At 37.7% G+C, this 50,754-nt stretch overlaps 5 protein-coding genes and 1 long non-coding RNA gene across 8 annotated transcripts; 3 read left to right on the top strand and 3 right to left on the bottom strand.

Annotated features, from left to right (window-relative positions):
• Positions 1–371: 371 nt before the first annotated feature.
• On the top strand, positions 372–11,992 carry LOC116188091 (CHD3-type chromatin-remodeling factor PICKLE). Its single transcript, XM_031517229.1, has 31 exons — positions 372–527; positions 1,577–1,726; positions 1,884–2,024; positions 2,122–2,276; positions 2,476–2,637; positions 2,731–2,978; positions 3,433–3,528; positions 3,932–4,068; positions 4,153–4,362; positions 4,450–4,557; positions 4,698–4,748; positions 4,826–4,925; positions 5,096–5,238; positions 5,505–5,608; positions 5,701–5,839; positions 6,067–6,236; positions 7,371–7,437; positions 7,537–7,659; positions 8,063–8,172; positions 8,277–8,358; positions 8,511–8,708; positions 8,805–8,955; positions 9,042–9,147; positions 9,230–9,304; positions 9,421–9,482; positions 9,566–9,642; positions 10,152–10,282; positions 10,421–10,808; positions 10,967–11,096; positions 11,208–11,281; positions 11,464–11,992. The coding sequence occupies exons 2-31, from the start codon at positions 1,580–1,582 to the stop codon at positions 11,782–11,784; spliced, it is 4,206 nt and encodes a 1,401-aa protein (XP_031373089.1). The 5' UTR covers positions 372–527; positions 1,577–1,579; the 3' UTR covers positions 11,785–11,992.
• Positions 11,993–17,852: 5,860 nt separating this feature from the next.
• On the top strand, positions 17,853–19,897 carry LOC116187094 (brassinosteroid-related acyltransferase 1). 2 transcript variants are annotated; one of them, XM_031515690.1, is made up of 3 exons: positions 17,853–18,371; positions 18,502–18,960; positions 19,097–19,897. In XM_031515690.1, exons 1-3 carry the CDS (start codon positions 17,916–17,918, stop codon positions 19,598–19,600), a joined length of 1,419 nt encoding a protein of 472 aa, XP_031371550.1. In that variant the 5' UTR covers positions 17,853–17,915; the 3' UTR covers positions 19,601–19,897. The 2 variants fall into 2 exon arrangements, with proteins under 2 accessions (XP_031371550.1, XP_031371549.1); XM_031515689.1 differs by having other exon boundaries at positions 18,493–18,960.
• Positions 19,898–20,023: 126 nt separating this feature from the next.
• On the bottom strand, positions 20,024–23,418 carry LOC116188688 (two-component response regulator ARR10-like). The gene is made up of 6 exons (XM_031518172.1): positions 23,238–23,418; positions 22,573–22,728; positions 22,126–22,476; positions 21,811–21,887; positions 20,637–21,443; positions 20,024–20,565 (listed from the first exon to the last, which is right to left on the bottom strand). The coding sequence occupies exons 1-6, from the start codon at positions 23,416–23,418 to the stop codon at positions 20,563–20,565; spliced, it is 1,575 nt and encodes a 524-aa protein (XP_031374032.1). The 3' UTR covers positions 20,024–20,562.
• A 7,385-nt stretch (positions 23,419–30,803) lies between these two features.
• LOC116189545 lies at positions 30,804–31,303 on the bottom strand. Its single transcript, XR_004152413.1, has 2 exons — positions 31,178–31,303; positions 30,804–31,055 (listed from the first exon to the last, which is right to left on the bottom strand). It is a non-coding gene; the product is annotated as an uncharacterized LOC116189545 (long non-coding RNA).
• An 11,507-nt stretch (positions 31,304–42,810) lies between these two features.
• On the top strand, positions 42,811–45,160 carry LOC116188989 (deSI-like protein At4g17486). 2 transcript variants are annotated; one of them, XM_031518469.1, is made up of 3 exons: positions 42,811–43,316; positions 43,947–44,274; positions 44,688–45,160. In XM_031518469.1, exons 2-3 carry the CDS (start codon positions 43,980–43,982, stop codon positions 44,957–44,959), a joined length of 567 nt encoding a protein of 188 aa, XP_031374329.1. In that variant the 5' UTR covers positions 42,811–43,316; positions 43,947–43,979; the 3' UTR covers positions 44,960–45,160. The 2 variants fall into 2 exon arrangements, with proteins under 2 accessions (XP_031374329.1, XP_031374328.1); XM_031518468.1 differs by having other exon boundaries at positions 42,814–43,316; positions 43,987–44,274.
• A 3,477-nt stretch (positions 45,161–48,637) lies between these two features.
• On the bottom strand, positions 48,638–50,288 carry LOC116189318. Its single transcript, XM_031518941.1, has one exon. It carries the CDS (start codon positions 50,216–50,218, stop codon positions 49,124–49,126), a length of 1,095 nt encoding a protein of 364 aa, XP_031374801.1. The 5' UTR covers positions 50,219–50,288; the 3' UTR covers positions 48,638–49,123.
• Positions 50,289–50,754: the final 466 nt, after the last annotated feature.

The following is a 50,754-nucleotide window of genomic DNA, read 5'->3' as shown; positions in this document are numbered from 1 at the left end:
AAAGTATTTCTCTAATTTAAATAGTGCATACTTATCATCTCTCAACCTGTATAATAATTTTTTAGTATTTCACCAGTTGCCATATCTAAAATAACGGTTTAACAACCTTCCGTCTCAAAGTGTAATCTAATTTTAGAAATGTTCGGCAAATCGACATAACAGTCCTCCATGGATGGCTTGTGGATTCATCACGGTCCATGCTTTCTAGAGATCCTTTTCATGTATTATTGTGTATATATATCGAGCCTCTTAAAGCATCTCACTGAAAAATAAATTTTTTCGCAATTACCAAAAAAGTTAGATTTTTTTTTCCCGGTAGATAGATAAAAATAAATAAAAAAAAAGAAAAAGAAAATATCGTCATTTGTCAAACATATTTCACTTCCTTTGTTACCTCTCTCTCTCTCTCTCCTGTCTCTCTTGTGCTCTTTACTTTCTCTGCTGCCCTCTCCGGACTCTCTGAGTCTGCGAGCGTTCGTTCCGACAAACTTCAGAGACTCTTGGGTTTCTCAGATCCGCTCTTCCATGTAATTTCCTCTCTCTCACTCCCTTTCTCGTGTCTGTGATTGCTCATACATGAGAAATTTTCATGGTACACGGTCGAAAATTCTCCGCCTGCCCATTAAATTTTCACCTTTATTTGCCTGTGCATCTTCACGTGTTTCACCTCTGAATTGTGAGAATGCTCGTTGGATTAGATAGTTTCTTGGTCGTTTCATTTCACGGGCACACGGGCATTGTTTTTCTTGCATGAATTTCAGCTCCTCATCAAGAATTGCCAAATGGCTGTAGTTTTTCTTGGCAGTTCTTTATGAAGAATTTCGCAGTGTTTCTGTTCTTCCTGCTTGAATGAGCATCGTTAACTGGTTCTGGGGAAAACATAGGTTCTGTGTTGTTTTTAAATTTGAGCTCTTTCTTTAATTTGGGTTTTGTGCGTTTAGGGATTAGGGATACTGATATTGTTCCATTTTTTGGATCGACTTTTGCACGACTGGTCAAATTATTGATTCAAATTTTAAATCTTTTCGGTTGCTTGAGCTGGGTTTTGATGATTGATTTGGAAGTAAGAACCTGCAGTTGAGTATTTGATTTGAGGAAGCGGTCTTCTGATTGCAAGTTCTCCCTAATAATTGCCAACCCCAAGATGTTGAGAGTCTAACGGCATGAACACGTCGAAGCCATGCCTGGAAATGGTGAAATATATAGGCATCCAAATCCGTTTCGTGAAACTGTATTTGAGATCTGAAATAATTGTCAAGAAGGAAACGATTGAATTGAAATCTTATTTTTCATGATATATTTTTCTGGTATATTTGTGATGATGCATCGAACATTGTTTTGTGTTGTTGATTGGTTTTCTCCACTTATATAGATTGCTTAAAACAAGAGAAGGTTAATAGGTTAAAGTCTGATTGATTGCCTAGGGTTAGTGACTGCTGGTTTTCGGGCATTAATCTGGTCTCCTGGCTTTGTTCTTATTCATCTGGTTGTTTGCTGCAATCCCATACTCTTGCAGAATGCATATGCTGTTCATTTTGTCCAGTCAACTGAAAGCACATTATTTCTCTTCTTGCAGAAGATGAGTAGCTTGGTTGAGAGGCTTCGTGCCCGATCAGATCGAAGACCAGTTTATAATCTTGATGACTCGGATGATGATGGAGATTTTGTGTCTGGAAAGCCCAGATCGGGGCTAGATAAGATAGAGAAGATTGTGAGGGATGATGCGGTATGTTTTTGAAATATACAATATTTTGGTCGTTCTATGTACTTTTTGATAGTCTTCTTTAATGTAGTAGAGTGTCGACCTTGTCTTATTTACGAATTTTACTCATTTCATCTTTTGGTTATGATGTCTCCTTATAATTGATGATTGATAATAACAGAAGGAAAATGCATGTCAAGCCTGTGGAGAAGAAAATGGAACCCTTTTGAGCTGTGAGACGTGTAACTACTCTTTCCATCCAAAATGTTTACTTCCGCCACTAAAAGCTCCTTTCCCTAGCAACTGGAGATGCCCAGAATGTGTATGACTCAATTCTCCTCTCTTGATCTTCCATGTTTTCCCCATACTTAGAACTATATAATTGCTGAAATTGAAAACTTTTATATTTCATTCTGCAGGTTAGCCCCTTGAACGATATTGAGAAGATATTAGATTGTGAGATGCGCCCTACTGCTGCAGATGACAGTGATGCATCTAAGTTGGGCTCAAAGCAAATCTTTGTTAAACAATACCTTGTCAAGTGGAAAGGATTATCGTATCTCCACTGCACCTGGTAGCCTATTAACTCCAATTTTTACATGCATATGGAGATAAGCCTTCATTCGTGTTTTCATTGATTATTCAATCATTTCTTTCAAGTATTGATGCATCTATTGTTATTTTCACTTTTTGTGCTTTTTAGATGGTTTGCCAGTGCTGAATTTAGCTTCTATTCATATAATCTGAAGTTACATATGAATGATTATGTGCAGGGTGCCTGAAAAGGAGTTTGTGAAAGCCTTCAAGTCAAATCCGCGCTTGAAGACAAAAGTAAACAACTTCCATAAACAAATGGGATCAAACAACAACTCTGAAGAGGATTATGTTGCCATACGACCCGAATGGACTACAGTTGATCGGATAATTGCCAGCAGGTCCAATAATCTGAAAACATATTATACTATTGTGTAACCACTTTTCATTATTAGATTTGAGTTATCTGATGACTTTTTGGCCTAATTGTGCAGGAGATACGATGATGAGAAGGAATACTTTGTAAAGTGGAAGGAACTTTCATATGATGAATGTTACTGGGAATATGAGTCAGATATTTCTGCATTTCAGCCAGAAATCGAGAGATTCCATGCTATTCAGTCTAGGTCTCACAGACAACCTGTTGCGAAACAGAAGAGCAGTCTTAAAGATTCTACTGATTATAAGAAGAAACAGAAGGAATTCTACCACTATGAGCAGAGCCCTGAATTCCTACCAGGAGGTACGTTGCTTTTTGTCAATTTTCAGATTTAATTGGAGTTGTTTTTAGAACCACAAAGAGGACATTGCTGAGGGATCTGTTTGAAAAAGTTTTATAAACAGCTGAATCGAATTGTCAACATGATACCATGGCTTCACTGAGCTGTATTGGAATATTTGGAGTATTGATGACGAGTTATTTATCTCATAGATATTCTACTTTGAAATGAGTTACAAAACATTATAGTTTTTATAATCCAGTTATTGCAAAATTCGAAGTTACACTCTGCTGAAGAGAAATTTGTATCTTTAGAATAAGACTGAGAATCACTGTCCCAAACTCCTGAGTAAAGCTGGACTCCGGTCATCTTTTGATGAACACTTTCAGACAGTGCATGATGTTTGTTCTCTGGTGCTTCTGCGTACATTTTCTTACAATTTTTTTTTCTGTGTATTGCTTTTTGGTGTTGATGTAGGCTCATTGCATCCTTATCAGCTGGAAGGGCTGAATTTTTTACGGTTCTCCTGGTCTAAGCAGACGCATGTGATACTTGCTGATGAGATGGGACTTGGTAAGATTTGTGACATGAATGTTTTTCTCTCATGTGCTGGACAAGTTGAAAATTCGAGCCCTAGTGGAAGTTCGGACTAGAAAAACTGTGAATAGCTTTCTTTTCTGGTTCATTATGAAACACTGGCCTAAACTTGCTTCTTGGTGGAAAAATTCAGACTTTCGCTCTAAATTCTCGGGACTAATAACTTGCCTAGAATTTTACACTGCTGTTATTTATTGATCAACAATTACAGTCGTTATTTGAGTTTAGTTAAAAATTGTAGAGACTCATGTGCTTTGACATGGTTGAATCAGAGAATCGTCCAACTTCTGTCCATGATGGTTCAGTGAACTCTCCAATTTTTGGAACACTACACCAGACTTGCATTTTTGTTAACTTGGGGGGTTGTGCTTGGTTGCAGGCAAAACTATACAGAGTATAGCTTTTCTAGCATCACTTTTTGAAGAGAGTCTCTATCCACATTTAGTTGTAGCTCCCCTTTCAACGCTGCGGAACTGGGAGCGCGAATTCGCAACGTGGGCCCCTCATATGAATGTGGTATGTAGACTGATAAGTATTGAACATACTGATATTTGGGAAGTATAAGCTAGAATTACTTGTTGATAAATCTATATGCTTCAGGTTATGTATGTTGGATCTGCCAATGCTCGTACTATCATAAGAGAGCACGAATTTTACTACCCTAAATCCAAGAACATCAAGAAGAAAAAATCAGGCCAGAGTTATAGTGAAAGCAAGCAAGAGAGGATCAAATTTGATGTCCTTCTAACATCGTATGAGATGATTAATTTGGACACAGCTTCACTAAAACCAATAGAGTGGGAATGCATGGTAAGATTCTATTGGTTTGGTTGAATAAAATATCTTTTTTTGAATATTCGTGATGATAATGGCGCTCAGGAGGACTTCTGCATTTAGATTGTGGATGAAGGTCATAGATTGAAAAACAAGGATTCCAAATTATTTTCATCGCTGAAGCAGTACTCAAGCAGACATAGAGTGCTGTTGACTGGAACTCCTCTGCAGGTACACTGCAAGATGTTGATCGTTATAATAAATATCTTTTTATTCCCCGAAGAGCAATGTCTTTTGAATGTGTGGCTATATATGGTTCCAATTTGTCTGTTGCAAGCTTACTGACAGCTGCTAACTTGGCTTATTTTCAGAACAATCTAGATGAGCTCTTCATGCTTATGCATTTTCTTGATGCTGGCAAGGTTTGTATTGGCGATTACTTTACAATCATGAGAAATTCTGGAACAGTTTAGTTAGATTGAATTTTTTCTTCTGGCAGTTTGGAAGTTTAGAAGAGTTTCAGGAGGAATTTAGGGATATTAATCAAGAGGAGCAGATCTCAAGACTTCATAAGATGCTCGCCCCACATCTTCTAAGGAGTATGCTTCTAAAACTATTGATGCCCTATACTTACTTTTCCTGTCTTGAAGTACTTGGATTTATCTCCTTTATGATTGGAAAGTTCTTGTGATGTTTGTTAATAAACATTATAAAACTTTATGATACTTGCTTATAACTTGTGATGAACATTTATAATGTTGGATTGCAGGGGTAAAGAAAGATGTTATGAAGGAGCTCCCTCCTAAGAAAGAACTCATTTTACGTGTGGACTTAAGCAGCAAACAGAAAGAATACTACAAAGCTATTCTTACTCGTAACTATCAACTGCTAACACGCCGCGGTGGTGCTCAGGTAATATTTGGGTGAACCTATTAATTGCCTTGACCGTGTAAGGAACATCTGATAGTCCCAGGGTGGCTAATTTTCTCTTTGTAAGTGCAAGCTTTTCTAATTATTAGCTGCCCCTATCAGAGTTTTCACAAAAGGTTTAAGGTGATCGTACTAGCAGTGATTGTTCCTAAAAGGTGAAACCATTTAGGGCCCTTGTAATGGTGCCTGTAGCTAAATTATTTGCATATGTTAAACAAGTGGTACTTACTCAAATTTTTGGGGAGCAGATATCTCTTATCAATGTGGTCATGGAATTGCGGAAGCTCTGCTGCCACCCTTACATGCTTGAAGGGGTTGAGCCTGAGATAGAAGATCCAAGTGAATCCTTAAAGTATTAATCACTCCTTGAGTCTTTTCTTTTCTTCTCTCATGTCTATGAGAATAATTGGCTGAGTTACCTATTTCCGGCTTCTATTTTGGCAGACAACTCTTGGAGACATCGGGGAAAATGCAATTGTTGGACAAAATGATGGTGAAGCTCAAAGCCCAAGGGCACAGGGTTCTCTTATACTCGCAATTTCAGCACATGCTTGACCTACTGGAGGACTACTGCTCTCACAAGGTATCAAATCACATTTGATATGATGGAACATGATGAAATGAAGGGAAATCAACAACATATAGTGCTCTAGTTTATATGGTTGTTCCACTTCCAAACATTTTTTGTTTCTTTGTACCGAACATGTGATCACACTATTCTCTAGATTTCACACATTTTGAGCTTTTGAATGGGATAGAATGATCTTGTACCTTGATTTTATAATCGCTTACGTCATATCTCCTCTTCAGAGATGGTCATATGAAAGGATAGATGGTAAGGTGGGTGGAGCAGAGAGACAAATACGGATTGACCGGTTTAATGCGAAGAACTCCTCAAGGTTCTGTTTTCTTCTTTCTACGAGGGCTGGAGGTTTGGGGATAAACCTTGCCACTGCCGATACTGTGATTATATATGACAGGTGACTATAAACTCGTTTATTTATTCAGCAGCACCATTTATTTCCTGAATACTTGGAAATTTAGGTGTCGGCTGAATGCTTTAGAATCTTAGTGGTATCAGGATGCATAGTGTAATTCAATAGTTGGTTTGACTAATGTGCTGTAACTTTATTGAGTCAATGAAAAAATTCCAAAGAGAAAATGGAAGAAGCTACCAACTAGGCTTTTGAACTGGAATATGGTTTTATGAATAGTTCTACCTTCCTCAGGATAAAAAGGTATAAATTCTTTACATCATTTTTGCTGATGGTTATCGCTGAGATATCTTTATGATAGGGTATGATTTGCCCTTCCGATCGCATTGTCAGCAATTCTATGAATAACTGGGACTTTAATTTTTGCATTTAATTGAGGAAAATCTAGGATTTACTTGAAATTTAATACAAACTTGCGAATAGCTGGTAAATCTGGAGGAGGATTGTGTTAAAAGGTTTTAATGAAACTTATAATGTCAACGAATAATGTAAAAGGAATAGTATTTAATTCTCTTGTTTTTTCTCCTCTCGGAATTCTTTGGGAATATCTAGATATAGCTCTCTGTTCCGCACCTTTTGCGCTTCCAAATATTAAATTGCATCGAAGAACCTGCCAATTCCTTTCGTTTCTTTGAGATTTTTGCATTTTCCCCTGTTTGGCTATGTAATAATACCTGGCAGTATATAAATATGGTAGAGGTTGTTCCAGAACCATATACCAGAGAAATAAAATATACCGTCATTCAATTCTCCCAGCAAACTATTTTCCAAGATAAGAATTTTCATTAAAATTTGCTTCTTGAAGTAGACTTTTGATTTCGTCCTAATACTCCTTCAGCATCAGTCGGTGCATGTGTACGTTCAAGAGTAAGTGCTTATTTGTTAGATTTGGGCTTAATAGTTGGTCGAATTTCTTTTCCCTTCCGGTACCCTGTGAAATTTCATATGCTAGGGATTTTAGGTTTAGTTGCATCACAGGCGTATTAGGATTTACATGTTAGGTACTTTAAATAGGAGTCCTTTATATTTTTGCTAAAAGGCAGCTCTCCCCGTATTGATGGATAGTTATTTTCAATAGTTTTATCTTATATTTGGATCTTTTTCTTATCCATTTTACAGTGATTGGAATCCTCATGCCGATCTCCAAGCAATGGCCCGGGCCCATCGTCTTGGCCAAACTAACAAGGTAACTCTCACGAGTTTTGTGCTCTTTCCTTTCTCCTTCTCTTTCACGTTTCCTTATAATATGCATCTTGATGCACCTTTTCTCCTTTCCGTGTTACAGGTGATGATCTATAGATTGATAACAAGAGGAACAATTGAAGAGCGGATGATGCAAATGACGAAGAAAAAGATGGTATTGGAGCATCTCGTCGTTGGCAGGCTAAAGGCGCAGAACATTAATCAGGTACTTTAACTTTGATGTCTAGGTTAAAGTCTTTAAAATATTTGACCTTTCCCCAAAATAAAGCTAAAAGATTTCTGAAATTAGAGTGGTGTTTGGACACTGCATTTATCTATCTATCATAATCTCAATAAAGATTAGGTGGTTAAACATGTATATCTATTCCATTGAGAAGGTTAGACTTTCTGGGGTATCTCATCTTCAGAAAGGTATTGAAGATTGAGGGAGATTTGAGTAGAAATATCTTAAAAGGACCCCTGCATTTATGGATCTTGCGATCATAAATTGAGCACAACGAGGAAAAAAAAATGCTAACTAATCGATCCTCTGTGATTGAATTAGTGAAGGAGCCATTCTTCTGATGGGAAATTCTAAAAACTCTGATTCTTTCATTGTTTCACCACAGGAAGAATTAGATGATATTATAAGATACGGGTCGAAGGAGCTATTTGCTGATGAAAATGATGAAGCTGGAAAGTCCCGTCAAATACACTACGATGAGGCTGCGATAGATCGGTACTGCCCAGAAACTCTCAATTGACATTTTCCCAGGGTGATCATGATTTTTATTTTCCAGATCTGAAAGGTAGTATTGCCCTCATTTCTGCTCTTTCATTCAGACTACTTGACCGGGACCAAATAGACCCTGAAGAAACAACAGTTGATGATGAGGAGGATGAGAGTTTTTTGAAGGCTTTCAAGGTTCACCTCCATTTGACTATTCTACGAGGAGCATTTTCCATTATCTTTATACACTTTCCCCTATTTATAGTCATCGTCGTCATTTTTATTGCCCTTTTGCTATTTACACTATTATCCTGACCATTGCTTCATTTACGATTTTCGAATCTTAGGTGGCTAATTTTGAATATATTGACGAAGCTGAGGCCGCAGCTGAAGAAGAAGCACAGAAGGCAGCTGAGGAGAGCAAATCTACCCCGGTCAATACAGATAAATCAAGTTATTGGGAAGAGTTGTTGAAAGATAGATACGAAGAGCATAAAACTGAAGAGTTTAATGCCCTGGGTAAAGGAAAGAGGAGCCGAAAACAGGTCTGTAATTACTTCCTTGGTAATGAGAAAAAGCATATCTATTTTCTTTTTATTATTTCCAAGTGCTGAACAATTTCTCTTTCAACTTCTTTCTAGATGGTCTCTGTCGAAGATGATGACCTCGCTGGCCTCGAAGATGTGAGTTCAGACAATGAGGACGATAACTATGAGGCCGAGTTATCTGATGGTGAAGCTGCTGCGCCTGGTCCTCAACCTGGAAAGAGGCCTTACAGGAAGAGAGCTCGAGGTTTTTTTCTCTTCTTCCTCGCTTAATTTTTTCTCCCCTTCTCTATTATAATTCACTCGTTCACCTGATAATGATTGTTTATGCAGTTGAAAGTGGAGAGCCGCACCCTCTAATGGAAGGCGAAGGACGATCCTTCCGAGTACTGGGCTTCAATCAGAATCAGAGGGCAGCCTTCGTACAAATTCTGATGAGGTCATTATTGTTATTAGACATATGATACTTTATTTCTTAATTTAGTGATATTGCTGGACTGATCTTTCGAGATTTACTTCAGATTTGGGGTTGGGGATTATGACTGGAAGGAGTTTGTTCCTCGCCTAAAGCAGAAGACCTATGAAGAAATAAGAAAGTACTTAATCAATCCCTTTTCTTTTTCAATTTCTGTTCTTGTTAGGATAGCATTTTCTGATGCTTATATTGTTCTTACCTTAACATATATCACCTAATACGTGTTATGTCTTGCAGTTATGGGGTACTCTTCTTGACCCACATCTCTGAGGATTTGACCGACTCCCCAAACTTCTCAGGTAGTAAGAGTTTCATAGCCAGAGGATTACTTTTCTCGCTTAATGTGTTTGATCTATTCTAATTTTGCCATCTTGAATTGCAGATGGTGTGCCAAAAGAAGGCCTCAGAATCCAGGATGTTCTCGTCCGAATTGCAACCCTAATGCTGATTAGGGATAAAGTAATTTTCTCAACTCTAAAATGCTATATCGGATATTCATCATGAAATTTTCTATGAGAGATTTTTCTTGTGGCAGAAATCCCTATCTTGTTTGCATTGAGGGTTATGGAGGGTTATGAAGGGATGGGTTATGGAGGGATTGTAATAACCCATGTTTGGCTTCTAAAATTTTTACAAGGGGGATGGTTAAGGAGGGATAACTAATTCCACCATAACCCTTCATAACCTTTATATCTTAATCCCACCAATTTGGGGTGTTATGGAGGGATAAAAAGATCAACCATTGAAATAACATTATAAAAATAATCAATGGTCAAGATCTTTTCCAAATTTTCTCACCATCCCACCCCACCCTCTAATGAAGTTTATCCAAACATAGGTTGGAGAATTAAAGAATCCCTTCATAACCCACCCCACCCACCCCTCTATAACCTTTCATACGATGCTATCCAAACAAATAGAAGAGTGCATCCATCCTCATATATGATATGCCTTTTTCATTGTCGTAGGTGAAGTGGGCAGCAGAGAATACCCGGGTCCCACTTTTCACTGAGGACATAGTGTTCCGCTACCCGGGACTGAAGGGTGGCAGATTCTGGAAGGAGGAACACGACAGAATGTTGCTCCGTGCTGTGCTAAAGTATGCTTTCTTGTTAGAATTAATTCAAAATTTTAACGTATTTGTAATAGATTAATACCAAGATTTGAAATTCCCCTCTATATTACTAGATGGCTATTTTCGTCATATTGCTTATTGAATTTATATTTCAAATTTCAGACATGGGTATGGGAGATGGCAAGCGATAGTGGATGACAAGGAGCTGAGGTTCCAAGAGCTCATCTGCCAAGAGCTGAACCTCCCCGTCATAAATCTGCCTATCCAGGGGCAGTCGAGCTCTCAGGGGCAAAATGGTCCCAGCACGAGCAACGCCGAACCATCTGGAACCCCGTCAACGGGAAATGGGAGTGGGAGCAATTCGGTCGCCCCTGTCGATGGGGCACCTGGTTCATCTGAAGCTGCTGCCAACCCCGGGCAGCAAGTGTATCATGACTCTGCAGTTCTATATCATTACAGGGATATGCAGAGAAGGCAGGTGGAGTTCATCAAGAAGAGGGTGCTTCTGCTTGAGAAAGGGCTCAATGCAGAGTACCAGAAAGTGTACTTTGTAAGTTGATAAGAACTCTAGCTTTTAATATCAGCCGCAGCATTTATATCGACAAAACAAAATGGTTACAAGTAATGAAATAACAAACATGTAGATTCCATTGTTTCACTAGCAACTTTTAGCGAAATTGACTGCCTTGGCTTCTGAATTGATCCCAGGGGGAAGCAAGACCCAATGAGGTGGGAGCGGAGGAACCTGAGAATGAACAGAAGTTCACGGAAGAGCCAGCTCCAGGTCCTGCTGAAATGGAAACGCTGGTGGCAGAACTGCCGCAAATAGAACCAATTGGTGAGTGAAAGGGGGAAAAGAAAAAAGTTCAAAATGATAAAACAAAATATACAGTCACCATTCCCGTCTCTTAGAGAAGTGTGATCTTAATCAAATGTTCTGCTGGTGCAGCTCCTGAAGAAATCAGAGCTGCATCTTGTGACGACGACCCTGATCGGGGAGAGCTGGCACGGCTCTACAATTCGGTGAGTCATCAGAATTACTTTCTGCTGAATAATCTTGCTTCGGATCACATTTATTAGAGCTTTCTTGAAAGAAACTTTCGGTGGAAGTAGGACCAACAGCATGTAATATTTTCAGTTGCGTGTGAGAGAGCATTAGCTTTGACAACTGCTTATATGCTGAGCCATTTTTTTGGTCATATCAGATGTGCAGGGTCGTAGAGGAAAACGCACAGGAGTCAGTGCAGGCAGCAGTCATCAATGCTCCTCCAAGCCACAAGCTGCGGAAGAACCTCCTTCCCCTAGAGCACGTATTCGAGGATGTGAATCGCATCCTCACCCCTACCAAGAGGGACCCACCCACTGGTCCCTCAGCAGCTGGAGGACCTGCTGATGCAGCCACCACTGAGCCTCCAACTGCAGCAGGAGTTGGCGAGAGTGATGGGCATGGAGTGAAGGAGGAAGAAGGAGCCGCCCCCAATGGCACCTCCGAGAAGTCGGAGAGAGTCATTGTCTTGGACGATTGATGACTGAAGAGACGCCATAGGCTCGAGGATGCAACATTCTCGGAGTAGTTACAGTACTAGTCAATCGTCCTCAATTGTAATACTCATTATAGGAACATCAGGTTAGATCATAGGAAATGAGTATACAGCAATGAGCAAAACTAGAGATAGTGCTAACTTGAAAGCTGCAGAAATTCAATGAAAGATAAGATGGTTTCTTTTGGTCTCATATCTTTGACTGACTGCACAGGTGAAATGTGCTTCTCCAATATGAGAAACTAACCATGACTTAAACCCTCGGCTCTCGAGCAGGTTTATAGCTAGAATCCTGTTCTGCGGGACCTAGAAAAGCCAGTGATCGCATTCGACTTTAAGCTTGAACGATGAATTTGAGCTCGACTGCATACATGATTCCAAGCTTGTGTGAGGTGAAATATAACTTTTATGAAGTAAAATCTTCTTCGAGAAACAAAACCCGAACTCAAGTCTTTCTTTGTGTGTTATTAACACTTATTAATGGGTACATCATCACTGATGTACTGCATTATCATATGGATCGATATGATCCGGTATGACAGGCTAGGACATGTTTCATTTCTCGGGCCCGTTCTTTTACTTAGGTACATCCTCCTATACAAACCAACAATCAATCACCACCTTCGCTCCATCCTCATATTGGCATTGCATGGAGCTGTTTACTGTCCATCATGATGTCAGGGGGACATGACAGATGAATAAAAGAGGGCTAAATTTCTGCTGAGCTTCAATCTCATTTTTCTGGAATTTGGAAAAGCAGCTCATGACTTTTCCACAAATGCCAAAGCCTATAAATATGCCTACCCCTCTAGTTTGTTCCCTCCACCTTCTGCATGTCACATGCAAATGATACACATCAACTCAATATGAAATGACATGAAGATGAAGATGATAAGAAGAAGCCCATCTGTTCTCTCTTATCTTGTTCTTTGAACCATTTACTGTCAATTCCCCTTCTAGCTGTCAACGTTTTCGATTAGACTGAGAATCATTCTGATGAAAATCGACTTCTTTGTCTTCAGAAACGTCCATCTTCCCCACTGTCCACATTGAACTTTTCTATGGCATGCTAGGTGGTGACGAGTGATGGATGGATGGATGGAGGGATCGTTATTCTCTTATGATTATCGAGAAACCCCATAATAAAACAAATCAAGACGGAAGCATATTCAGAGAGCCTTGTCCTTGGATTGATGATGAATGATTCTACATGGCAAAAGAATCATCAGGACAACAATTAAGTAACAGAGGGAGAGAGCCACACAATTTTTCCTGTCAGTAAAATTGTTGAGGTGTCCCCCTACAACTGTAGAATAGTCTAAAAACTCAATGATAGTCTCCGGCCTTCAAAGTGTTATCTCTGAGTAACCACATGATACGATACAATTGACAAACTGCACTATCACTAGAGATATATTAGTTGTAGTTCGAGGCTTCCAAACGAACTAGAAGCGTGTCATAGTCAGGATGAAGCCAACCAACGCTGGAGCAGGGATACCCCGTTTCATCGAAAATGTGTAATAGAAAAATTTATATATTCCAGAAATATCAGTCGTCAGCCAATAACGAAATCCATAGGGGGGAGGGTAGGCATTCCTTTAATCTTGCTTTAATTTCTGTGAATGGAACGGCCGTGGTTAGTCACTTTTCGAGTTGAATGGAAGTGAAAGACAAGGCATGCATGAAACTAAAGAAACTCCACTGTTTTAACAAAAAGGAGATTCGTTGCTCTGTCTGTTGCTCTGATCCTATCCTATTCCTATTCCTATTCCTATTCCTATCCCTTTAATTTAAGAGACCATCATGCATGCATTTCTCCGAGTATATTATAACATTAGTTCATGTCCTCTCGATTCAATGGTCTAACACTATGCAAAGGATTATCTATGTCCTTTCGTATCCTCGAAACAACGGTGTACGAATTTTTATTTTTCAAATTAAAAGGTTATGATTTGATGTCAATCATTGTTGAGTCTTTGTGTACATATATGGTATCACTATGCAGTTTGAAATGACGTTGAAATCAATAAGGTCTTAGTGATTCATTTTTAGGATAGCTAGCTCACTAGACAAAATTTTCCTTCACTTTTCCTTTCGTGGTTTCCGATACGTGATATATTAGTGCTTAATCGCGATTCCACCGGATAGTCATCATACATACAAGAACACAACTTGATAATTAATAAAACATTAGAAGCATCAGAAGGAGTTGTTTTGGGAAAATTGAGAAAATATTAGAACATGGTTATTGTTGTTACACATCAAACTGGTACAAGCAATTTCTAACAAAAAAAAAATCAAGTACAATATATATATATATATATATATAAATAATTTAGTGTTGTGGACTATATACTCAGCTCGATCATATATTTTGCCGAAAATTTTGTGAGGCCCGAAAATGAGGCAAATGCTGGGAAAGTGGGGACAGCAAAGGGACACCTTTCTGAGCTTCAAACTCACGCATGCTCTTTCCCCTCTACTCTTCCCTTCCCCAGCCCCTACTTAATTATATTCATTCACTCACTGGTTTTTCTTGTTTTCTTTTCTGATTGGGGAAAAGGAAAGGAAAAATCAGAAGGAAAAAGGAACATGACAACCTGTTTTTTTCTTAAAAAGTAAGAAGCCCAGTCATACATGTGGGCCTACGTCAGAAAGTGGGCCTTTGCATATTTGAGAGCTTGTCTTCTTCATGGGATGTGACAAATTTGCTTTTTCATCACTTCAATCATTCATCCTTACGTACTGGGAAGTGGAGATAGCTCACATTTAAGTACAAGGTAATGGTTGTGCAGATTGGCCGGCTAGACGAGCTATATTACTGGCTCTTCGGGAGCTCAGATTCCCAAAGCCAACCATTTAAGTACAAGCTAACCATTGTCACATATTAGTGTTATTCCCAACAAATCATATCACTTGTTATTAGGAGAATTTGCGTTTAAAGGCACATTTAGCTTTGCTCTTGGATTAAAAAATGTGAGTTCAATGGTGTAATACGGTTGTAACATAAGTTCCAAAGGATAATATATTTTTTTTAATTCCGGATTGAAAATTAATTCAGTTTGCACCTGCGAAATTTGCTGTCAAAACATAGTTCAATCCAGATTTATTCATGTTAAGTTTTATCTGAGACACATTAAAGCATGTAAAACCTTAACAAAAAATATGATCCATCATAATTCAATCGATCATGTTTTTACTTTTGATGCCCATGGAATCATGTTAGATATAGAGATGTCATTCAATGCAAAAATGCTAATCATGTAATCAATTTATATACTGGCGCTGCTCTTTAACTTGATATTACTAACCGCGCGAGTTCGAGAATTAATCCTTTTGGATTCTTATCCAAAAAAATCCTTCTGGCTTGGTCCAAACAACTGTTCCAAAATAATGGAAAGACAAGACACGTCCTTACTGGTTGGTTTGTTCTGCATGATAGGTCAGTTTGATATGGTCATTAATTAATTACTTAAAATCCGTCTATTCACATTCTCATTAATATCTATTGGTTTAATTTTCTGTTTCTTTCCTAAAAGACATCAAAATGCGCAAATTCCTGCCATGTCCCAACTCCCTCGTACTATGTACGAATATTAGTTCTTATTCATCGTTTTCTAATTATATAATTAACTCAATTAATATCATTCTTGTTGTCCAGGAACCAATAGAAAGCTCCCTTTGCCTTCGTACTTCATATGAATTAACTTCAGATCGGCACCTATTTATCATTTATCTTCTAATAAATTTTATTTTTTATGTCATGCGCAAGTTACGTAATTTTCTTCTAAAACCTTCATTTCTTATCATCGTCTTTCCGGAAAAGGAAAAGGTGAAAAAGAAAAAGATCTAGGAATGGAAAATTTTCAACCACATTTCAGCACCAAAAGACAAGGAGGAGAGGATACTGAAATATGAACTAATCAATCATTATAGAACTTAGAGAGAGAGAGAGAGAGAGAGAGAGTTTGGAAATGAATTACAATATAATATTAATAATATATAATCTTTGGGTGGCAAAAAAGTGGTAAATAAAATTTAAAATATTTCTCAAAAAAATAAAATAAGACAAATTAGATAATCAATCAATCATAAGCAATTATCAAGAACATTATATAAAAGCTAAAGAGGGAAACATGCTATTTCCATTTTAATAATCTTCAATTTTTTAAATTTAATTTTTTTTACTATTTAGCTAAACCATGACACTTAATTATTATACTAAAACTTGTAAATAAACATTAAACTTTTTTGTAGACTGAAAATTTTCCTTGATTTACAAAAGAATATATATTAAATATTTTCTTGAAATGTTCCTTTCTCACACTCGCTATTGAATCCAATAGAGTTGGCCAGTTGGTTGTTAAAGGTATGACTCCCATTGGGAAGTCCTAAGTTCAAGTCATGTGGCAGTCGTTAACTCATCAATCGTTATAAACGGTATTAACAAAAAGAGAGAAGGGGGATAGAAAAGGAAAATAATTAATCATTTCTAACATCTACTCATCCCGTGATCCGGAATTGCGGGATTCATTAGACAACTCTTGAGTAACTAATATTAAATACAAAATAATAATAATAATAAGTAAAAAATACTTTATGTAACTTCATTTAAAAAATGAAACTTTCTTTGAATTCATATGGAATAAAATTAGAAAATTATCGTAGTGAATCCATTTTATTGCAGTTTGTGGCCAGACTTACTTGTCCCGTGGACTTGCAGCGCGGACCGAGAGATTAGTCGAACGAAAGTTGAACACCCTCGTTATAAAAATATATATACATTTTCTTGAAATAATTAACATGGCTAGTGCATAGAACGCCACGGGAGACCCAGATTAGAGGTTCAAAGCTAAGACTGTTTGGAGGGAGTTGTTTTTTTTTTTTTTTCCCCTTTTTATGTTCCAATTTCATTCGTATAGAATAGAATATTTTTGCTAGCATCTTTCGATAATTTAAACAAGTTGTTCATGAATATCAAACAAATTACACTTCATTATTTTCTTCTACGCCCGCACACTACGTACGTTTTTCTTGTATCTAGTTACTATTGAATTTCATCATTCTTGGAAGTGTCTACGTACAGAAGAGAACAAAGATGTATGTAAAAAGTGAGTAGTTTTTCTTGATTCGGTGAAACGAGAATGTGCGTGATAATTTTGGAATTATATGGCAGAAAACGGTTGACCTATCCCCTGAGTTCAGGACGAAATGTCAGTAAAATGGGCCCACGAGGCCGACATGTGGGCCCAAGGGGCTATGTTCTTTTAGGCCCAATCATTGTTTTTTTATTTTAATTAATCTGCATTTTATTTTGATATACGACATGACAAGGAGCTTGAGTAGGCGATCTCAATGTCTATGGAACCAGTGCGATCCAGATCACTCATTCGGCGGCTAAAATAATTCTATAATATAAATGCAACTTCCTTTCTCTTGATAGACAGTGCCATGCAAAAGCAATCGCCGATTAAATTAATGGATAATGCGACTGCAAATGTTATATCTTTCATAAATTTTCAACTTAATTTACCTACCTAGCTAACCATTGTCACATGTCACGGGGCACTAGTTATGCTATGAGCATAAAACCAATGAATATCAGTTGCATGTTATGGTATATTGTTTTGACCTGGTACAAATGTCTGATCTCGCGTTGTTATTAAGATTTTTTGTATATATCTTTATGTTATTTAATTTCACAACATAACGAGGGTAAAGAACTATATATATATATATATGTCATGGCCTTCTACTATCTAGGTGAAGTTAAAGGAGAAGAAATTCATATATTTTGAGAAATAAATAGTAAATTATACCTTCAATTGAAGAGATTATTAAACTTTCACGTTAGCGTGTTAAAAGTATTTTCATGTATCAAACCTCAAGTTCGTGTCTCCTCACATACGCATTTGCCTCCGACAAGTTGAACCTTAATCATTATTATTTCAGCCCTATGTTTTGTACATAAAAGAAAGACTAATTAGTGGATTCTAGGATTAATCTAATTAACCACCTCTTCCCTTTATATATATTCACAAGCACTTCCCTCCTTTCCCTCACAATTAGAGAGACCAAAACACACAAGAGGGCAACAATTGGCAAGCTCCATTCTCATGGCTACCCAACACGGGAACCCTATGCCGAACACTGTTTCGATTGCGAGGACAGTCTCTGTACACCCGAAACCTACCATACAACCTCCTAGTAAGCTCCTCGAGCTCTCCAACCTAGACCGGCAGTGCCCAGCACTCATGTACCTGGTCTTCTTCTATACAAGTCCCCGAAGGTCGTCACTCGGTCACGTGTTTGATGGCCTGAAGAGTGGGTTGGAGGAGACGCTAAACGCCTGGTACCCGTCCGCTGGTAGGCTCAGGAGGGACCCGAAAGACGGAAACAAGCTCAACATACGGTGCAACAATGAAGGTGCAGTAATGGTTGAGGCTTCTACAAGAGTGAAGATCAAAGAGCTTGGAGAGCTCTCAGAGTATACTGAGTTCTTCGAGAACTTGGTGTACAAGCCTCCGTTAGCTGATGAGGACTTCTCGGGAATGCCTCTTGTCGTTGTTCAGGTGAGTACATTATCTGGGTTTTGCACATCGGTCGACTTCAAGATAAATAATACACTTCATTAAAGTGGAATCACCTTAAACATTAAAAGTAATGGAGGTTTGATATCAAAATGAATTTAAGTGTATGCAGGTGACTCGATTTGGATGTGGAGGCTTCTCCATAGGAATTGGAATAAGCCACTCATTATTCGATGGACCAGCAGCTTACAATTTTCTTAGCGCATGGTCTTCCAATTCGGCTGTTTCAAAAGAAAAGAAAGGTATAGAAGTCCCTTTGCCAGTCCATGACCGAGGAAAGTTGTTATTCTTTACCTCGCAAGCCCAAAGGGACAATCCTGCCTCAGGTAAGAAGAGTCCTAACCAAGCAACAACCAGGGCTACAGCCATAGATCATCTATATCAGTTGATCATGAGCACGGCCACAGACCCGAATGGTAGTCTGTCGAGCACGGGGTGTATGAGATTCGTTCACAAGACATTTCATTTGAGTGGAGAGGCCTTAGAAAGCTTGAAGAAGAGATGCATTAGTGAGAAGAAAGAAAGCTTCTCATGTTCATCATTTGAGGTGGTTGCAGCTCACATATGGAAGGTGGGATTCTTTTATGCAATTACATAGTAAATTTGTCGGATATTTCATCAATTTATTGTCGCTGATCATCTGAAATTTCCTATATGCATATACCCTTTTGTTTATGTTGATCATTTGCTAATGTCAAAATTTTCAGGCAAGGACCAAGGCTTTAGGAATAAAGAAGGAGACAATGGCGTGCCTCCAATTCCCCGTTGATGTGAGGAACAAAATGTCTCTGCCGCTTTCCAGGGGCTTCACTGGCAATGCTTACGTGCTAGCATCCGTCATGTTAACATGCAAAGAATTGGAACAGTCGAGCTATGAAGGCATAGCCAGGAAGATAAGGGCAGCCAAAAACTCAGTGAATGAGGAATACGTGAAGGCATACATTCAAGCACTCCAAGGTTCACAAGAAAATAATAGTCTGCCCCCTTTGAAAGAACTAACAATTGTGTCTGACTGGACGAGAATGCCCTTCCACAGAGTCGATTTTCTCGGTGAGGAGGCAGTTTATGTCTCTCCCCTTGTCCCTCCGGTACAACAAGTTGCTTGTTTGATGCAAAATCCTAGAGACAATAAGGGGATCGACATTAGAATTGGGTTGTTTCCGCATATCGTAGATGCTTTCTCGAGCTACTTAACGACTCTGGAGTCATAGAAATGTTTAGAAGCAGAAAGAGTGTTGGTGTTAGATGCTGATATGTCTCAGAAGCTGCTGTGTTAATTTTATCTTTATCGTTCTGCTTTATTAAGCAGTTGTGTTTATCTGCATTTAAGTCATTAGGTTGCACTATCTTTTACTGTTACTTTTAGTAGCTATTTTTAAGGTTTGTAGGACAGGTGTGCAGAATTATACTTTAGCGCAGTTTCTGTCCTGTCTCTCCTTTTATGTTTGTTCCTTGTACTCAAAACTCTGTTTTGCAGAGGGTGACTATACGTTTCCTCTCTTCCTTCACCTCTCTCTCTATCTCTCTATCCTTTTGTGGGCGTGTAAGTGAGTTTGCTGCAGAAACAGTAAAATTAAAGAACAAAGAGCAATTGTAGATTGATACATTCCGAGGAATAAACCATCGAGGGATGAATACAAGCATGAACTTACGTACATGTGACCGAGTTGCTTGGAGCTGGGACCTATCTCTGATTGCTAACTGATGTGTGTTCCGAAAGTAATTAGTATATGGGATGTTTGGTACTTTTTCTGTACTGTAACTTATGGCATTGATTTAACTGACAAAATGTGAAACCCGTAAAGATTCGCTCTTGAATTTAGAATGCATTTCTCCTAAACAAGTTGTTTCATCAAAAGCAAGCTAGTTAACAAAAGTTATTATTGACAGCATTGCAGAGAATTTCCAAAAGAACTTCCCAGCATCTTATCAGTTGACCGGAAGCACCGGCTGTACTGAATTATGAGAACTGAAGCCTTAAATTTCGAAACATAACCCAAAAATGATCCAGCCAACGAAAGACAGAATCATAATTTTATTAGAGCAGAAGTATTGACGATTAGATCAAATCATTCTTCTCTACGCAATATTCATGTGTCAACTGCAGGAGTCAGGATACTTTTCAAACCCGAATTCCGTGTCAAGCCGCTTTGCGTTGTCTCCTGTTCCTGTATCACTGAAAAGAAGGAAAGGTTATATCTTCAATAGTATTTAGACATTGACTTGGTAAAGGTTATATTTTCTTACTGATTTCAGAATCGAGTTAACGAGATCTTCGAGAGAACCATGGCTCGGTGACTTGGATGCAAGGAAATTGGTTTCCTGGAGCTTCTCTAGGTAATTGACATGTTCTTTTGGCTCCGTATCTGACTCGCTTACTGATCTTTGAACTTCATCTGTCTCCGGCGGGGGCAGTAAAAGGAATTCGGCGCGCGGTTGTTCGATAAAATCCAGGGTCCCTTGTGAAATCTTGTTGGTCTGGGTTGCTTGGCAATGTGTTTTTCGTAAATCACCGCCTGCTGGCAATGGAAAGGTCAATGAGTCCTCCTGCAAATTGTAGAGGACGGATGAAGAAGCCTGGTTTGAGAAGTCGATCAGAGGGAACGGATTTGGAAGGTTCTGAGTCAGCTGAGCAGCAGAAGACCAAACTTCATTACAAACACCACGGATGGGTGATTGACAGGACCAAGCTTGATTTCTTGTAATGCAGGGCTGGAAATACAACCCTCCAAAGCTAGTCCCTAGATCATGCGGCCTGTAAGGGATCGAGAAATTAGCTGAGTTGTGGACTCCCTGACCGAACATTGGGTTGTTCAGGCCTTGCGCATAACTTATTTGGTTGTTATTAGATTGGGCAAGAACAGAACTGGATGTGAAGGGCCTAAGAGCTACGCCTCGGAGATTCCGAGGTCCTCCCAAACTTTGAAGATGTGCCGTCCCAGTCCCGCTGAGCAACCCTGTTTGGGCGTAAGAAGAATTGGCAGAAGCTTGGAGAGCCGCCTTCACTTTTTCATTTGCCAAATTTCTAGCCTTTTTCAGAGAGAGCCTATATTTCTGCAGAATAGAGTGGGACATGTCAGAACCATTATCTCTCTTGTTTTGGAAAACTATGACCGATTTCATTTTCCGTTTCTTCAGGAAACGCAGATAAATGAAAGGTAAAAGATGCCTGATTGCATTTTAAAATGGGTATTTTTCAATAAAAGCTCGAAAGTTGTGTTCGATTTTTGGAAAAGTTGAAGGAAAATGGATTTGGCTTCATTTTTAAAAGTTAAGACGTATCTAATGTTCGTTTGCTTGATTTCTAGGGAAGTTATGACAGAGAAAAGCAATGGATTAGGTCACACTTCATATGATGTTTTCTTCCCTGAAAAGAAACAAATTTACTTGTGCGTTTACTTGTAAAAGAGAGATTTCTTGCCTGCAAATGGCTCGCAACGTGCTCTCGAGTTATGTTCTCATCATTCATCAGCTCCAGAATGTTCTTCGGCACGGCCTCTGCATTGATAGCATGGCAAGGACAGAAGATAAATTTGGGAAAATAATTTAACAAACTACTACTAGAAAAGATTCCTGCGAAATACTGAACGTGATGGATCAGTGTGACTAATACTGAACGTGAATGCATAAGTGATTTTTACATTTGAACCGTTAAAGTATACTCCAAAACTGGCAATTTCACAGTAAGGAATAACTAATAGGATTAACCCGAATTAGTTTTAGGTTGAAGACCTACTCTCAATCCCCAAATGATCAATAGCTTTAATGAACTTAAAGTGAAGCTCCTGAGACCAATTAAGCCGAGTCCTCTTTCTGGTTCTTGAAGGATCCACATCCTGTTTCTGCACGTTATCATCACGCATCTCATTCTCGTCTTTCCTCTTTCTCCTGACTTTCCCACATGAAGGCTCAGTAATATGATCAGTTTGTGACTTCTTCAGGTTCTCTTGGTTGAGTTTCTTTCTCCGGAGCACATGTTGATAGATATTCTTAACCTCCTCCAACCGAACCGGTTTCACCAAATAATCACAAGCCCCGTGGGTGATGCCCTTCATTACCACATCGTGGTCATCATCCGCTGAAAGCACTGCAAAGATTTCAACAAAGACACAAGATTTCAGCATTTTAACATATCCCATAATTCTATAAGGAAAAGTGAAGAAACCGGTGCCATGGCACTTACTGATGACGGGTAAGTCCAATTCGAGTCCCACAAATTCGAGCAGCTTCAAGCCATCCATATCGGGCATATTGTGGACATCGCTTATGACGAGGTTGAACTCGCTATCCTTTTCTCGTAAGAGCTTTAGTGCCGTGACTGCTTTGCTAGTAGTGGTCACTGCAAAACCCAAGGATTCTTGAGGAAAAATAGAAGATAGCAGCAAAAACATCGACATATGGACTTGAACTTCCATGAACTAGTGGATTTCAGGTTGAGGAAGCTAACAAAAAGGTCAAAGGCACGAGGAAATTTCACTGGCTAGTTGTGAAAATAATATATCAGATGAAAATCTGTAAAGAAAATCCCCTTGCAGTAAATCAATTAGACAACAGCAATCTGAGTACTTGAGACTAGTCGCTTGGAAAGAATCGATCATATAAAGGATCAAAAGAATCTGCTCGAGTCACAGTACATAAATTACTTAATCCACAAGACAATCCAAATCAAACAGCATAATATTACTTTCGATATCAAATATGAATTCCCTTCCATTCTAAGCTATATATAACAACAAAAAGGATGACCAGTTTGGATCATCCAAGCACAGATATTCTCTTCCATTTTCATTATAAGTGCAATTCGACAGGCTCGTAATTTTCTTATGACACCCATCAACCAGAGCAGACCCAAAGAAGCTTTCCAACCACAGATGGACAGCGCCCATAAAGGCAACAGAGTTACGAGGCAAAGCAAACCATCATATCCACACTTCTGAAGCAGAGTCTCCAAGAGCTTGAGGCAAGTGGCATTGTCATCAACTGCAAGAACCCGCATCCCCACTGGAAACTGGGCACTTGTGTCATCCATTTTCGCCTCCGCCTTAATTCCTGAAGTGGAAATCAACCAACTTGTCAGCGCACTGAAACAGGAACCTAGTCAAGATTTGATTGGCTTTCAATAACTTACGTGCAATTACTTTCTGCAGGGGAAGTCAAGAAACAGAGCAGCCTCTATGTTTCATAGCGCAAGAAAAGGAGGGAGAAGAAGCAATCTAAGCTGTAGAATGCACTTGAGTTAGACACTAATGGAGGGATTGCTTGCTTGGTCTCGCTAAATTTTTGGTTATGGAGGAAAGATTTAAAAAGATCAGCATCATGGGACATTCCTATTTTGGGTAAGAATACTTATAATGGCAGAGAATCCCTATAATATTTCAGTCGAAGATCCTCATGTGATTCTTTCCCCAGATAAAAGGCTTAACATAAATAATTGTTCAAGTGCAATTCAATTTTCCAAGAAGGGTGTCTGTCATTACACATTTCGTTAGTTATTTGGACTATCATGTTAAGCCTCCAAGCAATTTGTCACGTTTATGGGACCGTCTCGATTTACTCCAAAGCGTATGGCATCAAATCACGGGGTTGGCTTCAAGTTATTTGTTGCTCACATAACAAAACTGTGCATCCCAGGGCCGATTTGGGAATTCAATCCCACTTCCCGCTTTGTTAAACGCATGCACAACTTGTTTGCAGAAAGAAGGTTAAGGTTGCTATTGGAGATCGTACACTAGACCGTGCATTGGGTGATATTATCAGTTTGGAGTTAGACGAGACAATCGCACTCACTATGGGGATCATGATGAAGCAACTCGGTCTTTCAAACATGGAGTTGTTCAACTCTTCGGACAATCCCCTTGCAAGTCACATAAAAATTGATTCTGCTTTTTATCTGTCAAGTTTTGCACAAATTTCGCGAAAAATGTCACACTATTTCATTCTAGTACTACATCCATGGTATAGGTCGACGATAGTACTTACCTCTTCTACAAGCATTCTATCTACTTAAAGGCATCTCAAAATGAAAGTACAAATTAATCATATTGCCATAGGATGAGTGAAGTTTCACAGCAATCACTTAGATCATATCACACATGAAGGTTAGGAGAAAAAAAGAGTTAATTACCTAAAAAAGCACTACCTTTATATTTTTTTTCTAAATATAACACAATCTTTAAAAAATAGCACAAAAAGGCACAACCTTTGTATTTTTTCTTAAATAGAACACGACCTTTGAAGAGTAGCACATTCAGATATGACCTTTGTACTTTTTTCAAAATATAGCACAACATTAAAAAATAGCACAGAAAGACACGACATATAGGCTTAGCTGCGCTTCTAGCCCGTTAAAAAAGAAGATCATACTTGAAGGTTGTGTCTTTCTGTACTATTTTTTAAAAGTCATGCTATATTTAGAAAAAAAAATGTGAAATTCGTGTCTTTCTATGCTACTCGATAAAGGTCGTGTTATATTTAGGAAAAAATACAAAAGTCGTGTCTTTCTATGCTATTTTTTAAATGTCATGCTATATACTTAAGAAAAAATGCAAATGTCGTGTTTTTTTAGGTAATTAACGAAAAAAAAATATTGTGGTGTATAAATTCTTGGATCTGCGATGGTCAAAAGGGATCTCGAAAGAAAGCTAACCTCATAGATTATTGTTCTTTTCTTCGATTACAAAGGAAGGTCAAGACCTAGTACAATGAAAGATAAATCATAAATAACTAATAAATGGGCACGGATAGTCCCACTAGGTATCAAACATGCGACCTCTAAGTCGACAGGCGAGAGCGTGCGTCACTACGCAACACCCTCTTTTGATTATAGATTATCGTTCTAAAATCCTGAGATTTCATGAATTTGGGAGTTACGGCAGGAACTCTAGGAAAAGAGAGGAACAAGTTGCCTAAGAAAAGAAAAGCTTTTATGGATATTAATGTTCAGTTTTAACGTTGTCTCCCACTAAGGATGATGAACACCCGTCGCAAAATTAAATTAACGTGCCACTTCACTACACGATCGAGATGCAGATCGTATATATACTAAAGTTATATCCGTACTACTCGCGAAATCATCAAAATAAATATGTGAATTTTATTCTTTCATTTAGATAATACGTGAAAATGATATTATTCAATTATGAATTTTAAAAAGTTAATAGGCATTTTTTTATACTACCTCTAATTAATTTAATATTTTTACTGCAACATAATGAAAATAAATTGATCAAATCCAAACCTGTAAAATAGGAACGTGCAATGCAAAGAAAAGAGGAAAGAGGAGAGAAAAATTAGAAGAATTGACAGGGAGATAGTTAAACTTTAAGGAGTTTGGTCTAGTAATAAGGAGGAACTTAAGTATCTATCCGATCTTGGATTCGAAATCCCTTGGAGTCACCGGAGCGCCTTTGGCGTGATTACCCATTCCGTACGTTGCTGGGAGTTCACGAAACCTCAAGAATTAGTCGAGTAAAGCCCGGACACTCCGGGTTAGCAAAAAAACAAAAAAAAACAAAAAAAGATAGGGAGATAGTTAGAAAGAGAGGTTAATGGGTAGTTTTTGTTAGTAATTTTACAATTTTAACCTTAAAATGGTGGCTCTTATAAATTAGAATATAACTAATATGGGTAATTTGGGGATGAGAAAGTTAAATGAAGAGATTACTTCTCCTTTTATGTTAGAATAGATATATAAAGTTGTACCAACCCTAATAAATTGGGGTAGAATGGTAACTTTCAATAAATTAATTTGAATATAAATTTTAGATCACGATAATAATAATAATTATTATTATTATAAAAAAACAAATATATTCAATAGTAACTGTCTTAATAAATATATATATATATATATAAAGTTTTATCAACCAATAAATAGAGATAGAATGATAAATGTCTTAATAAATTAATATGCAATATAGATTTTAAATCACAATAATAATAATTATTATTATAAAGAAATAATTACATCCAATAGTAAATGTCTAAATAAATTTAATATGCAATGTAGAAATTAAATAATAATTATTACTGCAAATAAATATATATATATAATAGTAAATGTCTTAATAAATTAATATACAATATAGAACTTATGTAATAATTATTATCGTCGATAAAGAAATAAATATATCCAAAGAAATATATTAATCACTTATCGTTATTAATATTTCATAAGTAAATAAATATTCATAATTTTAAGGATTTCATTAAGAATAATTATTAATAAGGAAGTTAGGAGTTATTTAAAATGTAAAAATAAATTTTAAAAATCATTGTTAATTTTAGAAAAGTTCAATCAAGAAATCTCACATCAAACCATTTTATTGAAAAGGCTTAATTACCTAAAAGAGTACGACCTTTGTACTTTTTCCTAAATATAGTACGACCTTTAAAAAATAGCATAGAAAGACACGACATTTTTACATTTTTTTTTTCTAAATGTAGCACGACCTTTAAAGAGTAGTATATAAATGCACGATCTTTGCATTTTTTTTTCTAAATATAGCATGACCCTTAACTTTAGTTGCACATTTAATATAATGTAAATCATTTAGTCAATTTGTAACGACAACATTCTAACGTGGAGCTGATGGAGCCATGTGACAGAACATGATTGGACGATAAGAGCTAACATGGAGCTAACGATGCCAGGTGCCACTCATTCAATCATGTTATGTCATATTATATCGTTAATTCCCGCTAGCCGTTATCTTTATATTTGACGAAATAATTGGCGTCGTGCTAAAATCACAACTCAAAAGTCGTGCATTGCTGTGTTATTTTTTAAAGGTCGTGATATATTTAGGAAAAAGTATAAAGGTCGAGCGTTTATATGCTACTCTGTAAAGAGCATGCTATATTTAGAAAAAATATAAATGTTGTGTCTTTATGTTATTTAAAGGTCATACTATATTTATGAAAAAAAATGCAAAGGTTGTACTTTTTTATATAATTAACCATATTGAAAATTATTTAAACTCACGAAACAAAATACATGAAATATGATTGAGAATAAAAATCAATTTAATACTAATTTAAAAATTTATAGATTTTATGATTATTATGCTTTCATTAATTAAAGCTAAGATTTTAAAATTATTTTTCTATGAATTAGATTGATGATTGTACTTATGTATACGAAGCATGCATTATTTATTAGCTTGAACTCTTCAATCAATATTATTTAGTATGGGTTTGAAATTTACCATATTGAAGTTTATATAGTATAAAAAATAAATTTTCTGTACACATTGTATCGCACCCTATTGAATAGGGTTAGAATATTAAATTCCAAAATAATGTCTAGATTATATCCTACAAATAAATAGATAAATATATATATATATATATAAACTTGACAACACCTTAGTAAATAGGAGTAAAACTTAATATATGAAATATCAGTTATAATAAAGCACAAGCAAATAATGAAATTTAAATGTTTTGATAGGCTCTAAGAGAATTATTCTTTCATAAATTGAAACTCACGATTTTATCTAAAAGTATTCAAATTCTGAATTAACTTTCTTACAAATTAAATTGATAATTGCAATGATTTATATATTAGAATTCCTTACTTAAGAACTTTTGATATATATTATATATTTTTTTCTATTACAAGTTTGAATTTACCGTGTTAAAATTTATACAATATAAAAATATTTTTTACATATTAATATAAACTATAAATTAAAGTATTCAAATTTTGAATTAATTTTCTTAGAAATTAAATTGATAAGTGCAATAATTTAAATATTACAAGAATTCCTTACTTAGGAACTTTTGATATCTTATATATATATATATATTTTCTATTAAAAGTTTGAATTTACCACATTAAAGTTTATACAAAATATAAAAAATAAACTTATTTCATGTTAATATAAACTATAAATTCATAACAATTATTGTTTTCATATTTAAACTTCTATAATGAAATTTTCTTCATAAAATTTGTGCAAACGCTCGGGTTTAATAAACTAGTACCCTTATATTGCAAGCACAAAACTAAGTGAACTATGCTGAAATGAAAGACAGAAAGAAACAATATGATGTTTCTCCGAGTGTAGTCAAAGCAAAATGAGAAACATAGTACTTATTTATTTAAATCAAATAAGTTGTAGCGAAGTGGCGCACGTATTCATCTAATAACTAAGATATTTCATTATATTAGGCCTACAGACCTTGTAATTGGAAAAAAAATATTATTTATTTTTTTTCTTGAAAATTGACCCTCCAATTGTGACGCAGCGTATAACGCGGGTAACCGTCACAGACCCGTTGATTCACGCACGAATACCGAAATTACAACTTTCTATACCTGTTGATTCTACGAATACCAGGAAATAAGCATCAAACTCGAATCCGAGATTAGACAAAGCACGAAAGCTCTGAATTTTATTGATAATCTGAAAAGACGACTCCCTTTACCCTAGGGCCTACAGAAAGCTTAAATAGGGTTTAAGAAAATCTAAATTGCATAAAAGAACTAAACTTTTCAAAAAGTGTAAAAACACCCTAATTAACATAAATTGCCTGTTTAAGGCCCTAAACGATGAAATTTGCCTTAAATATCGAAAAATCACGGCGAAGCGTGAGTTTTGCTTCGGAGGCCATTTCCTTCGAAATAGGGTCGTCAGAACCTATTTTTTTCCAGGTATCGACTTGCCAGGTCTTCTACCGCATCAAATTGTCTATCCATTCATCATAATCGGGAAGGCCAGTCCGTGAACAAACTGCAAAAGTCAGGCAACCTGATCGTGAGGAGTGGATTGAGTGTAGTTAAGTAAGGCGAGCTGAAGCAAAACAATACGATCATCTTTTCTCTTCCGCCTGACTTTTTCCTCTGATGGCTCAGCGATATGACCAGTTCGTCGCTTCCTCAGGTCCTCTCGGCCGTGTTTTCTTTATCCTGACCACGAGTTACCAGATAAGCTTAGCCTCCTCCAACCGGAACGGTTTCAAAAAGTAAATGCAAGCCCCGTGCATGTTTCCCTTCTTTAACAGTTAGAATCCGCTTAAAGTACCGCAAAGATTTCGACCAGGATACAATATTTCAAAAGTGGATAAAGAAGACCTGTCATTTTAAGAGAAAGGTGAGTAAGAACCGACGCTCTGGCACTTACTAACGACAGGAAAGTCCATTTCGAGTTCCACGAAATTTTAACAGCTCAAAGTCATCCATGTCAGGCACATTGTGGACATCGATTTTGACGAGGTCAAATTTGCTTTTCTTTTTTCGTAATAGCCTTTGTGCCGTGTTTGCTTCAATCGTAGTTGTCACTGCAAAACCCATCGACTGAGGTTCTTTCATTGACAAGTTGAGAAATCTAAGCTTGAAAAGCGTAAATCTAAGAGTCAATGAGGGAACGACATCTCGGATGAAAATCTAAAATGATATCTTCTGCAGTAAATCAGTTATAAACAGCAATTTGTGGACTACCGACGAGACCACTCACAGAACATTGTCCAAATCAGACAAACAATATTAACTTTCCAAAATGACTGTCAAGTCCCACACTCATTTAACAACAAAACAGAAAAGTTTTCTAATCATAGACACACTTCGTGATTTTCTGATCAACGGAAGCAGATCCGGAGAATTTTTCAATCACAGACAGAACCCAAAGGGCAACAGAGTTAAGCGGCAAAGCAAACCATCGTATCGGCTTGTAGAAGGAATAGTAAGGTTGCTATACGAGGAGATTGTACATAGAATTTGGTTGCGTTCACGAGCCATAAACTTCAGTAAATAGTACAAACTGGCATTTTGTTGCTGGGGACATTTTGAATTCATGAATCTACCCTTTCCTTGAAGTCACATGGACGGCCGAAGCAATTGTTAGCTAAGAGTTAAATGCGAAATTGTTGCACAAATAATTTGAAGAAATTGATTCGATTTTTATCCAAAAAATCCTTTTCTTATATCTGCCAATACCATGGTAAAAAAGATCATGAAAGAATCCTAACCCTAGAATTGTTTGTCCTAGAAATCACCATGAATCAAATATATCAGGTTATGTGGAAATTCACATGTTGACGTTCATTTTTTTTTTTTGTTACGAAGGAGGCATAAGGCCTAGTATAATGAAAGAGAATCATAAATAATTAATAAATGAGTACGGGTAATCCTACTAGGTTCTAGATCAAAAGGCGAAAAAGTACGTTACTGCGCTACACCCACTTTTGATGTAACATGGACTTTCTGGATGTTGACGTTCATTTTTATGTTGTCTCCTACAAGGCATTATAGATGCTCGTCCCAAAATTATATTGTACTCGATCGTAACAATTGATCATAGAGAGTATATATTGAAGTTAAAGCCCGTTCGTTCAATTTGACTAAGATAACTCATTAAACCCACATATAACATGGACTTAATTAAGTGAACGATGCCAAAGTTAAGACAAAAGTAAATAACATGATGTTCCTCCGAGCATAGTCATAGGTAATTTAGTTAAGCATTAAGGAAAAGAAAACACAGTCAAAGGCAAATGAGAAACAGAGTAAGCTTTTTCTCTTAAGCAAGACCCTAAGAAATTGAAATTTAACTCGATGCTCTTCCACCCAAGAAAAAATAAATCGCTCAAGGCCTGGAATTCAAATTTCATTGTCTATCCAATCGAACATGAAGGACAACCGGGAAACCCGGCCCTCTGAATAACCTGCAAAAGATTAAAGCAACCTGATCGTGAGGAATGCGTGTTAAATGTGGTAGATCGGCCAGCTGAAAGAAAAGAAGAAGATTGTATTAAAAGACTCTCGAACTATATTTAGAAGAACTTACCCAGGGGGAAGCGACCTTCCCAGAGAGATGGCTCTCGAAGAAGAAGTCTTCTCCATCCCCATATAATGGACTCTTCCTTCCTGGTCGTACAGATGCGCATGCAGTCACCCCGCCAACATGTTTCTGAAAGACATTCTCAAAGATGAAGAGGCAAGAAAATAATCCCCAATAGTTATTTAGGACTAAAATGAAAAGAGATTGTGGGTTGTTTGTGTTTGCTTGCCTGCATAGCACAAATAATCCCCAAAGAGAAGCCGGAAGTATTGATTGGGAGAGACTGAAGGAGGAGATTTTGGCAGCCGTAACGGACCAAGAAACTGATATGGCAATGGAGCCCCGTGTTGTAAACTACCTCCAGTTCCTTGTTTGCGATGTTATAAAAATCACATCAGGATTATTGGGATGCAACACCAACAGCCTTCCGGACGAAAGAGGGAATAGGACATTCTCAATGACTATGCTGTGTATGAGGGTCCATTCTCGGCACGTGTAGCTGTCAAGAGACCAGAAGGAGATGTGAGAGTTGCCGGTGAATTTTGCTAATATCAGGGGCATAAGTGATTCCCCTAAGTACTTGCGAACACAAGCCACGCGAGCATATATCTTTTTTATCATCATGCAGCAATAACAGTACTCTCCAAATTTCCCATCCGGTGTCACCAGTGTCGATAAGTCCTCAGTCTTCACATTGTAACTAAGTATTCCAGACGGGTGCACCAACCAATTGAGATGACTGTAAAGAAATGTTGATTGGCCGTATACTGTATAGCACTTATTTCCACTGAGTCCTGTCATGTCATGCTGTCATGAGCTCCATCTTCGGGTCTTGGAAGAAAATCTGTCTACTTGCAAGATGAGTATTTCACCGGCCATCTCTACAACTACTGAGTATTTCCCCTCGTCCGAGGACACATCCACTGCTAAGCCATAGGCAAAAAAAGGTGCCACGTGACCTTTCTGTACTCGTGGAGGCGGAATTACTCGAGTCACTCGAGAAGAAGAAGAGGAGGAGTTGCATTGGAGATAAGGGTATAAACGAGACGTACCAACTCGTGAGTTATTTGACATCGACTCGGTGACAACTCCAACTCGACTCGGTCTTGCGAGTTCGAGCCGAGCTTTTCTTCCAAGCAAGCTGAGTCGATCTCAGTGGTACTCGACTCATTCAACTCGTGAGCCTAACTGAATTTCTACATAAAATTACTTATATCTCCTTTTAGTAGTGGACTTATACCCCAAGCCCATAATTCATGAATTAAGCAGGCCTTTTTCATTATTTTATTAAGTCCAAACTCTTAAAATAATATAGAAATTGAGATTTGAAAACAAAATAATAAATAATAGAGAAATTGTCTTTCTCATCTGCTCCGCTTGTCTGTGACCTCAAGTTGCCATCGAGCCGAGCTTAACTGAACTCATTTTGGTTTTAATCCCGTAGCATTAAACAAGCTCTAACGAGCCAAGCTCGAGCCTTCACATTGAAGCTCGACCGAGCTCGAGCATTTTTTTTAACGAGCCGAGTTGAGTTTGCCTATACTCGAACTTGACTCGGCTCATTGACACCCTTAGTTGGAAAATGCTCCCTACCATATGGTGATGGACCAGTTCCTATATATTAAAATAAATAATAATATTATAAGCAAAAATAAATAAATAAATAATATAATATAATATATTATAATGGAAGGTGGAAGTTGCTTGGATAATGGATAAGGCCAAAGTAATTTTTAAGATAAGTTGTTGAAAATGCCGCAAACCGCAGTATGGAGCGGACGATTAAGGAATTGATTGTTATGAAGTACATGTGTCATGTATCTATGTATTTTGGTGTCCTTTGGCCATCAATCAAGCTTAAATTTGAAATCTGATTTGATTTGATAATGGTTTATTGAAAATTTCACTTATAAAAAATTAGTTGGGTCTTTTAATTTTTTTTAATAGAACGAAGTAAGAAAAAGAAGAAGTGAAAAAAAAGAAGTGAAAAACAAAGAAAAGCATCTGAAATATCCATTTGTTAATTTTCTAATATCAATCTTCAAGACCAATAAAAATGAGTCTTCATGGACTAAATTGAAGTCAAGAACAAATTGCAAAGAGCTGTCAGGTTAAAATCCAGACTTACATCCAAAGACTTGACCATAAAATTGTACTTTTCCTCCAGAGACAAGCAAGGAGAAAGGACTAAAGCTCTTGCCTGAAATTGAGAACTTGTGGCAATGTCAAGTGGATTTGCATGGATCCAGAATGCTATCTTTGCTGTTAGAGGGCACCAAAACAAGAAGGATTACAAGTTATATTTAGCAAATTTGAAAGTATTTATGCATTTATTTTCGATAATTTCAAAAAATTCAAAGAATTTTCTAGCATTCAAAATTTCTGACACACTAATTTATACATGTGGATTTAACTATGTATTTACATTTTCTGGTGACTTCCAATGACTCGGAGGATTATCATGTAAGCTGTTTTTGTGATCCGATCGCTTATTAATTAGACGTGACTTAGCATTTACTATGAGTTTGCTTCTTTGATTCCTTACCAAGGGGGGACTCGTCATAGTTTCTTCCGATAATACTCTCGTGCATGACTTTTACATGTACCCCATCCCATGAAACATATATATCTCCGATGTTCAAGAAGATGTTCTTTGGAGATTCTCTTGGAAAAACTTGAGATTTCTAATAATGTAAATTACTTCTTTGGGTGATTATTGCTGATCAACCGAACTGGTCCCTTTTAATCTAGTACTCGACGTAACACTACACAACATGGCGCTAGCTCATCAGTCATGTGCGTTCGAATATACGTGTTCTTACCATCAGATAACAACATATTGCTCCAGTGAGAAGGGTGGTTTACACTTCTGCGTACGTTATTGTTTCAAGTAGATGGAAGTGAGGGATATGGGCCAATGTGGGCTGCAGTTTTTGGGCTCGGCCCAATGATGGGATTAGCCTTAATATAGCTCTCTCTTTCGGCTATCGGTTGGGCTTAGTTTCGGTTTAATGAAATATTTGACCCTAAAGTTTTAAGTAAAGTGTCCTTTTTTTTTCTGATGAGATCACAGATATTCTCACACCAATGTTAAGTTTAATTCCGATCTAAGATCGGAATTAATATATGGATAACTTTGTGGTACTGCTCGAACAGTTTTTGTGGCTTGTTCAAGTGAATGGAATTAATTAAAGCGTGAGTTCAAATAGGTGCCTTTCGCATCTAAATTGAAAATAAGCCTCCCCTTCTCTGGATTTTTTTAATCGATTTTGAAATCGGAAAAGTGAAAAAAAGAAAAAGAAACATCTTCACAAGATTCATGGGCTCTCCCAATGTTCCGCCAAATTGACTTTCGGAAAATCTCATCTTTTTTAGGTTAGGTCAACCATCAAGTCAAGGATTAAGTAGGCATTACTAAACTCTTCTTCGGGTTTTGCTCTTGACCCGGGGACTATACCAACTCTACCATTTCGGATGCATTCATTTGTCGTTTAATTTCTCAAATATCTCTTAAGAATGAGGCATCGAAATATATGATTTCATAAAATAACGAGTCATTTCGATTTTCAGAAACTCACAATTATAAGCCCTTGCATGACCTAAAAGTCTTGCTCTGGGTCTTTCTCAATGAAATTATATTCAGGGGAACATATCATTGTACAACACGATTTTTTGAACTTTTTTTACGCTACAACGCAAATTCTAATTATATCCTTATACAACACGAAAATTAAGATGAAACAAACACGACATTAGCAATAGGGAAGGAGAGAGAGTGGTTGTGCATGGGGGCCGGGAAATAATAGCTTTGCTTACTTATCTCCGAAGGAAAGGAAGTTGATATCCATAGCTGATCCCATCGCAGATTCTATTAAATTTCCATTGGGCTTAGACGGGCTCGGGCCCATTTCCACTTAAAAGCTCAAGCTGATAAATGGTGGTACCCAAATCTCATATAAACCCATGGATATTCTTTTTCTTTTTCGATGTGGGATTTATCCCATTTTACTTCTCAACACCCGCCCTCACGTGCAACGTGTAGTCTATAGATTCCCCCAAATTGAGGGGGTCAGGGGCTCCCCGACTGGTCATCAACCTCCAATTGGGGTCGCCAACCTGCTCTGCGTCGGCCTGTGACCCCAATCGGGGGGTCAGTGGTCGGCCGGAGAAGTCTGACCCCTTTCGATCCAATCCTTCCTTTTTTTATAATTTTATACTTTATTTAATTAAATTTAGGTCCCTAAAATTATATTTTGTGCGAAAGTACTCCAGAAAAAGTCGTCATGTCAGCATTCCGTCCATTTTTGACAGAAAACCAACGGGTGTTGTGCGGTACAAAAAAAAATTTCGTTTTGTACAAAAAAATGATTTGAATTTGTGTTGCAGCATGAAAAAGTTAAAAAACCATGCTGCACAGTGCTAGTTTCCTTATATTCAATGATCGTTATTGAGGTAGTAATAACAATTGGATCTTCCATGAATTCTGATAATGAGAAAATGGATTTTTTTTGAAGGTCAAAAGAAAAAAGCAGATTAATTAAGGAGATAAGCTTCCCTATGAAGCCTTCTTGAAAGGAAATGTTTATAGAGGCCAATCCCAGTGCATTTAGATTTTGAAAATTTTTTAACTCAACTCAATTCAACTCCACTTATTTTCAATTTAACAACTCAATTATTACTTAATCATTACTTTATCTCAACTATTTATTACTTTTTCATATTTTTTCTTATAATTCAACAACACAGTCATTACTTAATTATTGCTTTATCTCAACTATTCTTTACTTTTTCACACTTTTTCTCATAATTCAACAATACAATCATTACAAACCAATTAAAATCAAAATTCAACTCAACTCAATTCTAAATCCAAACACATTCTAAGAAACTCATTGTTCAATAAGAAATTTATGTTGTGTTTGATTTCAGAGTTGAATTGAGTTGAGTTTTGATTTTAATTAGATTGTAATGATTGTATTGTTGAATTATAAGAAAAAGTGTAAAAAAAATAATGAATAGTTGAGATAAAGTAATGATCGTGTTGTTAAATTGTGAAAAAAGTAATTAATAGTTAAGAGAATTTAATATTAAAAATTGAATTGAATAGTTAAAAATTCAAGAAAAAGTAATAAGTAATAATTATATTTTTGAATTGAAGATAATTAGAGTTAAAAAATAATTGTAAAATCAAACGGGCTATTATTGTTTTTTATATAATAAGATACCTGCTAAATGGTAAGAAATTTATTATTTTGAATACAGTAAAACTCTTATTAAATAGTAAGTCTTCTAGGAAAAAACTTATTTTTTTCGGAACGTAGGCTCCTTATACTAGCAATATTCTTAATTAATTAGGATAGACTAGCCTTAAAGTTTACGGTCAGCCCATAGGTAGGGACAATAGAAGCGGCCGGCTCTATTGTTTACGTACCAAAGGCTTCCCTTTAAGTTTAAGGTCTTAATTTTGGTGAGAAATCGCCAAGCAAAGTGACTCGAATATATGTACATACAATACATGCATATATGACGTCTCACATAGGACCAATCAATAAACAACATCTACGGGTCGACCTTAACCAAGAAGAAAAATGGGTCAGTTCGTTCTAGTATGCGGTGGGGGTATTGTTCCTTTACATCAAAAACGGACCTATTAAAAGTATTTCATAAAGTCCATCTAGCATTTCCTCGAGCTGCGAATTTTCTTTCTTCCTTTTTCTCTTTTTCATTTTTAGATATTAGCATATGCTCATATTTACAATGTAGAAGTTCGAAATTCACTTAAAACATCACATGGAGAGGGTTAAATCGATGCCCAAATCCAATTAGAAATTTTTATGAGGCAATAGAGTAATGATATTCTGTGATCTCATCAAAAAAATTCACATATTTATCTTCATTTATTAATTTTTTTTTCTAGAAGAATATAAATCTATCGACCTTCCGACAGTGAATAACAAAAGATGAAACAAAAGAACATGGAAAACCTACTAATATAAAAATAATCAAATCCAAAATCTTTTGGTTTGGAAAATAAAAGATAAATGATATTAATTCTACTAAACTCCATTTCTTATTTGTATTTACCTTTTTATTTATTTGTAGGAGTATAAAGGAAGAGAAAATGGATGTGGTTCCTAAGGCTCTTTCTGATGGTCCATCCTTTGCTTGGCTAGAAAGGGAGAGTATCCCTCTTCGTATCTACCATTTGATAAAAATAATTTTGGCCCTTGTCTACCAACTTTGGCCAATTTGGTTGGCCCTCCTTTGATCCGTATTTCCTTTTCTTAACCTTCCAAGAAGGAAAGTGATTGCATTTCTATTATGCATAAACGAAAATTGATAGAACGAATTGATAGAACGAAATCAACCATAGAATATATTAACCAATTTTCTATGGTTGATAATTCTTATTCCAACGCTACTTGGACAACTTGAGTGTTGATGTAAGTATCCAATAGCTGTGGCAACCTCGGTACCATATACAAATGGGGTTTTGAAAGAAGAGGTCAATAAAATCTACCATGCATGTGACATCCTCGTTCAACCAACGCATGAAAGTTCAATGCCACGGAGAGGTGCGCAAGGAGCAGGGTCGATTTAAGACACACTCCCCCTTCGTGACAGGGATATACGAGAGACTATTGATCTCCAAACTTATATTTATACGGTTCATTTTTCTTTTTCAGTAACATCGACAAGATATCTTTAGTAATTGAATTTACTTCTCATTTTATTGTCAGCTTACATTTCACCATAAAATATTTCTAGTGAATTTTGAATTTCTGTATTACAGATAAATTTTATTTACTAAAAATTTAGTTTATCCTTATATTACCTTCTCATTATTTATTCTTTCTTGCCTCTTTATCCTAACCAAATATGTTGGAAGCACAACAAAAAGTAGTCCAATTTTCTCAATACTTCGAGGGCGTCGGGGTTGAGAGTCAAACGAGCATTTAATACCGATTGCATTCTTGATGGACCATTTCCATTTCTCAGGACCAACATCACCCCATCCCACGCCACAACCCATCCCCCCCCCCCCCCCCCCCCCCCCCCCCCCCCCGCGCACGCACACACGCGCGCGCGCACACACACAAATGGCTACGCTCGATGGACCATTCCCATTTCTTTTGGAAAAATGTCTTATAGAGACGGAATTTTGATACGGAAAATTTTGTCTATCACCCAATAAACGAAAAAAAAAGACGAAAATCTCCATCTCAGAATTTGAGACGGTTTAGGAGACGGAAAATACCGTCTCTTAATATGAAGACGACACTTCCCGTCTCAGAATGCGTCTCTCCCATAGAGACGGAATTTTGAGACGAAATGGGTCTGTCTCAATTTTGAGACGAAAATTTTAAATTGAGACGAAAAATGCTGTTTACCATCAAAGAGATGGAAAATAAGACGTAAAACTCCGTCTCTTTTTTTTTAGACATATCAGGAGATGGAAAACTTCGTCTCTTAATAATGAGATGGAAATATGTCTCAAATTCCCGTCTCTATCCGCATAAAAAGAAAGTTTCTGTCTTAAATTTCCATTTCTATGGATCCAAATACTACTTATAAGTTTGAATTTTTATTTATCCCTTTTTTCAATTTTTTCACCCTTAATCTTCTTCCTATTTTTCCATAAAACTCAAAAGTTTTCTAGGGTTTCACACATAAAAAAACTAAAAATATTTAATCACTCGCATATTAAAGGCGTTAAATAAGTTATTAATTGCTCATATTAGTTTTAATGTTGAGTGTAAATGAGATCACAAATAGACTATAAAAAATTTTCAAAAATTATATGTTGAGGTATATGAAAATAAATTATAAGAAAAGACTATAAAAAAATTTCAAAAATTACTAAAATAAAATTCATATATTGATTGTACATTAAAGTGTTGTAGATAAAATAATAAATAAAATACAAAAAATAATTAAATAATATTAGGAAAAAATGTATAAACTATAATAAGTGAAAGGATAAATAAGCAATAGAAATTTAAATATTAGTTCTAAAATGAAAATTTATAGTTGTATAACAAATAATTGAAATGGTAAATGTGTCAATAAACGAAAGTAGTCTAGGTGGTAACACACATGTGCTCCAGGACGAAAACCTTGGTTCAATGCTTCGCAAGTGCAAAGTCAATAATAATTAGTGAGACAAGGTACATTGCACCCATTGTATAGGTGGTGGGCGCACAGAAGCCCGTGCTCCTTCCAGGCTTCGCTAACCCAATTTTTTTTTTCTTTTTACATTTTTCGACGGACTTCGGCTTGAAGGATTGAGACGGAGAGAAAGACGGAATTTTTTCGATCTCTCTTTCTGTATTAATCGTAAGACGAAAATTGAGACGGTGTATTCTGTTTATCAGATTGAGATCGAAAATTCCGTTTCAAATTTCTGTCTCAGTCGAGGATGAGACGAAAATTTTCGTCTCATCATTTTGCAACGAGACTTTTTGGGATGAACTCTTTAAGACGGAAAAGTCCGTCTCTATATCATGTAGAGACGAAATTTTTCGTCTCAATTACCGTCTTTACAGGAGTGAATTCTTATAGTGTCTCTCCATCATTATCTCTTTTGGGAATAAAGAGAGATCCTTAGGCATTGGCATTGGATCCCAGTGGCCCTTTGCCCCCTTATATCATGTGTACATATCATTTCTAACTTCTCGTTCGTTGGAATGGTTCACGCGAACGATATATGAACTATCCAATACAAAGAATATACAAGTCGTTATCTAACAAAGCTCTACATTAATTCAGTACATATTTCTTTTTCTTAATTAATGAGATCATTATGTATCTTCAATTTATTGTATGAAACCGATACTTATTCATATGTGAATTTCTTCTGATTACAAAGTTTTCTTAATGAGTTTTAAACTCCTAAATTATTGGTAAAGTCGTAATGTCGACCATGCATTATATACCTTGTGGTTACATTCTAGTACATTTTAACGGGGCACGACTTTCATTTCCCCCCAGTTTAGACTTTACTAGAGGCTCGCACTTCAACTTAAAATATCAGTCTAGATAAGGCACGTGGCTGCCTAAACGCTCCCATCATAAAATCCACTGTCGGCCAATCAGAATCTCCTCTAAAAGAATTAACGGCGTACAAATTAATGTTGAGACTATCAGATCATTTTCTGATAATTGGTAGATGTTATATAAGTACATATAGAGAAACTGTACCTAAACGGGCACCGCAACGGACGATAACTAAGATTCGATCTCGTTCGAGCCATCGATGTCGACCATCATCGATTCCATGAGATTCGCACAGGAGCGGAGCCGGGATTTTCATATGGAGAGATAAAAATGTTACTGGATAGAAATAGTACATAAATATTTTAATTCAGGAGACTAAATAATAATTTTACATTAAAAAATTATAAATAAACATACTTTTGAGGTAAAATCTTAAAAATTCAGGGGCCATTGCCCCCATGCCAATACATTTCACATGGCCCCGGTCGTGATCGTGTCCTCTGGTAGCATTGGCTAGCTAGCTCTAATATATTTGTATTGTACCCGGAAGGGACTGAACTTTTTTTTTTTTTTTTTGGCTCTGAACTGAACTATGGGGAAGACATTGGGAGATGTACATGTGAGGTCCCCATTACGTCCGACATCCAACCGATGATCATAATGCTTCATTTGTCACCATTGATAATAACACATCATTGATTCCCCCAAGCATTGCATCCCACGCCAACCCACTTGGAATGAAATGATTCTTTGCCCATATTCTTATCCCCCGACTCCATCATTGCACTTGCTCAGTTAATTGCTACAATTATTAAAGACATCATGGCACGTTACTCGCTTTATTAACATATATTTATTCGATTACTGTAGTTCAATTGGTGCGTCCTACTGTAAGATTACCCGAAGATTTTTCAGTGCCATAGAGGGTAGACTGTGTTTGATTTTTGAGTTGAGTTGAGTTTTAATTTTAATTGGTTTGTAATGATTGTGTTGTTGAATTATGAGAAAAAAAAATATAAAAAAGTAATGAATAATTGAAAAAAATTAATAATTGTGTTGTTGAATTGTGAAAAAAGTAATAAAAAGTGGAGAGAATTTAGTATTAAAAATTGAATCAAATGGTTAAAAATTGAAGAAAAAAATAATAATTGTATTATTTAATTGAAGATAAATGAAGTTAAGTGGAGTAGAGGTTAAATTTTTTTTTAACCAAATAGACCTAAGAATCCAATGATTTGAACCAGAAAAGAAAGAATTAAATGATTGCTATTATATATTTTCTATATATGTATTTTGATTCTTGATGCATGTAAGCAACATGAGCGCATTAAGAGCATTTGTTATAGCATATTTGTAATATACATTGATTTATTACCATAAATGAGGACTCAAAAGTAATTCAAATTCTGGATTTCAGCTCCATTTTTCACTGAAAAAGAGAGAGAGAGAGAGAGAGAGAGAGAATACCTCTCGCTGAATTATATATGCATTATTTGCCAAAAGAATTTCCATAGAAGCATTTTTTCTGATAAAATATCAAACGTTCAGGGAAAAAAAAGAGGGCATGGGTTAGGAAAACCCAATTTTTACACATAATCATGACCATTCGAGCATGATTTGGACTAATAAAGTAAACTCGTCCAACCAACGTTAATATATTGGTCAAAAGTCATAAACTCCATCATGCAAGTAAACACCTTTGGAAATATATATATATATATATATATATATATAATCCATACTTATCAATGGGAAAAGGAAAGTAATAGCCCCACTCGCAATGGGAGATTGTGGCAATATTGCAATTATTGCAAATGTGGAGGCCATTTTGTTTGCAAGCTTGGGTGGAATTAGCAGCTCATTTGACTTGTTCCGCGGGGACGTTGGGACCTGACTATTATACTCGACTTGGTCTTCCACGAGTCAGCACCTATAGATTATTTTTCATATTAATAAAATTTACAAGAAAAAATCGCCACTTCAACGCATTGCCCAATATGCCCTTCCTCGATCATTGGACCAGCTATCAAAACATATGATCTCACAATTAATAAAAGTGCAAGTCGTCTTAAGTTTTGTATCTCTTAGTCAAACTACTGGCTAAACAAAATAAAATTATGATATCTAGTGCAATGCGATCTCCCCGATATTATCAAAGGAATTTCAATTTCAGAACCAATTTAAACAATTAAGTCAGGAATTCCTTACAAATTGATACATCTTTTTCCATGGTGACTCCGTCACGGCGCCAAGGTGGTGGCCGACAAGTGGTTTGCTTGCCAAGCAATGGTTTTAAGTTACTTCTAGCAATAAAGACTCATGTTCGGTTTGAGTTTGCACGAATTTGTAAGCTTCATAAGGAATTAATAAGTTTAGAGATTAGTTATTTCATTCAAATTTCGGGTTTTCGAATATGTCGTTTCTCTTTCTATATATTCTTTAATCTTTTTTTTAAGGTTTAGGTAATTTGTTTCTCTGTCACTCGTTAAGCTAATTAAACGTCTCAATTGAAAAAACAAGAAAAAGTATAGAACCAAGAAAATATTTAAGAAAGAAAAGAATATGGCAATGCACGTAAATACGAGTAACTTAGAGGGCAATAGCTAATGGCAGTAGCTAAAGAAGAACCTGACCTGAGCTCCCAATGGTGGAGGAGTATAAGGAATAGGCAGATGGCACGAAGAATGAGCTGCTGACTCCCCACGGGATACTTTCGGCCGCCGCCACCCCCCGCCGCCGGCGGAACGGAACCCTCTATGCTTCCTCCGAGATTCTCCGTTCCCCAGACAGAAATAATACATTAAAATCTCCTTTTCCTTTTTCCTATCATTTTTTAATGATAAAATTAATTTCACTCGACCAAACACTAGCCAAGATGAATTCCTAGTTCTGCACCATCCCCTCCTCCATTTCCACCCGCCCTTGCTCCCCTCAGGATCTGCGCTTCTGTGGGTCAGTGGGCGGTGTCCGATTGGGGTCCAATTCTCGGGGAAGAAAGGAAGTGGCGAAATGCTGTGCAAGATTGTGTCGGTGACTCGGAAGAAACGAGACGGGTCTGTGCCGGTTTACTTGAATGTCTACGATTTGACTCCGATCAACGGTTACGCTTACTGGGTCGGCCTCGGGGTCTACCACTCCGGCGTCCAAGGTCAGCTTCGTCTTCTTCTGACCCTGTTCTGTGGGCTTGCAGCAGACGGAAGCAAAAAATTTTCAAGCTTTCTATCTGGGATCGTTGGATTATGGCCATTTCGTGATCGAAGATTTTTGGGGGTGCTTTGACAAATTGAAGCTTTAGTTTGTGAATCTGCAGATTGGAAAGGCATTTGAGGATATTTCCTTTGATTCAATTCTGGGTTATGAGAATTTTTTTTTTTCTTTTTTGGGGGGCAAACTTGGTGCCGTGGATCAGTCCCTCTCATAATTTGTCATATTTTCCAAAATTTAGGAGCAGTCGGAATTGTTCGGTTCCTCAGAAAGGTAGTGGCAAAGAGAACATAGTCTTTGTTAGGTTCGATTAGTTGAGGATAATATCTATGGCAGATCGCGACTGGAGTCGGGCTAGGTTGTTGTCTTCGTGAATTTACTATAATTCAACCGAGTAGGCTGAGCAGGTTGGATCAGAGAATATTGAATTTTTTAATATTTGATTGATCTAATCTTAGTCAATATACAACCTTCATCTCTATTTCGGTATCGCGGGATGATGTCATTCTTAAGCTTCGAAGATTTTCTTTCCCCGCTTAGTGACTCGAGCATTTTTTTTCTTTATTAATTTCAGGGGTTGCTGATTACATAATCTGTTTGTTCTTCCATGATAGTTCATGGCGTTGAATATGGATTTGGAGCACATGAGCAACCCACCACTGGGATTTTCGAAGTGGAGCCTAAGCATTGTCCCGGTTTCACGTTCAGAAAGTCAATTCTGATCGGACGGACTGATCTCGGACCTAAAGAGGTCCGCATATTCATGGAGAAACTGGCTGAGCAGTACTCAGGGAACACGTATCATCTCATCACGAAGAACTGCAACCACTTCTGCAATGATGTGTGCCTCAAATTGACTGGCAAACCGATCCCTCGCTGGGTCAATCGGTTAGCTCGACTCGGTAAGAGAGGCCTACAGTAATAGCATTGCATCTGTACGTTTTATGTTCTTGGCTCAATACATTGCATGTTAGGTGTCAAACTTGCATTTTGTAGTATGAGAATCCGCCGTGTCTAGTATAGAGGGGCCAATAAATGAGTTCATGAACCTTAACATTCTACTGAATTTACATCGATTAGGGGATGTTCATTGTTGAAAATGTCCTCTGCTGTTGTTCAAGTTCAACAGTACCATATTTATCACCTTTGTAGTGACTTGGGTATGGGCTAATTGGCTTGCCATCCATAATCAAAATTCTTATATTCGACAGAGAAGAAATGGTGAAATGCAACTTTTAGAATTTCATTATTTTGTTATGTTCTTTTACAAAATTTATATTCTTCAAATGGTAACCAGTTAGGCTTAAACTTTCAGGTTTCCTCTGCAAGTGCGTCCTTCCAGCAGGGTTAAACGAAACAAAGGTCCGGCATGTTAGGTCAACAGAGAATCAGGTCAATGCAGTCGATAAGAAGAAACTGAGAAGCCAGTCTAGTAGGTTTGCGTCCTCTTCTACTAACCCTCCACCTAATATCCGTTCATCTCGCTCCCTTCGTTCTTTGGGTAAAAGCAGTAGGCAAAGACTCTCTATTTCTCCATCCTCCTTGAGTGATGGCACTGCAAACACAACCTTAACCGTAAAGGTTTAGTGTAAAGCAGGTCTTGAGTCAGGTTAGGTTTGTTTAGAACAGGTGAATGACGGGAGGGGAAACTTGCAAATGCTTTTTTCTTAATCTTCTTCCTCAGCTCTTCATCTGGGAACACCTGGTCTGAAATTTCAGTTTACAGTTTTCCTCTGTATAATGATTTGCTTTTCAGTTGGAAAGAAAATTGGCCGATTTCCTCCATGAGACAGCCGACTCGTGTTCTCCCCCCTTCCTCTTTTAATTTCTCATATCAATGATTTATTGCATATGCAAATTGTTTGGGATGAAGAACAAACGGTGATGGCGTCTAAGTTTTTTATGAGAGAATTGTGAATATTAGAAGTGAAGTAGACAATGCACCTAACTTGACATGAAGAGTGTTTCCTTGTCCATTTCTTTTTAGTCATCAATAGAGTAAACTCGGTTATCCAAGCGCCTGTTTCGGGATTACCTATTAACAATTTTGGATCTGAGACTTCTATGACATGATCGACGGACCCACCATCCCATGGATTATTCATTCTTGTAGCTCCCAAAGGGTAAACCAGCATGTGCTGATGTACACGAACTGTTGATATCACATTGCTTCTTAGTTCTTGTGAACCTTTTAGTCATTCTCTGGTTGAGTCACCATCAGCTTCTCTTCCATTTTATTGGAGACAAGAGTTGCTGGTCCTTTTCATGTTAAGTTCAATTCCAATTTCCTTTTGCTAAAGTTCATGCCTTTCCTGACTGTTTCGATCAAACATATATCGGTGTACAAGAAGTCCATGCTTTAGGAACCTGCGGTGAAATTTAGACATCGAAAAACCATTTTGTCAGACTCATTTGCTGTTGCTGTTAACCTTCTTGTATTGGCGTCATCAAGAAAATGCAGATTTGATTTCTTTTCCTTCCGATGGTGAGGACAACTCAGAAGGTGAAAATAAAACTCAACTCAGCCATGATTGTTTCCTCTTTTGTAGATGTATACATTTTTGCTAAGCAATAGAATAACTGTTTGTGTTTCTTCCAAGGAAGATAAACGTTGGCTTGAACTTAAAATAAGTATGGTTTTGCATTAGCGTGTGGGTTGTGCAATGACTATGTTGGCCCCGGCTTTCGATGTCCCATTGAGTGCCTTTGCGCACGCGAGATGATTAAAGGGGAAACTCTATAGTGTTGGGGCCACCGTACCCCGGGCCCAGCACGCGTTGGACCGGGTCCAAGGGGAGAAGGCGAGAGAGCACTTATCCAACGGTGAGGAACATGGTGCATGGTGCATCCTCCCAGAACCGTAGAAGCCCCAAGACTTAAGACGACAAATCTCTGAAACGGACTTTGCTAGGTGATGTGAGTAGGGTCTGGCAGATGTAGATTGGACCGGTGACTGGATAACACGATGATTACGAGGTGAAATCGAAATTTCACATCATTCTGGTCAGAGTTTCATGCCAAGAGTAATAGCAAAGAAGTTTCCTAAAAAATGTACGTAGCCAATTCTTTTCAAAGAGACTTTTCATGTTCAGCTCCAAGAAGTCCACCGACAAATAACCAGGAAACATCCTCAGACTTCAAACTCTGAAGCATGAAATCAAAGAATTCCCATATTTCTAAGATACAAAAAAGAAAAAGAAAAAAAAAGGACATTTTCTTTCATTTCTTAGGGCAGCAGAATCAGAATCAACTGTTATGGTAAGCAGCATGCAGCTCATGATCATGATCCGGGATAATTTCTTTTCTGAGATACTTTTCTAAGACATTTTCATGTTCATGTTATACTAACTTTTCGTCATGTTTCGATTGTGCTTGTGCCAAGTTCCAAGCAAACCTTCTGTGACCGTGATCATCACCCGGGATAATTTCGTCCCAACATCATGATGAAAAGTTAGTATATTGTAATACCCATTCGAACTGCTACAGCTAAAACTCATGGACAAACGAATTTAATAGCGCAGTCAACTTGAACAGAGAAAATCCCGGTCCAGAGAGGCCAACAGTCCGCCTAGGCATGCCCTCGAGGAGTTACATATCACCAACTTCAACCTTGCCCCGCAACGAGGGCCTTCCGCATTAATATCTTTCACTGTGAATGCGAAAACTCCCGAGCAGATGACCTTGCGAACCTCCAACATATGTCGATCAACACATACGACCTTGCCCATAGTGTGTCGTGCGAAAATCGTAGCTCCTTATAGTCCATTCAACAGATGCTTGTGTTGATGTGTAGAAGAAAATTGTCTTGTGCATGAATTTGCATCTGCATATGATTATATTCAATGAATTACTTAAGGCGTTTAATTCATTGGCTCCACCAGGCACCAATATGATATAAACTCTTCAATTTTTTATGAAGTTCATCTGATTATCTTACTCTCCCGTCCTACCAATGTTGGCCTTCAACGGCAAGAAATCCAACGTCTGCATGAAATTTAAGATTATATATATATATGTATATATTTTAGGCTAATGCGAGTGGCTGACACTGATCCTCGCCCAAGCATTGATTTGGCTGGCCATGAAGTGCATCCATTGATCGAAACCTTGTTTTGCAATTTTAAACCCGTCCATCACAGTATGATTTCAGTAACTGTGCCATTATTGACAACTATCTGGGTCACTAAAAATAAAATTCTTCCTATTAGTGTGTTTGATTTTAGAGTTAAGTAAAGTTGAGTTTTGATTTTAATTGGGTTGTAATGATTGTGTTGTTGAATTATGAGAAAAAAATGTAAAAAAATAATGAATAGTTGAAAGAATTTAGTATTAAAAATTGAATTGAATAGTTAAAAAAATTAAAAAAAATGAAAAAAAAAGTAATAATTGTGTTATTAATTTTTATTGCGTAGTGAATATAATTGAAGTTAGAATTAAAATTTTAAAAATAGATCATAAAACCAAACGGCCCTTATCGATGTTTGCGTGAAATATTTGGATGAGCGTGCCATTATTTTACGTTCTCCGAGGGACCGTTACCTTCGTAGGCAACGAGTCTGACCGGTCGACTGGTCATTGGACGGACAAAAACAACAGGCCGTGGTCAAACGGTCAAACCCATTCCCGCGCCCTTTAATCACTTTAGCCGACACGGCACTGCCCCCGGTTTCCCGAGACACTTCGGATGCCGTTTTCTATCAGGCACGGCGCTGTCCTCCACGTTCCATCTCCATCGGATCCACAACCGTCCGATGGAAGCTGGCCCCTGATGGTTGACCCGGCGGAGTCAGCAGGTTCAACGGTTTAGATCGGTTGGAGCTGGTAAAACCGTAAAATGGATTTTGTCGCAAGTCCCATACTCACACGGACACCGTATAAAAGCTGCCAAAGGCTCGAGGGTAGGGGGACAAAGGGCGGGGCCCACACATTCACATTATTCTTGTCGTATTATGTGGTGTCGGCTGGAAACAAGTGTTTTTGAGTAGTTTTCCATGTGACAGCAGGCTGTTCCCACAAAAAATCAAACGAAGCCCACATGACCCAAAACTGGGGAGACCACACCGCACAGCTGGGAAACATTTTCTGGAAAACGTTTTCCAAATTTCTCATCAACGAGCAAAACTACTCTCTTCATAGCTAATGAGTGTGATACTTCTCCATGCTAATTTTGGTCCGGTCGATAATTATATTTGGACCTTACAGATAATAGCGTTCTGGGAATTTCAATATCTCGGCATCAGCAAAAACAAAAGATAGCAGGAGATAGTATATGAAGAAATTGTTATAGACACATCAAACGTTAGATCGACTTGTTTCGCCGTGCCGTATATTCAGTCGTCCGTAGTACAATGAACTTTTCTTGTGATTTTCTGAGGACTACAACGATATATATTTCCTATCTTCATCATCAATAAATATGCAGAGTGATATGACATTATCTATATGAGGAAGCTGCCTTCTATTTCTAGCTTAATGTGTTGTGTGCCTCTCCTGTGTGCATTAAGGGATTCCTTTGGCTTTATTTATGTTCAACAAACAAATGGGTTAGTCCATGAAATTGCAAACTTTACCAAATTGAGAAGAATTCCAAACTTGTCCGTCGCTCTAGAGATCGTAACAGGTGGTCGGAACGATCAATCGATGCCTCGAGCTCCAGTTCCGTATCGGTATTGGTATCGCCAGTTGCGAAGTCGTCATTGCAGAAAAAAACAATCGAGAGCTCTGATTAATTGCTTTGCTTTTCCGTCCTCATCATCTCTTCCAGGCGTAGACAAGCAGGGAGAACCCGATGGGCCCGCAGAGATCGTTATCCTCCGAGCTCGCCCATTCCATCACGGACGAGCCGCCACCCGACGAGGCCGAGGATGAGATGGAGGACGAGGAGGAGCTCCTCGTGGTCCGGAGCATGCTCTTCCTCATCTTCCTCAGCTCAATCTCGTTCATCCCGAAGCTACTGTAGTTCTCCAGCCCATCAAAGTTGTAGTCCTCCAACCTCTCCTCACCGAACCCTAACAACTTCTCGAACCGGAACATGAACACAGCATGCCCGTCATTGGACGACAAGTCGTCGAACATCCAATTGTACACATCCCATGAAATGTTTATCGGCACCCCATCGATCTCGACCCTCTCATTCCCTCTAAACTTCCACTTCAATCGCTTCACCTGAAGAACCTTTCTCTTATCGATCCCGAACCACAGCCTCCCGTCCCCGTTCATGCTGCACTCGATCGAGATCTCCTTCTTCTGGCCCCCGACATGGGCAGTCGTCGAGTAGACCCTGTTGCCAAAGAGGTGTTCCCTCCTAAGGAACATGAACTGGGCCTTCTTAGGCTTGCGTGCCTTCGTCTTCGAGTAGGCCTCCTTGATGGAGTCGCCGACGAGGAGGGCCATCTCGCCATCAACTACGACCGCGATGTAGAATCCCGACATGGGTTCAGGCCCGGCCCCGAACTTGGCCCGGGTCAGATCATAGAATATTTGGGTGCTGGAGTTGAGCTTCTTGGAGCCATGCTTCTTCCAGAAGATGAAGGGCTTGATGTGGAGGTGAAATGAGAGGCTCGAGGAGAAGGACGAAGACGTAGGAGAGGACGGGAGAGAGAGCGGCAGCGGGGAGGTGGCGGAGGTGTGGTGGTGGTGGTGGAGGTGGAGGTGGAGGGAGCGGCCGAAGAGGGTCCTGGACCAGGTTAGGGAGAAGAGGCCGATGTGGGTTTGGTAGAGGCAGGTTGTGAGGTTGGTGCTGTCGGCCGACGGTGGCGTCGGGGGAGGCGGCGCCGCCGTGGGGTGGTGGTCGTCGGAGGTGGTTGGGCGGAAGCAGGCGGGTAGAGGGGAAGAGTGGGTGGACATTTGTTTTCTTGCGTGCGCTTTTCTGTGACGGTGTTTCTCGGTAGTAAGGTTTATTTGGTCAGGGTTTTGGTATGTGATATTTAAAGGATTGGTCCGTAAGAGAGAGATTTTTAGGTGGATTTAATTAATTCAATAATGAAAAAGAAAAGGACATTCAATAATAAAAAATAAAAATAAAAATAGAAAGTTAGGGAGGGTAGACTTTTCCAAGACACGCAAAAGAAAGAAATACTTTTTTTCAATGTGAATTGAGACAATCTTGGAACTCATAACAGTGCTATACCTAGATAGGTGGATATGAACTCTGTTTGGCACTTAAATTCTCTAGTTATCAACATGGTCTGGTTCGGTAGATTGACACCTCTACTTTTTTAGTAAAATCTCGAGTTTGAGACTTACTAATGAAATTATCCGACTCTGCTCAAACTTGGATTAACTTCGATTCCATTGTCTCGATTTCCAAGTACCAAGAATACTTTCAAACCCAAAAGAAAGATGCTTTGAGCCGTGTAAAAATCGGACATGTGAATTCTTTT

This window comes from Punica granatum, chromosome 8, assembly GCF_007655135.1.
Source record: "Punica granatum isolate Tunisia-2019 chromosome 8, ASM765513v2, whole genome shotgun sequence".
Classification (NCBI taxonomy): domain Eukaryota; kingdom Viridiplantae; phylum Streptophyta; class Magnoliopsida; order Myrtales; family Lythraceae; genus Punica; species Punica granatum.
The sequence above is the reverse complement of the archived record's forward strand: the minus strand, read 5'-3'. Positions and strand labels throughout refer to the sequence as shown.

Bases quoted from the DNA above. Each gene is read 5' to 3' on its own strand.
- LOC116188091 (XM_031517229.1), top strand. From the start codon at position 1,580: ATGAGTAGCTTGGTTGAGAGGCTTCGTGCCCGATCAGATCGAAGACCA. The intron at 4,926-5,095 runs GTATGCTTCTAA...GTTGGATTGCAG, and splicing joins CGCCCCACATCTTCTAAGGA to GGGTAAAGAAAGATGTTATG. The intron at 8,173-8,276 runs GTACTGCCCAGA...TCTTTCATTCAG, and splicing joins GATGAGGCTGCGATAGATCG to ACTACTTGACCGGGACCAAA.
- LOC116187094 (XM_031515689.1), top strand. From the start codon at position 17,916: ATGGCTACCCAACACGGGAACCCTATGCCGAACACTGTTTCGATTGCG. The intron at 18,372-18,492 runs GTGAGTACATTA...AATGAATTTAAG, and splicing joins TGCCTCTTGTCGTTGTTCAG to TGTATGCAGGTGACTCGATT. The intron at 18,961-19,096 runs GTGGGATTCTTT...CAAAATTTTCAG, and splicing joins TTGCAGCTCACATATGGAAG to GCAAGGACCAAGGCTTTAGG.
- LOC116188688 (XM_031518172.1), bottom strand. From the start codon at position 23,418: ATGGATGACACAAGTGCCCAGTTTCCAGTGGGGATGCGGGTTCTTGCA. The intron at 22,729-23,237 runs GTCTGCTCTGGT...TGGGTTTTGCAG, and splicing joins TGGTTGGAAAGCTTCTTTGG to TGACCACTACTAGCAAAGCA. The intron at 22,477-22,572 runs GTAAGTGCCATG...AAATCTTTGCAG, and splicing joins ATTGGACTTACCCGTCATCA to TGCTTTCAGCGGATGATGAC.
- LOC116188989 (XM_031518468.1), top strand. From the start codon at position 43,178: ATGCTGTGCAAGATTGTGTCGGTGACTCGGAAGAAACGAGACGGGTCT. The intron at 43,317-43,986 runs GTCAGCTTCGTC...CTTCCATGATAG, and splicing joins CTACCACTCCGGCGTCCAAG to TTCATGGCGTTGAATATGGA. The intron at 44,275-44,687 runs GTAAGAGAGGCC...TTAAACTTTCAG, and splicing joins CAATCGGTTAGCTCGACTCG to GTTTCCTCTGCAAGTGCGTC.
- LOC116189318 (XM_031518941.1), bottom strand. From the start codon at position 50,218: ATGTCCACCCACTCTTCCCCTCTACCCGCCTGCTTCCGCCCAACCACC.